This window comes from Falco cherrug, chromosome 15 (assembly GCF_023634085.1).
Source record: "Falco cherrug isolate bFalChe1 chromosome 15, bFalChe1.pri, whole genome shotgun sequence".
Lineage (NCBI taxonomy): Eukaryota > Metazoa > Chordata > Aves > Falconiformes > Falconidae > Falco > Falco cherrug.
Window position 1 is genome coordinate 1,229,530 of NC_073711.1, and position 54,121 is coordinate 1,283,650.

The 54,121-nt window shown below is 45.4% G+C and overlaps 1 protein-coding gene across 4 annotated transcripts; it reads left to right on the top strand.

The window, feature by feature from the left end:
• Positions 1–715: 715 nt before the first annotated feature.
• Positions 716–50,782, top strand: ENOX2 (ecto-NOX disulfide-thiol exchanger 2). Of its 4 annotated transcripts, none has more exons than XM_055727206.1 (15): positions 716–830; positions 12,744–12,887; positions 16,712–16,843; positions 21,667–21,822; positions 26,329–26,535; positions 28,200–28,433; positions 29,039–29,251; positions 30,840–30,946; positions 38,370–38,484; positions 40,158–40,339; positions 42,301–42,408; positions 43,229–43,285; positions 44,474–44,582; positions 46,116–46,201; positions 50,181–50,782. In XM_055727206.1, the coding sequence occupies exons 3-15, from the start codon at positions 16,747–16,749 to the stop codon at positions 50,310–50,312; spliced, it is 1,803 nt and encodes a 600-aa protein (XP_055583181.1). In that variant the 5' UTR covers positions 716–830; positions 12,744–12,887; positions 16,712–16,746; the 3' UTR covers positions 50,313–50,782. The 4 variants fall into 4 exon arrangements, with proteins under 4 accessions (XP_055583181.1, XP_055583180.1, XP_014137714.1 ...); XM_055727205.1 differs by having other exon boundaries at positions 755–825; XM_014282239.3 differs by lacking the exon at positions 716–830 and adding an exon at positions 2,579–2,599.
• Positions 50,783–54,121: the final 3,339 nt, after the last annotated feature.

Consider the following 54,121-nt stretch of genomic DNA (forward strand, 5'->3'; position numbering starts at 1 on the left):
GCATCTGCACTCTCGTGCTGACCTGTGCGTCTCCCTCGAGGGGGGTGCTCACAGGCTGGAGTAGTTGGGGCTCCATTCCTGGAAGACACCTCCAGATCCCACCGGGACAGCACAGCAGCCCCTCCTTGTGAGACCGTGCCGGCTTCCATCTTTTGTCCCAGAGACCACGTCCCCCTGCTCCGCCACTGCTGCTGTGCGTATCTGTGGGTACTGGGCACCCAGGCCAGGCGCTCTGGGGAGCTGCCGGAGCGTGGCTGGACACGAGTGGGCACATGTGAGGCCACGGGGCGAGGAATGACGAATTAATCCTGCCACAAGGGAGAAAGAGGGAAAGACAAGGAGCCCTTCCCCCACTTGCTGTCCTTCACCGGAATAAACGGCATTCCTGACAGGCTGTCTCTGTTCCTACCGACCCGTGGGGGGTCGGGGCTGCCGGGCTGCTTCCCCTGGCAGGGCCCTCGCCGGGGCAATCCCGCCCGCCCGAGACCGCGGTGCTGCGCTCGCCCGGGGGCGGGCGGCCGGCGGCGCCCCGAGAGCGCTGGGGGCTGCAGAGGGCCCACGTGGCGCCGGGGGACGGGAGGACGACGCTGCCGTGCACACGGCGGGCCCGGAGGCAGGCGGGGAACGGCTGCGGGGCCCAGGCCACACAACGCGCCCCTCCGCCTCCGCGCCTGCGGACGCCGCCACCGTCCCGTCGCGCCGTGCGCGCAGCGCCCCGCCTCCCGGTGAGGTGGCAGCCAATGGGCGGGCGCAGCGGAGCACGCGGAAGCTGGTGGGCGGTGCGCATGTGCGGGGCGGCCGCGGCGGGCCGGGCCGGGCCGGGCGGTGAGGTGAGTGCGGGCCGGGCCGGGGGTCCGGGGGGTCCCGCTCCCGCCTGCGGACAGCCCCAGTGGGAGCGGCCGAGCGGCGGCTCGGGGCCGGCCTAGGTTGCGCGCCGCGGGAGGCTGTGGGGAGTGAGGCACGGCTGCGGATGGGGCCAGGGGCGGCGGGGCCTCTCCGGCCAGGCCCCCGTTTGCAGAGCGGAGGGGGGGCGGCAGCGGTGCTAGCTCTCGGCCTCCTCCGCTTCTCAGGCTGCGGCGGCCCGTGGCGCTGGATCGCCGGGCCGGCCGGGCCTGCCGGCTCTCCTTCCGGGCCGCCCCGCCGCGCCAGGCCCAGCCGGCCTCTAGGGAGGGTGGCCGAGGTGTTGGCCTCCCGGTCGGCGCGGTTAGGCCTGTATGGCGCGGGTGGCCCTCGCCAGCGGGGGGTCCTTACATTAACAACAGCCTTATAGCAGTCTGGAGGGCATCGGGAGAGCTGGTGGTGGCGTCCCTAGTGTGCTGCTGGCCCTGTGGGCGGTGGGGAAGCTGTTCTAAAAGACTTACTCTGTGTGGAAAGTCACCAGGCTACCTTTTGGGTTCAGCGGTAGTTAAAATGTCACCAAGGTAGTACAAGGGGGAGGGAGAAATTTGTTGCATTTGAAGAAATTATTGAACTGACTTTTAGGCCTCTTCTGATGCTCCAAAGTGGTTGGTTTGCAAGGGGGGTGGTTGAAGGTGGCAGCAGCTTCTTGCCTCCTGTGTGTAACTAGTTGGGTGTAACTGGTTGAGTTCTCTTCTGAACACTGGGCAGTCTTGGCTGTGCCCACTCGTGTAATTCAGCTTGTGCTGGATCTGTTCTGCTACAGCCAGACCGTACGTAGGAAGCACTGTTAGGTTCGTGCACACTCATACCAGTAACCACAGCTACCAGTGGGCTGTAACTCTCCCACAGCCCCACTCCATAGGGATCCTTTGACTATGATTCATATATGTATGCATACACGCATTTATTTGGTTTCTTAAGTTTCTTTATATTTGTGTGTTTCTTACTGCCTTAATTATTTTGGTCGTGTGTGTGAAGTCCAGGCATTAACAGCAATGTATATTCAGATCATGCTGAGTAGAAATGCTTTTGTTCTTTACTGCCACGTGTTTTTCACACAAATGTGTTAGTCCATACACTTTGACTCCTCCGTACTTCACTTGCACAGCTGCAATAATTAGGCACCATATTTTCGAGCTTGCAGACCATTGCAGCAGAGCTGTGAGATGACTGGTAAAATGCTAAGACAGCCTGGGGGAGGAGTTTGCCCAGCAAACTTGCATGCCTTCATACTGTGGCTTTTCACCTTTTCTCTGCTGTGGAAGCTGACTCATTGATTTTTCTGTTTCTTAGTGTTTACTTTGAGGGGATTTCATAATATCTAATTAAAGAGCCCCCTATACAGAGTTGTTGAAAGCTCTGTCAGAGCCACTGTAAGGTCAGGTTTCTTAGTTTAAGGTCATGTTTTTGTTATGGGTGACTTGAGCTTGTAGAAGGGGTGAATTTCAATCTCAGAGTAATTTCAAAGATAAGGTGTTGCTAGAGAGGCATTCTGTGCACCTTCCGAAGATGGTGTGAGATTTCTCCCCTAATCCTCAATTTTTCTGTAGACATTCTTCTGGTGCCAATGTGTCCATCCCAAAGCAGTGCCTTCCTACTGCTCTGCTCTTGGCCAGGATGAAGCTGTTCAGGTCCTTGTGCTGGTGCTGCCCTTCTGCGAGGCTCTTGTCTGGGGAGCAGCACTCACTTCTGTGTCCAGGTTTTTGCACTAGGATTTTTGAATGGTCCTGATTGCTGGCTGTGCTGGACTTGTCTTTGGGACTTTGCTCTTCTCCCTCACCACTGCTTTTTTTCTTCCTCTTTTTTTTTTTATTTTTAATTCCCACCCCACACCGCCCGTAGCTCTGTGCCATTAGCCTGTGTCCCTTTGCCTGACAGATTTCTTCTCCTAGCCTTTCAAAAATGTATTTTTGAAAATGTGAGCTTTTGAGCATTTGCTATGCAGTAGCATGTGTTGCCCTTTGGGGGTGCAGTGAGTGAGGTTAGGATGGGGAGGGATGTGACTGATGAGCTGCATGGAGTGGGGCATGTCCCCTCTGAGCCTGGAGTCACCTGCTCTGCACCCCAGGCGATGGAGGACAAGCTGCTTGTCCCCTGTAAATTCCAGTGTTAATGCAAAACAATTTAGAAATGCTGTGTTGAGAGGGAAGGTGGTTTCACAGAGCCATGTGAGCATCCCCAGAGCACTACGTGGAATATTTAGTAGTTTGGTGTGATGGCTAGGGTGGCTGGTGAGGACTGCCTGTGGGAAGCAACAAGGGTTGTGTGTCTGTGCCAGCATACACACATATGTGCATACACACACAGGTAATAATATTTTTCCTTTGTTTTGGGTTACAGTGGTAACTAAACAGCACAGGTCATACATGACTTGATCAAGTCTCTGGTTTTGTTGCTGTGGATATATGTGAAAATATGCATTCGCTTGAAAGCATTGCAAATAGTCCTTTGGTATTCCTGAATGCCTTGTTTTTAGGGTCAAAGAAGAAAGGGACTCTGTGTGTGTCTCTTTCTTTTTGGTGTGGGTTTTTTCCCCTCTTTTCTCTTTACAGTGCCCTCCTAGAATAATTAACTTGTCTGAAGTTAGTATTTCTTGTGAGTACAAGAAGAAAGTGAGGGATGTGCCTCTTACCATCAAGGATTACTAGAACTTAATCTTTCTCTGCAAAGGCAGCTAATCTCAGGCATTCAAACAGGGTTTATTTAACTGCACCAGTGCTTAAAAGCATTGATGTATAAAATCCCTTGCAAACTCAGATGTACTTGCTGCTAATCGCTTCTCCACCTCTGTCCCCCATCCGCCCATCAGCGTCAGTTACTGGAGACTGATAGTGACACGTGCAGCCACCGGTTGCCAGCTCCAGTCCCAACCCATGCTCTCAACGTCTGGGTTGTCACTTCCAACCCACGTGGCAGTGCAGTGGTAATTTTACTGTCATTACAACCCAACTTTCCTTTTGTGCTTGGATTCTTGTGTGGACTTGCACTGAGTGTGAGAGCTCAACCCTGGACTCCCATCTTTTAAACAAATAAAGCTGGGAGCAGTGGGAAAACTGGCTGAAATACTGAAATATGATCATCATCTTGCCATGTTTCTCATGCAGTATGCAGGTAAAGTACATGTTTTGTGTGCTTTTCTTGAAAGTGCATTTCTCTGATAATGTCTTGTTAGTGTTGTTAGCATACAGGATTATATGGAGCTGACAGAAGTAACTGTCAAAAGCCTGCTGGTCTCATCAGTGTGCCTAGCTGGCTTCTAGATCAAAAAAAAGAGTTTTAAAGCTCTAACCATGATGCTTAAGGCAGTAGTACAGTAGACAAGCATGCACGAGGCCAGCAGTAGTTTTTGAACCTGGGAACTAGTCTTGGAAAGCAAATGTTGGTTGGTATCAAAGTGTCACTTCAAAGCCTTGGTATCTTTTCCCTTTCCCTTTCTTGCTGTTTTCTAATTGATTACTGCAGATGCTGTGTACTTTGGGTTTCTCCTAAAGTGCATTTCTTTAGATTTTTAAAATGATTACTGTGTAATCAGATGGCAGATTGTATCCTGGAATCCAGTTTATTTCTAAATTGCATTTCTGAACACAAAAAAAGAGGGACGCCTGTTCAGGCTGAGCAATACTTCATATATTTGCCAACGTTGGCAAAAGGTAAATCCATATTTATAGTAAAGCCTGTGTCAGCCCATTTCTTAAGTTCCTCTTGATGCTGGGTAAGAAAGTTTGATGAGCAGGCGTAATCTACATGGGCTTTTTAAGTCTATCATTAAAATGCTTTTAGGCATGTGAAAGTGTCAGAGTACCTGTTGCTAGTTGTTTTTTTTTCTTTGAGTTATGGGGCAGAGATTAGTGTACCTGCTTCTTATTAAATAGTTGGATGTCAAGAAAACCATTCAAATGTCTGACCAGCTGCAGCGCGAGGTTGCTGTCAGAGCATGCGGTTCACTTGCTTGGCCCTGGGCGAGCTGGTTTGCTTGCCTTTGAAGCAGTGCTAGGCTTGCAGTCAAAGCTCCTGTTGTCATTTGATTGAACATTAGTAAACCCAGTAGGGAAGATTTTACAAAGATCTTGAAGTGGAAGCCCTGTTTGGGGGCTGTTTTCATGTACAATCGTAGCCTTGCACAGTGAGCTGCACAAACCTCTGTCTTGGGTAGAAGTGTTGTCAGCATGTTCAGCTCTTGGCAATAGGAGTGATCTGTAAACCTGTGCTTTTCAGTTCATGTTGTTGAGTATTTGTGATTTCTTGTTTTTCACTGTTCGTTACAGCAAATGACCAAGCTCTGTTAGCAGGAACTGGTGGTTGGAAAATGAAGTCCCGCCCAGGGTCTGGCATGGGACCCAGTGATGGTAGATACTTCCCTTGATTTATGCCTGGAACATTGAGATCTCTCCTATCTCTATCCAGGCCCTTTTTAAATGTGTGCTGTGAAAGCTACAGCCATATATAGCATCAGCACAGACCCAAATCAATACTTACCCAAAGGGACAGGCGGGGCGGTGCATTGTTAATGCTATTTAGGACAGTGGGAAACTGCTGCATGTCTTCCCATAAGACACAACTCGGCATCTATTTTCAGAAGTGAAGACCACCTGCAGGAACCTGCTGCTGTTGTATGAGAAGACTTGCTGATAGTAATTTTCTGCTCATCTTTAAGCATCTTCACTTTTTTCCCCAGTCCATTTTTCTAGTGAGGAATCTTCTAGTCCAAGTTGATTTTTTTTTTTAATTTTATTTTTAGTTTGTTAGTCACTGCATTATGGCAGCTCCTGGTTATCTTGCTCCTAAAAATTCACTTTTCTGAAAATCCATGGAGATACATACATACTGGGTGTGCTTGGAGGCACGCTAACGCCTGTGCCATGTAGGGCTCTCTAGAAATTCTGACACTGGTCTGAGGCTCGCTGAAAGCACTAATTTTTCTCCTCCTCCCTCCCCTTTTCTTCTGCATAGTGCTTCACTGCAAATGCAGAAATCTCATTTCTTGCTTTCCTGGCGGACTACAGTAAAACTGAGTAAAACTCTTGAGTCTTGCTCTTGTGCTGGCGATCCATTCGTTCTTGAGTGGACCAGCTCAAAATGGCCAAGGATGCTTTGTTAAGGGCAGCGCAAAGGAAAAATGTTTGTGCCTCACAATTTTACTGGCTGATTCTGTCAGCTTTTATCCTGCTTTGTACCCAGGGAAGAAGCTTTTCTGCAGCTTCAGCTTTCTTCTGTGTACATTCTGTGTATCTGGTGGGATGTGGTTGGAGCTCAAGCTGAACGTTAGGTTGCTGAAATGGTAGAAGAGAGGCAATCTGTTCTGAAGGTGGCTGCTGTCCATGGCATGCAGCAGTTGCAGGGTGGAAAAGCTGACATAATGAGGGCTTTCTTACTCTAAAACGCATTGTAAGTCTTTTCTCTGGCTTGGTTTAATTCTTGGAGCAAACTGCAGGAGAGCAGTGAACAAGGTGCCTAGGTTTTTTTTATTGCTTCTGTTGCCAGCTTTTCAGTACTACCCTTTTCTTTCATGGGTCATTTATTCTTTCTCCATCTTGGGGAAGTGAGAGTAAAGCTTTCCCAAGATGTTTTGCTTCTCCATACTGAGTGTGCCATAATGTGCCTGTGGATGGTAGCTCATCCTGTCTCGGTGGGCCCTGGAGGCCCTCAGGCAAGGGCAAGGCTGCCTGCTCCAAGTGGTGTGGGTGCCTCCACCCAGAGCCTTCGGGCTCGTAGCTGACAGGTGCCTTGTTCCTGGCTGAGGGCAGGCTCCTGGGACAGGCAGCTCTGCACAGGGACTTTTATGCTTTCCATGTTACCTTTGCAGAGGTCTGGACTTACACAATTAAGTAAATAACAGGTTTTTGAGAGGAAGGCAACTTCGTGACACTTGGCAATAGCTCCTGGCTTTCTCTGCTCACAGAGCCTGGAGCAAAACAAGGAAAAGTGCGTGTGGAAGTAGGTCTTGGAATCCTGGAAGTCCTTTTTGGAGGAGCTACCAGGATCTCTTGTCTGAGTAGACTAAGAGTAACTGCATCCTCTCTAGCACTGTTTCTAGACAACACTACCCAGAAAATACATCAGTTTTTGGTTTTGGCTTGTGAAGGAGCTACTCAATTTCAAGCCTGTGCCTGCAAAGAAAAGTATGTTGCAGTTCATGATCTCATCAACTTCCATTTTCTATAAATTGTGACTGTTTCTGACTTGTGGAATTCTAGTCCAAGGCTGTATAAGGACAGCAGCGGGTTTCTCTTCCAAAGCACTTGTACCATGTGTTCTGCATGCTGCAGTGAAGTTGTAAATGCAGAGTATTAGCTTTACAATCAAGAAAGTCGTATTTCTACCTTTTGAAGAGGTTTAGGCACTGTGGAGGAGTCTATCGAATGAGAAGGGTAGCTCTAAACCAGTTCTTGTGTTGAGAAATAGTTGGCTTGGAATAAAAAAACCCCAACCTGTAAATTGAAATTAAGTTTCACGGCAGGGATGCAAAGTTTCTTCCTTTCCCCCCGCAGTTTGGTAATGTTTTCAGACACAAAGCTTTATTTTGAAGCAGTCCCATTTTAGCTTTGTCTTAGATCCTAATGCAGAGAATCACGGGAAAGACTTTGGTGTCTCAGCACTGTGTCAAAGTGCATCGTTGGCCTGTGAGGTATCAGTTGGAAAAAAGGCTAGAAGAAAGTCAGTTGCTTATTCTGGAAATCTGAGAGCAATATAATTTTTGGTTTCGTGTATATTCTTGTGCCCTTGCTTACTGGTGTGGCTGTTTTAGTATTGGTATGTAAGACATGACTGTGGTTACATGGCTTGAGGTTGAAAACAAGTCCAAATCCTCCAGTGGGAGCAGAATGAGGGTTTTAGCTCTGACCTCTTTGCTGATCTTGGTGTGGTCTCTCAAGTAGGATGGCCTAAGCCATGGCTTGATGAGACAGTGAACCTGGATCTGGATTCCTGGTACTGGTGCCTTAATCACACCCTGTGTGGTCACCTTTGAGCATTTAATCTGACACCATGAATTTGTACCAGCACAAAAAAATGTTGCTGCGTTCACGTCAGAGGATCATGTGTTGCATCTGTTAGAGACCATATCTGATTACATTTAATGGAGAGCCCATAAATAATAAATTTTTTGGAAGTGGGATGTTCATGAAGTGGCTTGAGCCAAGTCCACAGGCTGTTATCCCAGGGGTGACTCTGGTTGTCTTCATGATGCTTTTGCTGGGTTTTGCCCACATCTCTCACAGGTAGTGCATGCGCATTGGTAGGTAGAACTGCTTTTGTTGAAGTAATGCTGAACTGAGCGCGTCCTCTAGGTAGTCATTGATCTCATACTAGACTTCCCCTGACTTTCCTTCAAAAAAATACACCACTGAACTTCTGATGTTACTGTTACCTTTAGTTCCTACGGTGACAGTCCCCCATGCTGGAGAGGAATGATCTCCATGTGCTGGTACATGCTGAGAACAAACTGCTGAAAAGAAGCTTTGTGGAAAAAGTCTTCAGTGTTCTGGTTCACATAAGTTGAACACGAGTCAACAATTTAGCCTGGCGGCAAAGGAGGCCGGCAGCATCCTGGGCTGCATTAGGTTGAGCGCTGCCAGCAGGCCGAGGGAGGGGATCCTTCCCCTCGGCACCGGTGAGGTCATACCAGTACTGCTGTGTCCGGTTCTGCCTCCCCAGTACGAGTCACAGACGTTCTGGAGTGAGCCTGATGAAGGGTAATTAGTGTGATGAAGGGGTTAGGGTATCTGCTAATTAGAGGCTGAGGCAGCTGGAATTGTTTAACTGGGAGAAGAGAAGGCTTGGAGTTGGGGCAGGGGGAGTCTTATCAGTGTGTTCAAATGCACGTTGATGGAAAAGTGTGAAAAAGATGAAGCCAGAGTTTTCTCAGAGGGGCCCCGTGAAAGCTTAAAGGGCACACATCAAAACACAGGAAATTCAACTAAGCATGATAAAACTTTGCTTGCTGGTAAGGTGGTTAAGCACTGGAACAGATTGCCTGGAGAGGTGGTGGAGTCTGTCCTTGGAGTCGTTTGGGACCCAATGGGACAGTGCTGAGCAAGCTGCAGGAGCTGGCACTATTTTGAGTGGGGGGCTGGACTAGATGATTGCTAGAGACCCCTTCCAGTGAGAAAGTCTGTGAATTGCTTTTAGAGAAGAGAATGGTTGGGTTTCCCAGCAAGTTCCCACTCGCCTCTCTGTTCTGATCTGAATACTTGAGCAGAGTTTTACTTTGAGATAGTTTTGAACCTGCTAGTGATATTCAGAGTAGTTTCCAGTCTATTTTGAACACAAAAGTTAATTGATGGAGTGCAAGATATTGTAATGTGATCCAAAATATTCTGCTCAGCTTTCCCTCTTTATCAAAGAATGACACCAGGGGTAATTCTTTGTCATTTTTGCCATGTGTATTTCTTGCCCCATGGATTGTGCTTTGCATTTCTTGGTGAGCAATTGGAACATTACTGGCAGTGTTGTATCCTACTGACATTCATATCAAGCAGGTAGAAGTCTGGGGCTGATAAGCTCTACATCGTGCATCACAGCTGGTATGTCCTTCAGCAGCTTTGCTGTTGTGAGGTGCCTGACTGTAGGTGTGGGATTCATTTCTCCCTGAGGTAGCAAGTCTGAGCTGGCCGGCTGTACTTTTGTCTGTAGTGAATGAAGAGTGTCACCAGCAGCCAGTGGCATGATTCCTGTGACCAAATACAGTTTGATTTGAGGTGTTCCTAGGTGAGAGGAATTGTGCTCTGAACTGTGGATATGCAGATAGCTGTTGGCTGTGTGGGTAACTGTTCTTCCCCCTCTAAAGGGAGCTTAGGGTGACCCTGTCCTCTGCTGCAACATCGTCACTTGTTGGTTGAATCCCCTTCTGTGACCGTTGGGTAAGAGTCTTGCTTTTTGTTCTGCAGTTGTCATGTGAGATCTGTCTCTTTCCAATGTCTACATGTGGCTCTGAAAGCTCCAGCTGTATGACATGTTCAGGTTGTTGTTCGATTTCTCCTGTCTGTCAGTGTTGCAGCCATCGTGAGTGCATCTCTTTTTGATGGCATAACTTGATAAAGCTCATGGGAGCTTTCAGCAGGACTCTTGCCCATGGCTTGCATGGACTGCAGCAGCAGGTTGCATTCCTGGCATGGTGCACTGTGATCGTATTACGCCTGTTTAGCATTCTTTATATTTGCTGCCTATTAAGTAGCAAACTAAAACTCAGCTTCATAAGCTGGCAGTTGAAGCCTTGGTCCAAGTGCTAGCAAACCATTTCTTACTGTTCTTCAGAGGTGTGTGGGACAGCAGTGTTCTTTGCAAAGAGAATATGCAGGAATGCTGCAACATGTGGCTTGTACGAGTTTTCAGTGGCTGGCTTTAAGGTGTCAAAGTTCACATGATCTTGGAAGAGTTGTAGGCCCACAAAATGTCAGTCAAGAAGAGCAGACAACCATCTAACTGCAGAGCTCTGGATCTTTGTTTTCATCCAAGATCAGAAAACTTAAAACCCTAAACCAAAAAAACAAACAACAAAAAAACCCCTAGCTTAGAAGCATGTCTGCACAGGAGTGGGTGCTAGGTGGTAAATCCAGAAAGCTAGCACACCTCTTAACACATGGTGAAACATTTCATACACTTTGAACAATTGTTTACAAGTATGTTTAGTTGCACTTAATTCTCATGGGTTCTTACAAGCTTCCATGTAGAGTATTCTTTCACCATGCATGTTCTGTGGGGAAGGGGCTTTGTTAGTAGGGGACTCTGCTGAGGGTGGATCTTCTAGTATGCTAACTAGGGTAGTTCACGTGTAGTCGAAGTAGTTTTCTGTTTGATCTCATTAACTGTTTGGTTTTCCTTGAGCTTGTCATTTCTTAGCTTGAGGTTTTTTCTGGGATCTATTCCTTCTCCCAAGGCCATGTCTTGTTAACTGTTTTACTGTAAGAGTTATTAACAGCCTCTTTTTTAAATTCTCTCTTTTTATCTTTAAATAATTTTGTATCATTCTTATCCTAAATCCGAAACATAGCCCCATACTGGGTACTATGAAGATTAACTAGCCCAGCTGAAACTAGGACAAAAAGTCAACTTTGTGGGTGGGGACCCAGTTATTCCTGACCTGCTGCTCAGCTCGGGGTGCTGGCCGATAACAAGGTGAACTGAAGTCTCCATGTTCCTTGTCAGATTGCTACTCATGCCCACCTCATCCTCTTGTATGTGGTGAACTTCATCCTTTGAGGAAACTGGTCCCGATTCAAACTTGCAGTAGTCATTTTGGAGGGTGCTTTCCAGGCTCTGCTGTTGGTCCTCAGGCATGCACAGCAGCTCCTGTGAGCAGTACTAATCCTAGCAGAACATCACCCGCTTCCCAGGAGCTGCTTTAGTTTCTGCCTGGAGCTGCTTTAGTTTCTGCCTGGAGCATGAGCAGAATCAGATCACAGGAGGTCTCCAGGGCTGGCACAGGTGTGTGGGGAGTGTTGGGCAGCTCGGGGCGGTGCTGCCTCCCCTCTGGACTGGCATGAACTGTTCTGTCAGTTCCGGCCATTTCTTATGGCTTAACTCATGACCTAACTGGTAGGGGTGCTTGGCTGTACAGCTGCGAGAACTTCCTTTGCATCCTGTAGACCCTAGCGTTTATCCAGTAGCTAAGGAATCTGTGTTTTGTTTTTTTTTTTTTTAAATACATTAATAAATATTTTTTTTTAAAGAACACAAGTAGTTTTTCATTTCTTGTTAGCTCAGCTCTGCTGGAGACAGCTGCTTCCCTCTCCAGCACAGTCATTAGAGCAGATGCAGCATCCAAGTACTCCTATACCATAGAGCGTAATTGTGTCCCAGCTCAAACTGATGATGGAGATAATTGGAGTGAGTAGCTGCCTTTGCTCTTCAGTGGGTTAGAAAGTAAACACCTGAGTGGTGGTGTGCATAAATGTTCAGGTGTAGGTTAATGCTGAATGTCTGCGTGGCATGTCATCTTCATCCAGGGTAGGACATCTATCGGTTTCAGGCCTGGCAGTACAAGTGTCTGGCTGTATTGCTGCTTGTCAGCATCCTTCTCTACGCCCAAGCATGGGAAAACACACTTTGAAGTTTAGCGTTGCCTTTTCCGTCAGCTGGATAATAATAGAGGTAAAACTTATAATAGCTTCTTTTCTGCGCTCTCTATTTCTTTGCTGCGCATGGTCTCTTTCTATTTTTAACCTGCTGCATTTGAGATTTGTTTTCCTGAGCCCTCATGACCTCAGTGATATTTTAACTTTGGGGTATTTAAGAAACAGCATTGTAGGCATCTTGCATAGTCGGGCGTGACTATTGTTGTTGCCAGCCGAATAGTACTTATTTTTTTGGCTGCTTCTTGTGTTCTCACCTTTCAGTAGCTAAGAGAAGAGTCCCTTCAGGCTCTCCGTGTCCACTCTTGTCTATTTACAGCTGTACACAGCAACCATGTTTGTTAACAAGTTCTTGGAAGTGTAATCCTCGAGAATAGAAACCATGACACTGCACTGTGTCTAGAGGAAGGTTTGCCCTGTGTAGGGATGGGAATGTTTGTGAATGAAAGGAAAACCTCAAAACTTCTAGGGAACAAAAACCTTTGAGTAATCAGGTAAGTAATTTTTGAGTCATATTCAGGCTATTGGTTACTTGATATTTCAGTGTGTTTTATAGTTAGTGAATATTTTAAAGGTTGCACTGTTTTTGAAACCTAATTCTGGTCTTCCTGGGCCTGTTTGGGCCTTGGTGTCTCCATCAGAATCCTTCCTGGGATCCATCAGGGACCTGCAGGGCATCTTGTACCTTCGACTGGGCGTTTGTCTTATTGCTGTGATCCCGAAGCATCGCAAACGAATTTAAAGAAAGTTTCTGAGTGTATTTTTCTCTTTTAGGCTTAAACCATCTGTCCTTTGATCCTGGCAACAGCAACGAATCTCTGCAGCTTGGCAGCGCTGCTGGCTTGCGGGTGTCAGAAAGCCCAGCCAAGAATGGAAGTGATCCGGGCAAGAAGAGGAAGAGAGCAAATGCTCCTGCAGGTGAGCCAAGTAGCAGCTCTGCAGCTGGCCATAGAGAAGGCATCCATGTAAGCATAGACCGAAACCAGCTGCTGTGCCGAGGTGTTAATGCAGAAGGTGGACAGATGGAAGTGAAGCTCTGGTTTGGTACCGCTTGCAGTCAGGCTGGTGTTTGCAGTTCCATGCTTGTGTGGCTTTGGGTGAGTGCTCGTTGTTGTTTCTGTGCAAAACAAAAGCAACTTCTGTATTATTTTTTTTAGTCATTATGGAATCTCTCTATATCTGTCCCAGTTGATTTATCCTTTTCTTCTAATTGGACGATACCTCAATACTAAAATCATGACCATAACGAAAAGCTTAATAAGGCAGATCAGCCTGAGTGACTGGAGACATTGATTTTATGACATCTTAAACATCAAATTGTTAAATGAGCCATAATAGCTTATGATGTTGTAATACCAGATCTAGGAGCCTTACTGAAGCTGGTATCTAAGAAATTTTCCTTGTATTTCTCACAGACTGATTGGGAAAGAAACAGACTGAAAAGTGTGTTTGCAGATTTTATTGTGATTGAAAACCACAATCCCACCAGGGTGACTGTGGAAACATGGCATCTGCTCAAGCCATGAAGATGAGATGTTAAGTACCTCGTGTAGATAGCAGTCTGTGGGAATTAGTTGTGTAACTTTTCTGTAGAGAGGTGCCAGGTGCAGGAGGAGGAGGAGGTCTAGACTGGACCAGAGGTAGAGGTGCCATCTTGCTGAGGGGAGGTGATGTGCAAAGCATATAGTTGCGGAAAGAGAGATTGAAATGTAATTGTCCAATTCTGTTTCCCTGAAGAGAAAAATACTTTAAAGGAAACTTGAAGAAAAATCTGGAACTTTACAGATAATAGTCCAGCACAGTTTAAGGATGATTTTGAAATGCTGGTAGAGCACAGGAGAGCTCCACTGGGAGTGTGGAGCTTAACCTCCTGACTGAGCGCTTATCCTGTCCTTCTAGTGTGTCTCCTTCCCTGTCCTTCCCCTTCTCATTGTGTTTGACTGAATTCTCTCCTTTATAATCTCTTGAGAATTTTTTTTTTTGCAACGGCTCTCTATTTTTCTATCTAGATTAACTCTGATAAGGTTTTTTTGGTTACCAGTCTCTGCTGTGATCACTCTTCTGCAGCCTCATTTCTTGATTCAACTAAGATGAATTACCCTAAGATACCTCCTTGCAGCCAAAGAAGGACTTGTTCCTGTTGTCTCTGTCACACAGTTGGCAACAATATCGCGTTCTCATCTCCTTGTAGAGACTTTGTCCAACTGTGGAACAAGACATAACTGTGACTCTGGTTTTGTGATGTGTAGTGTAATGTACTACACAATTGTGATCTCTCTGTTCTGTACCAAGAAGATATTGAATGTCAGGGGTCCCTTGGAGGCATGATAGCCTGAGTGTTCCCCTTGGGATTCGGGTAACCTACTGATGGTATGTTAGTACCTTGCCTTCAAGGTAATTGTACCTTGTGCTTGGGTACTGTTCCTGGAGATGGTGTATGAAGCAGATGTGGGGCTGGCTCAGAGGAGCAGGTGGAGGAGGATACCTCCATTCTTCCTCTGGGAAGAAGGTGGTGGGTTTTGGCTCTGTGCTATGAGATGCATCACAACTGATGGGAGACTTAAGTCAGCTTGCGAGTACAGATAATGTGACAGTCCCAGGGGCTAAACCTACCCGTCCCAAAGGAGGAGTCTAGGACTGTTGGAAGTGGATGGAGTCAGGGGTATATCTTGTTCCTTTCATTATTTTGCATGTTTCCTTTATACACCTGGAGGTCCTTAAATGTTGTAAGTTTGTCTTGTGCATGGTGGATACACAGACCACCTGCATCTCTCCTGCACTGGATTGTTTCGGTGCAGATCTGCATTTTAGGCATCAAAATCTGATCATTACTCTTGGAAACTGTGAATATCCAAGTTCTTCAGGCTGAGCTGTGCAGTGCACTGTAACAGGGCAGCTTTCAGTGCCCTGATCCAGCTGTCAGGATTTCTGCCATCAGAGCAGGCTTGCAGAGGGCTGTGGGTTGTTCTGGCACAACCTTTGGCTGCCCACACTGTCATCATGAAATCCAAATGTTGGTTTTTTTGGACACCTGGATGCAGAGATGTGAGACCAGGACCTTGCACAACTTGAATTTGTTGATTATTTGTTCAATAATACGTATGGTTCTGGACTGGAATAGTCCAGGTATGCTTGGGATAGGTAGGTGAAGCACTGTTTTGCGTGCCATCCCAGTGCAGTGTCTTCTGGATAGATGCTTATGGGACAGTGAGGGAGCTCTCAGCTTTTCACTCTTGTGCAGTGTGATGATCTGTGATCTCACTGCATTGCTGCCTTTCTCTGCATATTTTGGCTTCTATGTCGGTGCTTCCTTTTTCATCTTTGATTTCATTTCTTTCCTTTAAACTAGCCACTACAAACTCAGTGATCTCATTTCTCCTGTATCCTCTGTTTCTCTCTCTTTGTGCCTGACCTGGTAGCCTGTATGGTCTGACACTGACAGATGAATGGTGATAACTAAAGTTCAGGCTTGTCCCAGATCTCCTGAAACAAATGAGTTAAATGCTGAGCTGTCCCAGTTTTGTATTTTGTTCAGGAGAGGAGGGCCATAGGTTGCAAAAGCTGATTGAAACACAACTGAGGGAAATCACAGAATAGTTTGATTTGGAAGGGACCTTTAAAGGTGTAGTCTACCTAGTCCAACCCCCCTGCCATGAGCAGGGACTTCTTCAACTAGATCAGGTTGCTCAGAGCCCCATCCAACCTGACCTTGAATGTTTCCAGGGATGGGGTATTGACAACCTCTCTGAACAACCCTTGCCAGTGTTTTACTACCCTCATCATAAAAAGTGTCTTCCTTATATCTGGTCTGAATGCACAGAATGCCCTGGGTGCTGGTTGTTGGCTTTTTTGAACTGGATGAGTCATTCTGTGTTTTTCCACAAGACAAAAAGGTTGTGTGGGGTTTGTGTTTTGGTGGTGTTTTTTTCTTTTTTTTCCCGCCCCCGTACAGAGCTAATTTTGTGCTAAGCATATTTTTTTTTCCTTTTTGAAATCAGATATATTTTTTTTGCATTTGAGCATCTCTAGTTAAACCTGTGCAAACAAAAAGAACAAGCATATGTCTTGGTGGTGATGGGATTAACCAGCTAAAGGCATGGTTGACCCAGCTAAATCACTGAAGGTCTGAGTGTTTAATTAAGCCACATGTTTATACAATGTCAATGATTCTACCTGGACTGCCAGGTAACTGCTGGACCTTGAACAAATCACACTGGTACTGCTGCTGTCAGCAGCATGATGATGTACTTTGCTTTCTTTCCCTTTTTAGCATGAAAGCGAAATGTCTTTAAATGGCAATGGAAGTACTCTCTGCTGGAACAGTCTGGCCATCTCTGTTAAATTCAGTGCAGTTATGACAATTCATGCTTGCTGAATGTTTGTCCCTAGTTCATAAATGTCTTGTAAGGAGTATACTTTGATTCCTCCTCTTTAATCTATGTTTCTTAAAGGCCCCTTAGAGCTGTGCATTGTAGTGGATCAACTGTAATTTAGATGCTCTTGGAAAGCAGTGTTTTCATAGACCTTGCTTCTGTAAAATGTCGTCTGCTCAAGAAGGGCAGCACTGATTTTTATTTTTTTTTTTGGTTGGTGGGGTTTTTTTCTTTCATTTGCCTTTCTTGTGTGTTAGGTTCAAATCTGGTTTTGGATGTTGATGCTGTAGAGCCTCACTGGGCCTCGTATGCCCTGCAGAAGAGTTGGGATACGCACTAAGCTTGTAATCACTTTTTTCCTCTTGGCAGATGGTAGCAGAAATCTAAGCCTTGACTCCATTCTGATGGGCTTGCCAATGTCAGACCCGACTGCCTGGGCCACTGCAATGAACAATCTGGGGATGGCTCCCATGGGGATGACAGGACAACCCCTCCTGCCTGGTATGTGAGCTCATCTAGACTTGGCTTTTCTTTCAAGGGTGTCTTGGGGAAGAATCTGTTTCAGTTGAGTTAGATAAATGCCTACTGCATATAAAAACCACTAATAAGCTGTGTTTGAAATGCATTAGTGTCTGCAAGTGATTTATTTAGAGACCAGTGGTTTAAAACTGATTTAATAGAAAATGAGAATACATGTTTTTTGATGCAAACAATGATTATTGTGAGGTACCTCTAGATATACTCTGCAGTGGACTAACGGAAGGAAGGTCCCACGGAGAGCTCAGGAAACCAGTGATACCAAGTAACACATCATTCTAAGCTGAACTGGAACTGCTTAAGAGGAAGTGTGGGAGAGAGATGAAGGAGAAAGCAATAGGGCAGTAAAATGGATATGGCAGAAATTAATGGACGATTCTGCTCCAGAACTGAACACCTTGTAGTCCAGAGTACATGTGCATGGGTGAGTCATCCTATCCAGGATTTATTAAAGAGCTCCTGTAGGAAAAGAGCTCTGCTGTACCTGGTTTCTCAGTAGTGCAGGATCAAACTCCTGGAATGAAATTACTCTGTGCTTTACTGCATTAAGTGCTTGAGAAGGATGCTGTCTCCTGCCTGAATAATTGTCTGCTCACCTGGGGAGAGAGTCTCTGCATTGGCAGCACTCCACAGTCCTATTTCTGCTCTTCTGGCACAGAGCAGATAGTTTGCTGTGCAGCTGATACTATATTTAACTAACAGCATCACTTAACTTGCTCTAAGTTTTGCAGGCTGTACTATTCTGTCCCCTAGGCCTTGTTTCACATTTATCTTTCCTGTAGGGGTGTTTTTTTAGTGTCATTCTTCTGTTTATATGCTTCTGTCAAATAAAAAAATCCTAGGAGAACACACAAGTTTGAAGCGAGCCTCCCATTCCCTGCTGTAAGACTAGGGGAAGGCTTCTGAGTGATTGTTTTGATCCTTTTGAGATCAGGAGGTCTGCACCCAACACAAACAACTTAAAAGCACTGTTTTTTCTAAACCATTCTGATAAAGCTATAAGAAAGCAGGATGCTCTGGTGAATATGGATCAGTTCCCAAGCACTGTGATGATCTGAAGTTCAGACCAGACATATCTATAGTATTTATTAAAGATGAGAGGTAAGGGAAGCTTGATGTGCTGTGTGGATCATCTTTGCTGAAAGCTAGGTGGGACTAAAGTTTTGGGTCACAGTAAAAAAAAAGTTCTAAAAATGCTGAAGAATTCATCAACCAATTTCTGTTCCCTACGGAGGAAGTAAAGTATATAGTTGTGAGATGCTTTAGAGGACCTTGGGTCTAAAATGAATGCACAGCACCTTTTGCTCCATCCAAGCTTTGTGTAAAAAAGGTTTTCATAGCTTTCATCAAAAAGTACCTGGCAGGCCTGATGTTTTTCAACTCTAGAGTCCTTGAGGACTTTTTTCTTCTTTTTTTCTTCTTAAAAACGGAGAGTGGCTCTTCTGAATCTGCTTTTTAAGCCTCTTGGATGCTGGCCTGTAGCCATGGGCTCAGCTTCTTAACAGAAGAAGCAGGTCTCTCTGCAAGCTGGCAAGTTGTCTTGCACATTGCTGGTTTGAGCCATAAAACAGCAATGCTCACCACAAATCCAGCAGACACATGTTCTGTTTGCCCTTGCTTGCACATGCACTTTCTACCTTTCGTTGTGAGAAGATAGTTCATTGCCCTGCTAGTTCTTTTGCTTCTAATAATTGTATCTGTTCACGCTTTTAGAAAGCTGTCCCCTCTCTCGGATTCCCCAAGCTCCTCTGTTACCCACATTAAGGATTTTCTATAATTAGCATCCATGCACGTTGCTGTCGGCTAACCTGGAAGCAGCAACAAATTACCAGGACAAGGTGAGACTGCTGTCATTAGCATGAAGAATTATAAAATGTGAAGGGACTGAATTTAGAGGCTTGCAAAAATTGTAGCAGTGGGTTCACTTGCCTGTCCTTGACATGCGGCCCCTGGCACTGGCTGTAGGGACAGGAAGAACAGCCACCACACTGTCAAGGATGGTGGGGAGGTGGCTGAAATGCACCTTGTTTTGCCCCTCTTGCTGCCAGTGCTGAGGTTGTACTCTTGATCTCTTGGGTGTACCTATATCAGACTATGCTGGCAATTCAAATGGGATCTTGGACTCTTAACACATAGACGTTTTGAATGGTCTCTGTGTTTTCCAGCAGATGCCGTGTGCTCTGTGTATCTCCCATCCTCTGTGCTGTCTCAGCAGTGAGAGCTTTGGCTATTCCTCTTCTTCCAGTTTCAATTGATAGGCACCACTGGGCAAGGTCCAGATTGCTCCCTGCTGGTGTTTTGGGGTACAGCTCCAAGAAACTGAAGAGTTGCTTTACTATCTCAAGAGTGCTTTAACAGGAGAATACCAAGCCTGTGTGTAGCAGGGCACAGGCTGTGGAGAGCTGGTGTCCTGGAGTGACTTCTGTGCTGCTTAGGGGGGTCCTTCACGTCCCTGTGGTACCTGCTGCGTGCCCAGGGGCTGGCTGGCCCAGTCCAGCAGCATTGGTGAGACAAGTCTAATGCTTCACAGCTGGGATTGAGTTTGCTGGCACAGGTGTTGCCAAAAGGGAGGGAAGTAATAGGCATCCCAGCCTAAACCTAGGAAATCCAAAAGATGTATTAGTAAGTTGGAGGCCAGGATGCTGGTTTTGGTAAGTGTTCTTCTAGCCCTTCGGGAAACGGGCTGTCCTGTGCTTGTTGCACTTCTGTGGCAATACCCTCATCTCAGGTTGGATCAGGTTGTTGTTTGCTTAGGACTAAGTCCTGCAATTTTTCTTCAGCTGTCTCGTATCTTCAGTGAGTTTTGTCATTGAAGGTCACAGCCATCCATGAGGTGACCTTTATGTTGAACTTCAAATTGGCAATATGTGAATATGCAGGGATCTGGGATGGGGTTGCCTCTCCCCATCCTCTCTTCCCTGGTCCAAATCTGTGAGTCAAGGCCCACCTCTGTGTCTCAAGACAGCAGTTGTACAGGTATAGCCTCAGTCACTGAGGCCAGCCCTTGTCACTCCGCACAACCCACTTCTTCTGGAAATCTGTGCGCAGTGCATTCTGGGGAGTCATGTAGCACCATCATAGGGAGCAGTAATTTAAATTGCACCGTATTTAAATCTTTTTAAGGTAAGTGAAAATACTATTTAAAAAAGCTGAAAACAGTGATGTCTGCCTGATCTTTTTGACGGTATCATCTCTGAAATCTACTAAGGAACATAAATGTGCAGCTTTAATGTCATGCTTTCCAAGCCAGATGTCATAGACCAGGCCATCCCAGCATCAGCTGGCCATGGATAAAGATACAGTTCACATGTATTCCTACATCCATATTTCACAGTTGGCTACAAGAAGATTTCTTGCACGTTCCTCTGAAATGCTTGTTTCCTGGCAGAGCATTTGCTTCAGATCTGTGTTTTTACTGTGGCCGTCCATATGTACCAAGTGCAAGGAAATCCAAATTAGGCCAGCAAAACAACATACATAAACTGTATAGAAATGTAGTCCAAGTAAAATATTTCAAAATACAAAGGAAAATAAAGTTCAGCTACCAAACCCAAACATCCAGTCTGGGCACTGAAAGCTGTCTTGCATCTGAATTACTGTAAGTAGTGGCTGTGAAGAGACGAATGTAAAAATGTAGCCTTAGGGATATGAATAGCATCTGAAATGATGCCAGCTTAGGACAAAACGAAAATGTTGCCTCTGTACCACTCAGTTCTGCCTATTTGTAAGTTTGTCTGTACCTTGCAAGATTAATTTTATCTGTGTACATCTGAAACAGGCAGCCAGATTCAAAGACTGTAGTGCTCAGGAGTGTGTATTCTGTGGTAGTGTCCTGCGGTATTTTGGGATTGCCTGGGTCTTCAGAGCTGCTGCTGCTGTAAAAAGACTTGTGGTGCTAGAGGGTAGAGAGGATGTCATGTGCTTGCAGGAGGGAGTTCTTTCCAAGATCTCACACTGGTAGTACCAGCTGGCCCTTCTGGTACTGGTTGGCTTCACAGCTCAGCTGCTGACATTCTCAAACCCATGAGCCTTCTCCATAAGGCATCTAGTCGTACCGTTCCCATTTGAGTTGCTTAAAGGTATTGCTTCCTCAGGGTTCACAACTTCTGAATGGGTAAAATACCCCTCCTTTGACGGCTCTGTTTGATTTTGCTCTTTTTGGATTTTGCTTCCAATGCCAAGTAAAACTAAAGCAAAATGCTACTTGGATATAGTCAGAGTGCTGACTAAAGCCTAGGAACAATTTAATCAGGGTAAGGTGCAGGAAAAAGTGTTTCCTTAAATGCTTCTCTTCTGCGTATGTTTTACCCAGTATTATTCTGACATGTTCTTAGCTGCTGAAATTGGTACAGTTGTCTAGTTTGCAAGGTGATGCACTTAAGCTGTCTGCACTACTAAAGTACTTAAAACCTAACCCAGTTTGGTTTCATTAGTTTCCATATGCCACACTTCTTTGTGGATAAACCTCACTGGGGAAGGTTTTGATACTAGATGGGAGATGGTGTCCACAGAGTGGAAAAGGCAGTAGTTTATTTGAACAGGGAAAATTTATTTGGTTGAGGCAACCACAATGAACTGGTGTTTAAAAAGTTGTTGTCAGGGCACAGATCTAGTGATGTTCTAGTGATCTAAGGCGCAATGAACACTAATGTTCTCTCTTGATTGTTCTTTATTCAGCTAATTTTCACTGACATGTGTGGGGGGACTACTGTATTTTCTGTCTGAGTAAACGGTTACTGTATGAGTCCAAACCACTACCTGACTCCCTTATTCTTTCTCCCATTTAGATTTTGATCCTGCTCTTGGAATGATGACTGGAATCCCTCCGATCAACCCCATGATGCCAGGCTTGGGGATAGTCCCACCTCCCATCCCACCAGACATGCCTGCTGTGAAGGAGATCATTCACTGCAAAAGCTGCACTCTCTTCCCACCTAACCCACGTAACTGTCTGTTTTGTCCTGTTTCTGTCTGTCTACATAGGAATACTGTGTGTGTATATTTTTTCTACAAAACCTGTATGTAAGAGAAGAGCCATTACATTGCCTGGACATAGCAGCTGTGCGGTGAGCACTATGATGAGATGCAGCAAGCAGGTGACAATAGGAAAAGTTCTTGTCACTGAATGTCTGCCGTTTCTGTAAATAGCCTTTTCAGTTGTTAGATTGATAAGGACTGGGGAAGAAAGCATATCAAGTCTCTAGATATTTCAGCTCTAATCTTCACAGTGTGATTCTTGCATATGTTATCTAAGACTTCAAAGACAGTGAGCTCTTGGAAGTAAGAGCACTGGATCAGCCAGTGTGGTCCATGCTGAGAGATGGGCATGCTCTGGGTTTTGTGGAATGTGATGGCAGGAGAGCAGAGGCAGTTGGAAGTAAGAAAACTTTAAGAAACAGACAGTCAGGGCTCACCAGGCTGTAGCAAGAAACAATTATTCCCTTCAAACTAGCTGACTGATCCTTTCTCCTCACTTTCATAATAAAATAAAACAGCGGGGAAAACCATTGGTACCTGTCAGTTGGCTGGGCTTGTGCAGGGAAAGATGAAGATGATGAAATAGCTAACAAAATGTAGGTGTGGAAGGGTTTGGAGGGTATCTTTAGCCATTGCTGTTAGAACAGATATTTATCAGTTATGTACTTCGCATCCAGTCTGTTCCAGTTCTTTGTGTTAGTTTGGGATTTTTCTGGTTGAGGAGCTTACTGGTACTTGTATTAATTTCCATTAAAAGATTCTAGATTGTCTTGGTTACGTTTTTTGGTCAAATCTTACTTTGCCCTCACTCTTTCTGCCTCAAACCTGTACATTTCTATGGTAATCAGTTCCTTCCCTGTTTCTTGCAGACTCTGCATATGTATTTCTGAAATCTGGTTTTGAGTGACTACTCATCCAGTTAGGCTTGCAGGGTGAGGCCTTTTTTTTTTTTTTTTTCTTTGACATACAGGCTCCAGCTTATTTATTGGAAGCTTTGATTAAATTTGAGTCCTTAGAACTTTTCAGACCAGTTCTTTAATTTCTTAAGGTTGCTGCTATGAAATAAAAGCATCTTCAGTTACAAAACCCACAGCAAAAGCATTGCTTTTTTAGCTTTTCATTTCAGTTAAAGCATATCGACTTGTGGTTGCTCCATCAAGATTGTTTGTTTTAGTCCTAGATGGTCTCTGCAATGTTTATAAATTACTGCCCCTTGGATTTCAAGTGTCACTTCTTATTGGCTTAAGAACTACCTGATGAAATGCATTGACTTGTCATTTGCAACATCGTTATCAATGCATTTGTTCTTCAGCTTTTATCTGAGAAACTTAGTGTCATAGAGTTCTTCATAGCACATGAAGCATACCATAGCAATGTCTTTTTAGAACAGGGGTCCTCAAACTTTTTAACCAGGGGGCCGGCACGCGGATGAAGGGGTGGGCAGTCATCTGCAGCTGCTTGGTTCTCCCCCCCCCCCCCAACCCCTTGCTTGGGGGGGGCAAGGGAGGGCGGGGGGTTCTGTAAATACTGGGGGCCAGATTGAGGAACCGGGGGGGGTGGGGGGTGCATATCCGGCCCGCGGGCCATAGTTTGAGGACCCCTGTTTTAGAACATTAAAAATACTCTAAAATAATACTTAAAAATATGTAAAAATTTCTAGTCTTAGCCAAATTCTCTCCTTAAGCGCACTGTGGTCCAAGTAATTTCTGATTTTATCTATGGTATTCTTCTTTTCACTGTCTCACAATTGACCCACAAAGCTCTATGGCTAATTTTGGTCCTTCCTGCACATAGCCATGCCTACTTCATTTGGAGGTTGCCCATTTTTCTTCCAACAATTTTGTTATGTGTCCTGCTTCAGCAGGTTTAAGTACTCTTGTTTAGGTTCCTAACTGAAGCAAGTGCAGTTGCTTCTCCATTTTTCTTTTTGTCCTGGAAACAGTTTTGGGGTTGGGTTTTTTTGTTGCGTTTTTAAAAAATTAAATACTCATTGACAAGCCAGTTCAAGAATTCTGCATGCTGTGTTAGAAGGAAGATGCACTGTTAGTCCTTTCCTGGCCTCCAAACATGTAACAAGAGTGCATCTCCATGCTGATAAATAACAAACACAGAAACAATTGGACACAGCTTTCGAGGTATGTGTTCTCAATTTCTTCTAGCCACACGGTAGTTTTTCAGCCTGAGGTCTGCATATGCTGTGTAGGCGGAACTTGCACCAGGGTGCTCCTGCATGCATGTCTTCTGCTCCCCTTCTCCTGTGTTTGTAACTCTCCATACTCTCTGTTTCTCATTCATCAGGGCTGCTAGCATTTCTTGGTGCTGTGGATTGCTTGTAGTAATGGTTTATCTACTTTGAAGAACTGTCCCTCCTTGTAACCTTCCCTTCTTGTAACAGACTGGCTTTTTGACTTCATCCAGGCCTATGCATTTCTGTCCTTGACTGCATGGAATGTGCTTGGTCCTGTTTTCCTGGGACTTTTGTCCTCTTCTGGTTCTCCTGCTGTTTTAATCCCTCCTTTAGTGTGGCCTTGTGAACAGATGTAGTCTGAAACGTTAATTCCTGGTAAATATGTGTCAGGGATATTTGCCAGGGGAGGTATTTCTCTTCCTCTGAGCCAGTCTAGCAGAAAACTTTACAAGAACTCCTATTGCCATTATTTTGCTAAAGACTTAAAGAATCATAGAATGGTTTAGATTGGAAAAGCTCTTTAGGATCGAGTCCAACTGTTAACCCAGCGCTGCCAAGCCCACCGCTAAACCACATCCCTAAGTGCCACATCTACTAGTCTTTCAAATCCCTCCAGGGGTGGTGACTCCACCACTTCTCTGGGCAGCCTGTTCCAGTGTTTGACAACCCTTCAACTTAAAAACCTGTTTTTTGCAAAATGCAGATAGCGTGGGTTCAGCACCTTCTGTTACAGCTGTTATCTTGTGTTTTATGTACTTATGACAGACCTAACCTATGATCTGAGACACGATCTGTGCAAAACTGTTCAGTACAAATAAATGTTAGACTGCGGGGATGGCTCTTGAGGCGTGATCAGGGCTGGTAAATTAGGAAGTTTCCAAGAAAAATTCATATTGATAGCAAAGTAGACAGAGGGAATATTTGATAAGATTATGAAGGTGTACTGGAAAGAGAATTAAACTTGGATTTCAGGTTCTTGGGGAAAACCTAGCAGTTGTGGTCAGTGTTACTCTGAGAGGGGAACCTCAGCATCTCACAGAGCTTGTGAGTCGTTCCTGGAGGCCCTTGCTATGAGCTGGCACTGGACTGGATGAGCTCCTGGCTGGGTACTGCCTTGCAGCTTCTGTTCTTGTAAAGTAAGAGTAGGACATTAAAAGCAACTGTTGGCGCAGAATTGGGGTTTACAGAAAAGGTTAAGGCTGTTGTTTCATAAGGCTGTAGCAAGTCAGTGGTCAGGCTCGGTGTGGGAACCAAAAGGAGCCATTTCCAAATAAAAAGAAAATAAACCTCCTAATTGCTTTTGTAAGAACTTTGCTGGAAATATGCCAAAGAATTAAAAGAATGTAATACAGCTGTTTTGTTAAATAGATGTGTAAGTAGTATAGTTCTGTGAACTTAACTGGAGCAATGGATCTCAGCACTGAAATTAATTTAGGATTTTCCAAATGTTAGAAGACACCAGGTAACAAGTGCATAATCCTTCTCAGCCTTCATGTGCTGAGTTGGGGAGGGTTTCACTGCACTTGCCAGGTGGGCACCTGGGCATGAAATGAGTTTGGTACTGGAAAAACACTTCTCCACATCACAGCTGTCTCATGCAGTCTCTTTTGTGTGCTGTAGGGTTACCAGGTGGGGAAGTGAGTGTACTCGGCAACCTGCTTCTGGCAAACTAGGCTTAGCTTTCAGCCTGCTTTTGTGTTCTGTGGTTCATTTTAGCCATACAGGTAAAAAACCACGTTAATTCTTTCTATACCTCTTGGTGCTATACTATTTCCTTCATCTCTTCCTTCTGTAATATCTTTTAGTCTAAATTTGGTTCATGACCTTCCCTTAACAGTAACATTTTTGTACCCTTTACAGACTGCTGTATAGTTTTTTACCCTTTAGGATCCTCGCTATATGTTTTCTATGTATTCTTTATGTTAGGACAATCCTTTAAGCTGTGCTTGTGTAGCACCTCCCATGATAAAGTTTTGAGGTCCTGGTGCTGCTCATGTTCTACAACAGGAGCTCAAGGGGCTTGCTTGTGCTAGGGAGAGTGTTTGGAGGGCTTCAGGCTTTGAGACCTTTTGTTTGGAAACAGGCTGGTAAACATACTTATTCTTGTATAGTACCTCAGCAGTGCTATAGATGTGCTGCTTGGTGAAGTCGAACGCGGTGTGGCTGGGTATATGTTTGAAGGAAGCCAAGAAGGTGTGGTCATCTCAGGAGGGGTGGGCAAATGAAAGGAATCGTGGTGACAAACCAAAAACTAACCTGATCTGTCTTCTCTTGCTCTCTTCAGATCTTCCTCCTCCAGCAACAAGAGAGAGGCCTCCAGGGTGTAAGACAGTGTTTGTTGGAGGACTGCCGGAAAATGGAACAGAGCAGATCATTATGGAGGTGTTTGAGCAGTGCGGGGAAGTCATAGCTATTCGGAAGAGTAAGAAGAATTTCTGTCATATCCGCTTTGCTGAGGAGTTCATGGTGGACAAGGCACTTTATCTTTCTGGTAGGTGAATTTCTGTCTCAGGTGGCAGCTTAAAATTCTGGGACAGAGATGTAGTGACTTCTTTGTAGTTGCAATAATAGGCTTTGTTGTAATTGGAAGACTTGAGTAACGTGTCGGTTTGCCTCTTTTTCTGCTGCTATTGCATTTCTGCTTGAATACATGAGAACTGCTCTTGATAGGAAATATAATAATGCTTTATGACCTTGGGTACTGCAAACCTCTACAAAATACTGGGATGAGGTACAGTCAGTGTCCATCCTCATCTTACCTGGATAAATGTCCAGCAGATTATGTAGATAGCGCTTAAGAGTCCTATCAAAATTTGCAGTTGCTCTCAATTGCTTGTTAATTGGATAGTCTGCTTGACTTCTATCAGTACTTTTTTCTCTCTCTTTTAGTCATCAGAGCTGAGACACCTGGGCTTCTTTTGCCTAGGGAGCCCCTGCTCTGCATCTGTAGGGTTTTAAGAGGTTTGTTTCATGGAGGTGAGAGACCACATAGATGGTGTTCACAGACTGTGTAGCTGGCAGACTGTGCGTTTCCAGCCAAGCCCACATTTGCTCTGCTGGTTACATCTGCCCTGAGCAGCCTGGGCTTTCCACCTCACTCTACCATTCTAGAAAAATACAGTCGTACTTCCTATTTCCATGCTAGAATCCCTTCCAAATGTGTTCTTTCAGTATGTTAATAAACCAGGGTACTGCCTCCAAAGCTTGTACTCTTTCCCCAGAGATGAGATTGTCAAGATAAGATAAGATTGCTGTTTAAAATAGTGGAAACTTTTCTGTAGTCTGTTTTGACTGACTGTAAACATTGTGTTTCATTCCAGAGACTGTGGAAGTCAGTTAGACTTGCAGTGCCCCGTTAGTTGTATGTCTCTGTGGTTGCCGCTTCTACATAGCCAGTACAGCCTCTTTAGCTGCAGGCGTTCTCTGCTTATAGCTTCTCCTGCTCAAAGCCATGGTCATACGCACAGGCGTTAGTGTTTTCCACATGCAGGCATTGCTTCTGGGTTTGTTCTTTGTACCAAGTCTCTCTGTAGTTCATATTTTCTTCCATATATCCCACCTGTGCTTTTCTTAATCATAAAGGAGAACCTTCTAGCATGTTTGTTGTGAAACTCCAGGAAAGGAGTCCTGCAAACCATGTTGGTGAGAAGAGTTTCCGTACATTGGACAGGCACATTTGCCAACCTTATTCCTGCTCCCACTGGATGATGGGGGCTTTCCGAAGATTACAACCATCTACCTGCTGCCATCTTTGCTGCACCTCATGTCTCATGCCCCTCTTCCTATCCCCAGCTTCTGGAGTTTGAAAATGTGGAAGAACCTAAAGCAGTTCTGCCTTCCCCATGTGAACAGCTGGGCATAGTCCCACAGCCTGAGAGGTTATGTGAAGTTAAACAGTTGCTACTTGAGACCCAGTACCTGCTAGTGTTTAGAAGAGGAACAATACATGTAAGATCTTGCCTAGCATGTGCAAAACACAGGCAGATAGCAGCAGACCCCCTAACAATGTCTCCTTTTCCAGCATCACTCTCTGTGCGTGAAACTCTTCTGATTAGGAGCTTTCTGGCTCTGTAGGAATGAGATGGGCACTGGTGGGTGGCTGGAGCCCAGGGTGAGTCACCTGTCTTGTCTGAACACTGTTGTCATCACTGCCAGGCTATCGCATCAGGCTGGGCTCCAGCACTGACAAGAAGGATACTGGGCGCCTGCATGTAGATTTTGCTCAGGCTCGGGATGATCTGTATGAGTGGGAATGTAAGCAGCGGATGCTGGCAAGAGAGGAGCGCCATCGCAGGAGGCTGGAAGAGGAGCGCTTCCGCCCACCCTCCCCACCTCCTGTCGTCCATTACTCCGACCATGAGTGCAGCATTATTGCTGAGAAACTGAAAGGTAAGTTGTTCTGTAGGTCACAGCCACTCTTCTGCGTGGATGCAGGGACAGAGATTTGGATTCTCCAGTGGTTGTCTTGCTGAACTGAAATGACAGTGCCATCCAGACCTTGCAGAGCCCATTCAGACTGAGTGCGCAGCCTGCGCACAGCAGCTCTCCTAGCCATCTCTTTTTTTCAGAATTGTGTTTTTTGTAAAAACATACTTGAGTACAACAGTTTCTTCCAAACCACTTTTGTTCATGTTAAAAGGGCTAGTGTTAAGTCCTAAGACCTTCTTTGAAGCCTAAGACCCCTGTATGGCCTCATTCTTTTGAAGCTGTAGGCTATTTTGTTTCATGAAGGAATGCATCTGAATAGGCATACGAAGTTTTCCAGCAGGTTTCTAGCAGCTGGTCCTCCTCTTGTTGCACCTCAGCTTGACATTAGACTTACCTTCGTTTGTATAGCCTTGTATTCAGATAACGCTGTGCTTTCAAGAACTGTGATTAGCTGCCTGAAGTAAGTTGACCTTGAAAGAGCTCTTCAGCAGTGCTAGGGAAGGGGTCTGAAAGCTGCACAAGTGACCCTGCACTTCTTGGTGTAAAGGTGTCCTTTCTTGCTGCAGATGACACAAAGTTCTCAGAAGCCATCCAGACCTTGCTGACCTGGATAGAGCGTGGAGAAGTGAACAGGAGGACCGCCAACAACTTCTACTCCATGATCCAGTCGGCCAACAGCCACATTCGCAGACTGGTGAATGAGAAAGCAGCTCATGAGAAAGAGATGGAAGAAGCTAAAGAGAAATTCAAACTTGCTCTCTCAGGGATTCTGGTTCAGTGTGAGTAGTGCTTCTGGGCTGAATGTTGGTTGTCTGTTGTTGTAGGGAAGACACTTAATTTCTAGAGTCTGGAGAGGCCTTGTTGAAAGGGCTCCAGGAAAAGAAGTAGCAATCACTTCTGTGCAGCTACAGTTAATTTATAAGCATATATCATTAACTTGGCAGAAGTTTCTTGTGGTACTTTTTACTGGAGTAAGAGTTCGCATGGGGTGGAGGGGAGGAGAATACGAATTCTTAATTTTTTTCCCTCTTTTAATTATAGTCTGTTAGTAGTTCCGTCATCTTTTCAGCTCCACTTCTATGTACAGACAAGGTAAGTTCCTGGTAATCTGGTGCCTCAGCGAAGTGTACAGGATTTACTCGCCAAAGGTAGGATGTAGCAGTGTTCCTAACACCCAGTTCTCAGTCACAGATGAAAACCTGTTGCAGAACAGCATTTTGAATCTGGGTCTTTCAAATCCTAGTACTTTATTAAACCATGAAATCAAGGAAGAGGCATGGGCTGTATTAGTTCTAGGATGTGACTTTTCCTCAAACACTCATTGCCTCTTACACATCCTTTAGTAAGTCTGAATTATTTTTAACTTTTTTTTTTAGAGTACCTTTCAGGGTATCTTTTCCACAATTGCACTAAGTCTCCTTGAGCCCCTTGGCTAGGTTGTGAACATTCTTAACTTTTGGTTTTATATTCAATAGTTTTGGCTGTTATTTGTTTGATACTTGATTATTTTTTTATTATTATTAAATTCAATTGATGGTAAAAAATATGGGCACACGGTCCAGAGCGAAATACAGTAAGCACTGCAGAGTAAGTAGTAATAGACAGTAGCATGCAACTCCACTCTGTAAAACAGCTGTTGATCTCAGCCACTCTTAGATTAATCTGAGTAGCAGAAAGCTGATTTTGTTTCCTAAGAATGATGCCTACTACAACATCAAAAGCATTTTAAAAAAAAACCACAGGTAGATGTGCTTTCTGCTGTAGGATTAGCTCTCATCCAAGGAGAGGCACTTTGTATTTCCAAAAACCTCTGCAAATTTTCTAGAGAAATAGAAGGAATAAATCTCAGGAACAAAAAAAGTTGATACCTGATGCCAGAATCCTTCTTCTGTAGTGCATGCAGGCAGGATGCGGCCATGCTCAGGCTGAGGCACTGTTTTGGGACTGCACCCGCTGGGCAGAAGAACATCCAAAGTGCCAGCTTTCACATTTGTACTTAATCATCCCACTTAAGAGAGCAAGTGCTACCTGGGTGTACTTGTTACACTCCTAGGCAGCCTTGTGCAGTTATTTGAATATTTTTTTTCAGCACAACATGTGCCTGCATTTTTTCCACTTAAGAGCAGATGCTGTTTTCCCAGTTGATCGTTACTCTGTGAGCGTTTTGGCACTGGCCTGATGAGGTCCACTCTCTTCTTTCCAGCCACAGAGTCCCTTTCCTGAGCATAGCTTCAGCACAGTACAGTGTTATAAGAAAAGGTTAGCTAAACCACCTGCCTGATTCCACTTTTTTACTCCTTTACTCCTCTTGTTCGCCCTCTCTGGATGATATTCTGGCCTGATTTGACTGCTGATTTGATACTACAGTCGAGCAGATAGTGGCCGTGTACCATTCTGCCTCCAAACAAAAGGCTTGGGACCATTTCACGAAAGCTCAGCGTAAGAACATCAGCGTGTGGTGCAAACAAGCAGAGGTTGGTAATTTTTTATTGTGTTAGATCCTCCAGCACAGTCTCTTTCTTGTCAGGATATTGATGTTAAGTTTGCACAATGCTCACGTGCATAACACCACCTTAATTCACAGTGTAAGATGGGAATTACTGAAGGCGTCTCTTGTATTACAGGTAATAAATTTTCTTGGTATTTGTGTTACTAGTAGCAATACATTGAGTTGTGTATACTGATTGAAGTTGTGTACAGTAATAATTATTGTTCTGTTTTCTGCTGTTTTTAATGTTAAAGCCAAGGGATTTCTAAAAAGATGTTAAAAAACCCCACATCCAACCAACAAACCCTAAGCATCATCAGGGATCTATTTTATCACATTTTTATTGATGGAGTTGAGGGAGGATGTTCTCATATTTGTGTATGTATCCCATGCAGCAACAACACTAGCAAAATCCAGGATTTAAAGGTGGCGAAGAGGATGGGGTTGATGGAAGAAGGCATGTCACTCAAACCACTCTTCCTTCGAGAGGAAGAATAGTTCTCAGTCCCTTATCTGATCTTATCAAATCTTATTGCAGTCAGGCACAATGTCAGAAAAAAGAAAGCTAAGGTAAAGAAAGGCTGTCTCTTGGGAAAGTGATGCTTTTGGGAGATGTTTGTACTGGAATCTGTGATGAAATGCCTGCTGCCTTCTGTTGCCTGCATAGTAGGGATGTCACACTGCTTGGCTGCATCTGGCAGCGCAGCCCATCTTCATGTTTGTCTGGCCTGAGGAAGAAGGGAGGAGATAGCTGTGCTCCTGACCACGTGGAGGGCTACCAAGAGTAGCAGAAGAGCCCCGTGGTGGGTCTCCTAGTCAGAGCTAGTCTCCCGTGGAGTCTCACTTCTGTGTCCCTTCCCTGGGAACTTTAGTGCTCAAAATGGTAACAGAAGTATTGTCACCCTGAGGTATGAATAGTCTTGAAGGGAAGAGCAAGAAATGGTATTTTTCTTGCTAATTGAGCTTTTAAAGTAGGCTGGAGCTTGAATCAGTTTTTACCACTGACAATAAAGACTTCCCCAAAGTAGTAGGACCCAGATCTAAAGTGTAGAAAAGAACCACTGTGAAAAATACCTGCCTTTTAACCTAATCCAGGGAGACACTGCTGCGTTTGGAAATATTCTTTATTCACTGCAGAAACACTAGCAGTTTGGAGCTGACCCTGTCATTTGTATGTCAGAAATCAAGCAAAGCAGATGCTTTTCCATCTCAGTATAACCTTAAGAAGGTTTCCAGTGGGTTGCCAGTGTTCAGCAAAGCCATGCTGGGAATTATCAATTTGGATGCTGTGGTTGAGGGACTGGAAAGGAGTTGGGCATTTGGCACTGTTGTCTAAGTGTTCCCGTGACAGATGTGTAAACAGCTGAGAGGGTCTTGTCTGCATGCACTGTCAATTAGTCACGTTTGGGCGAGAAACCCTACTCTGCCTGATAGCTTTGGATTTTTTTCTTTGTTTCAGTACCCTTACTTGGAAAGCAAAGGTTGCTGACTGTTGGACCTCATTGTGTGGCTTTCCAGAGCCCTGTGCAGCCAGTAGTGAATGTACCATCTTGAGATGGGGAAAGGGAAGGCACTGACTGAAGAAGTGTTTGCCTGATGTTGCCCAGTAATTCTCTGGAAGACCAGTTTTTGGCTTCCAGTTGTGGATTGCACTCAGTCCTTCTAGCACACAACCACTGTGCAGGAGCGTGCCGGTGTCTGTGTAGGTTAGAGCTGAAAGTCTGGACATCCTTCATGACACCCACCTAGGTGAAAGCAGTGGTAAAAGGCTAGTGTTTTCTGAAGGGCTTGTTTATTCCTAGGAAAAAGGATTCTGACATGCAAGCTGTAGAGTAGCAAATGAAGAGCGAGATGAGCTTTCAACCACAGCATCTTGTTCAGTTAATCTTTCAACATGATGCTGAAATCCTGCTCAGCTACTCTTTCTCAGATCCCTACTCTGCAGTAAGCAGATGTCTGCCTCAAAAGTAGAGCCTCAGAGCAGACAGCACATATATTCTACCCAAATCCCCACATTATGCCATTCCATCAGGCATGTACACAGATTTCTACTGGGGATTTGAGGGATAGGTTAGACTGAAGTTGCCTGTGCAGTATATCAGTGCCACGTGGGGTATCCTCATGCATCTGGAAGAAATTACTTCCATCATCATTTCTTTTCTGACAATGCTCAGAACAGGAAGACGAAATGGCATGGAAATATTTTAAACTATTCAATTTCCAATACATCTGTATTGGGTAATGAAAATGTTAGATGTGTCTAGTGATTTCTTTAGGTAGCCATGACTCTGCAAGAACACCAAGCTCCCAGAGCATTACTTATGATAGCTCTGGGGGTGTCTTTATGTTTTCACCATTTCCTCTTGCAGTGCTAGGCACTGTGTCTCCTGAGACCTACGTGGATCCTCCTGGTCTTGTCCCAGTGTGAAGCAGAGGAGGTTTGCTTAAAACACCTCTGAAAACATTATTTTGGATTGGTATTTTAATATGATTAAGGCTAACATCTTTTTTTAACTGAGCCTGTAATAACAAGTGTCTAAAAAGAAATCTTATTCTGAGGCGTATTATTCTGTGAAAGACATAGGGTTGTCTCATTCAGTGCATGGAAATGAAAGAAGCAGATCACCATATACTTCCGTGTAGGAGGGGGTCTTATAGGGTTGGGTTGCTTTTGGTGAAACAGTAATTAATTCAGCACGCTTGTATGTTAGTGCAAAATGTTGGTGATGTACATTATCATTATCTAGTGTATGTTAACATTAATCTTTATTGAAATGATGATGCATTAATATTCCAATGCATGTGTAGTGTTAGCCAACAAAAAAGTACATCAAGTAGCTGATTAAACCTCTTGTCCATAGATCTCACCTGCAAAGGCATAAATGACAGATTTGAGATGAGAACGTGATTTATAGACAGGAGAAACTGATTTTCTGGAAAGAGATTGTACATGTGTCATTCTTTCTGTAGAGAAAGAGGTCACGTATAAGAGCTATATGAGCTTTGCTTTCTTTACCTTCATGATATAGCAATAAAGAACATTGAACTTCATCACGTTTCTGCTTTGCAGACAGAGTTTTCTGTTTGGTTCTGCTAGGTTATATGTCAGGAACTTTCATGTGGCTACTTATGAGATTTGACTTCCAGACTGCTTATACATAGAGCCACAGAATCACAGAAGGGTTTGGGTTGGGAAGGACCTTCAAAGACCATTTAGGCCAACACCCCTTACCTGGGCAGGGACATCTTTCACTAGATGGATGGGGCTTTTAGCAACCTCAACCTGACCTGACCCTGAACACTTCCAGGGATGGGGCATCCACAACTTCTCTGGTCAACCTGTTCCAGTGTCTCACCACTCTCATAATAAATAATTTCTTCTTTATGTTTCGGCTAAATGTGCCCTTTTTTAGTTTAAAAAACAGTGCCCCTTGCCCTGGCTGTCTTGCTGATTGACTGGATGCTAAGCAAAAATGAATTCCAAATCAAATACAAGAATAAATGCAGTTTATTATATTACACTATAATAAAAGAAAACCAGCAAGCACTATGATAAAAGGAAACAGTACTAGTTATTATGCACGATATGATAAAAGAGCAGTAGGGGCAAAGAATCAGATCATTACTGCAGAGCGTTGCTGAGACTAAGAAAAGGATCAACCACCACTCGCCACCTTGACATCATCCATGCCCACACTTCAGCTGGGGAGCCCCGTTGTAGCCAGCACCAGGAGTCTCTCAGTAACTGGGAAAATTCCTACGTGGTGTGTCTGCCCATAGGTGAAGCTTCTGTGTAATATTCTGTCTAATCAGTGTAAATCTTCCTGTGGTTCAGTGTTTTTTCTCAGGTGTTGAGTTCCGTATTACAGACTTGGAAAACAAGTCTATCCCAGCAAAGCCAGAAGTTGTCTTTCACCTTTAAGATTATTTAACATCAAAAGTAAATCTGGGCAAAGCTGACAGGCTGGTGATCTGTGATCACCCCTCGGTTGGGTATATGCAGGCTGCCTTCCTATATAGCTGCAGCCTGAAAATATCTGTAGGGTTGTATAATACCCAGCCAGTGGCCTTCTCATAAAGTATAGGTGATCATTCTCCATGTTGGAAAACTCTAAATGATTTTGTCTTTGCGGGAAGTTTCAGGCTGTGATCTCTGCATGAAACTGCACTTCTGGGACTTCCCAAATCCCACTGAATCAAACCTTTTGTAGTAGGTAAAGTTTTGTTTTATACCTGATAAACCAGGTGGAGTCTGATTCAGACCATACCTCTGCTTAGAGCCCTAGTGCTCGTGCTCTATCCTGCTTATTGAGATTGCTTACCGTGACTGGGGTGGGAGCACTCTCTCCATTTGGAGCTGTCTTTTGTTCCAAGGTAAGTTCTCCCGGTGGGAAGAAGCTGTGAGACCATTGGTGATGCCTCTTCCAGGAGTACTTGCTGCTCAGCTCAGCCTGATGGTCTCCCCCAGCATAGGGTCTTCTCTTAAATGAAGGTGGACCCACAAGATGCATCTTCTTGGTACAGCTTTGGGCAGAATTTAATCCTGTGGGTCCCTGCATTGGAGGAAAGCCTGGTGGGCAACTCAGGGAATGGGGATGTGTTGGGGAGTTGTTAGGTTAGGCCAGGGTTTTATTTTTATCAGTGATGACTTAAGGTGGTTTTCCCAGGCAGTGCCAGCATGTCCTGTAGCTGCAGGCAGCTCCTTAAGAAGCCACGGAAGCTTGAGACCTGGTGATACGGTAGCTATCGGCCAGCATGTTCCTAGCTTAGGAAGGGCCTCATTCCACTATTTGGCTTCTCAGATGCTTTTTCCTCTCCCATCCAGGGTTCCCCCTTGGGCGCAGTCAGGGTGCTGGTGAACTGTGGTATAGCTGCTGTGCAGCCTGGCCAAGCCTGGCCCCGCTGGGTGCTGTGCTCTGCACAGCCTTCTCCAGCTTCAAGGATGCTTTAGGCTTTCGGCTGTTGTACTGGGTCAGTTAAAGACAGTGGGAAGATTTTCCTTTGATCTTCAACCCAGCTGCTGTTTTATGGATTATTTTAGGGCAGGCAGCAGTTGCTTTGCAAGTGTAGCCAGTGCTGCCCATCACACTGGGACCTGCCTTGTTCTTGCCTGTTCCACGTCGCTGTCCCCAAGCTGTCCATCCAAGCTGAAAGAATGGTTGTTATCTCTGTTTGGGGGATTGTTGGATGTGTGCTTGGTGCTGGCCAGCAGAGTTTTTGAAAGTTTCAGGCCATTAGAGTAAGAGGTGGACATTAATTTTATTTCATAAGTAAATCTTCTATATCTTTTATCCTATGGTTGTTTCTGGGGTGGTATAATCCAAGTGAAGTTGTGGTAAATTGACAGCGGGTAGGGACACTTGGCTGCCTGTGCTAGCCTCTAGTAAGTATTCTTGACATCTCCATCTCCTCGAGTAACTGACCGTTGGTTTCTGAATGTTGCTTGTCCTGCTCTGCAGAGAGGATGGAGAGGCTGCACTAGGTGTTTCCTTGCCTTGCAAACAGGCTGATGCATGTCTGTGCAGAGCTCTGCCTTTGCCCAGTGTGAGCTGGCTGTGGCAGGGGATCTTGTCTGGAGGAGCAGGGGAGGCTGGCTGGCTCTGCCTGGACGAGGTGAATGGAGCAGAACAACGCACACAGGCAGGAGCTGCGGTAGCTCAGGGACTAGCATAGGAGGTAGCATCCCTGTTCCTTTCTGATCCCTAATGTGAGCCAAGGGTCTGGCCGAGAGTGGAGAGGAACCCAGCAGCCAGAGGGAGAGTCCCTGTGGTGGAGGCTAAGTGCCAGTGGTTGGCACAGAGGGAGAGAAGCTTCAAAGCGCACCAGAATTTGTAAGAGTCGGGAGGTGGCTGGGCTGTCTTTGGCCTCTGTCTGCGTACTCACAATTTTTGCTTCTAACTGGCATGACCTCTGTCTGGTAGGTTTTGTTGTAGCTGTGCAGCTGCATGGAGGAGGCATGGAGCTGAGAGGAATGGACTGGGCAGCACGGTGGGTCATGGGTATGGTCATGCTGCAGTGGGGCAAGAGAGGTGTGTGGGGTCGTACCAGCTGCCATGTAGGCCAGTGCTTGGAAGGTGCAGGATATGTTGTGTGGCAGGAGAAGGAAATGCCAGGGAGACGTGTCACCTAGCAGCTACGTGGGTCGGGAGGGGACATCACCGGTGCAGGTGCTGTCGCAGGTGAATTATTAAGAGAAGTCATTGTTGTGAGGTTAACTAAAAGGGTTTTATTGATGATTAAATGATGATCAAATGATAATTAATCGATGATTGAATAATTAAATGGTAACCAAATGGCAATTAAGCAATAATTGAATTGTAATTAAACAGCAGTTTGACAGTGGCAGTTTGACAGCGGTTAGACAGCAGTCAAACGCTCTACTACTTACTACACACCTCATAATTCAGCTATAGCTGGATATGTAGATATACATTAAAAGTGTTGCTAGCTTATAGTATACTTTTAGACATAATGTAAAATGTCATTTAACTTGTTATAGATATTAGATGCTGGGTAAAGGGTCCCTCAGCCTTGATGGGTCACCCTGAGAGGCATCCCTGCTCAAGGGAGATCACTGCTGTGCAGCCTCTGCCATTCAGGAGAGCTCAGTGGGCTTGCGGGGGGTTACAGGTGTTTGTAGTGTCAAGTGATGGACTCGTAGTCAAACACCCCCTTGGTGTAAGCGCAGGGGTGCAGCTGTAGCCGTTCTAGTTTGGTCTAGTCCCAGCTCAGGCTGGCACTGTTAGCTCCTGAGAAGGCACGGCTTAGCACAATTTCTCACAGCTCACGCAGCTGGGCTGACTTCAGTCAGGCATACGTGTCTGCGATGGCTGAACCCACTCGGTGGGTGCACGCATCGCGGGCGCTGAGCTGGAGAGTGTGGGGTAGGAGCCCAGCAGGGAAGAGGCAGGGCAGAATGGCATCAGGGAAGGGTAAGAGTGGTACCGCCCTTGGGTGTGTGGAGCTGGGGGTGGCACTGACAGCAGTTTGTGGTGGCAGTGGGTTACTGATCTAGATGCAAGGAGCAAGGAGACATGAGGTAGTGGTCCAGTGGAGCTTACCAGGTTCAGCAGCTGAATGTAGGACAGGCGCGTGGATGTCAGGCAGGGCAGATGTGGGGAGAGGGTTCACCGAGAAGCTACACTGTGGACAAGGCTGGGTGCCTGCCCTGGGGGAAAGAGTAAAAGGGAGATGGAAGAGTCAGTAAAACCAGTAGCACTGACAGATTGACTCATGCTGGATATTGTCTTTGATCTAAGTCTGTGCTAATTTATTTTTTTTTAATTGTTTCCCCTTCCTTGTATCATGGAGTCGTGTTTTGCAGACTTAGATTTCGGCATCTTTTTACCCAACCAATCTGTTCCTTGTAATCTGTATTTTAAAAAAACACTCTACTTTCTGAACCTTAGGAAATTCGTAACATTCATAATGATGAACTAATGGGTATTCGAAGAGAGGAAGAAATGGAAATGTCTGACGAAGAAATAGAAGATCCATCAGAGATGAAAGAAACAGAAGAATCAGGTAAAATCACTTTTTACAGCTCATAAACAAAGTACTTGTCTCTTCAGTGGTTTCTTTCAGAAGCCTCATTCTGACTGTTTTGTACCCCAGCATTGTCACAGGCAGAGCAAAATCAACTGCGGTTACCTGGAGTTGTTTTCCTCTCGGTGTCTGGTTCTGTAGCCAGTGTTTGTCACTCCTCCCTGCGATGGTGAGGGTAACCTAAAGCTGTGTCTAAAGCTAGTCCCTAGCGAGACACATGGCATTCATGGAGGTGCACGTGGAGGAGCTGTAAGCTCCCTGCCACGTGTGCAGGTAACGGCACAGGCGCAGTGGTGCTCAGCTGAGCTCATCTGCACAGCTGCTCTGTGCAGAGTGCCCTGCTTTTGCAGCTACACCACTGTTGACCTGAGGTGTCCCATTTCAGTGCACCGCTGATGTCTGCCCAGCACTGGGGACACATTTACACAGCAGCAGGTCCCCACCTCAAAAGTGCTGGGTTTCAGTGGTGCTCTGAGCATTTCACTGGCAAACAGGCACAAATCTTGTTAACTGTGTGAGTGTTTCAGTGATGTTCAGGTACATTTCCCACTGCCATGGGCTGTTTATCAGCTGTCATTGGAAGGCTTTTCTTGCCTGATGGTGGTCCCACATCCCCCTCACTGTTCCTAAACTTGCCAGTGCAGTGTACAAGCATGTTTGCATGTGCATCTCTTTCAGCTGTAGTAGAAGCTTAGAGACTCTTGCCTGACCCTGCTCTTTGCGGCCAGACGATGAATGGCAGCAAAGAGCAGACGCAATGACCAAATGACCAGGCAAAATTTCCATTCTTTGCATTCATAAGGAGCAGGGGTTCACCCTGGAATCTGTCTTTTTTTTTTGTCCAGATCCATTCTAAGGAGTTAATTCATTCCCACCTTGTTTTTCTGGTATGAGGAAAGCAGTTTTTCATCTGCTGAATATTGCTAACTGTTCTTTCTTTGTGAAATGTGTAGCTGTGCAGAGTGGGATCCAACACATACTCACTGGCTGGGAGAATGAGCAGGGATGATTAGATAAAACCCACCCAAACCCCACCTTCTTCCCATGCAGCGTGTCTTGTCTGTCTTCCCTGTCTTCCAAGTACAGTGTGCCATTCCCAGGCAAACATAACTTTCACATGCTTTGGCCATGGCCCAAGTACCAAAGGTTAACAGCAAGCAAGGCTATGGGATGTTAAGCTATGCTCTCCACATCATGGGTATGTTTTGAAACCTGCTGAAGCTCTCTTTGAAGCTGTTGTGTTAGATAATCTCATTCCTGGATTCATCAAGCCGTGTATAGACACCAGACTGATGCAGGTGTTTCAACCCATGACCTGATGGAGACATTCTTCTAGATGAAGGTGCCAGTGGAGCCTGTCCCAGAGTCTTTCAGCTTTGCTGGTTAGGAAACCTGCTTCCTTGCCAGCATGGTCATTTCACCCCAATATGTTCTTTTGCGGCTTTTTTTTTTCCTTCCAACTTAACTGCATTCGCTACTGAGTGTTGCTGTTTGTCCAGAGGAGCTTGTTTTCTAAACAGATACTGCAAACGGTCGTCGGGAGAAATTCATTTTGGTACTCTGGATTTGTAACTGGGTGCTGAGGGAGAGCACCCAACGACTTCTTTCCCGCAGTTCTTTGACTTTTGATCCCTACCTGCCTTCTTCTTCAGCGCTGGTATCACAGGTGGAAGCACTGAAAGAAGAAAATGACAGTCTGCGCTGGCAACTGGATGCCTACCGGAATGAGGTGGAACTTCTAAAGCAGGAGCAAGGCAAAGCGAGCAGGGATGAAGACACAACCAAGGAACAGCAGATGAAGCTTCTCCAGCAGGCTCTGCAGGGGATGCAGAAGGTGGGCCCAGACTTTTATATAGTTATGGCCTTGCTTCCAAGGCAGATGGGCTGTGATGTGGAGCAGAAACACAAACAAAGGCTTTTTGGTTTTCAGTGCAAATGGGTGCAACTTTCTATCACTTCCAGTGTTGCCAAAAAAAAGCCAGCCAACCAACCATTCAAAACAGTGATTGTGTATGAACTCATAAGTCACATGGAACTAATCTGTAGTTTATGGATTCCTTGTGTGCTCTTTGCTTGACCACACTGTGACTCCCCAAATACTGTGTCTGTGCTTACCAGCTCCATAACCATGTGAGATCCTGGTTACCAGCATAAGCAAGAAAGCGGGAAATGCCAGGCTTGCTTTGACACCTTTTCTGAACTTCACTGGGCTTTTATTTTCATGGAAATGTGTAGGGCTTATCTTCTTGTTTGGGATTTCCCTGTGCTGAATGTTGAGTGGCTTGGGTCCTCGTAAACCTTAACAGTAGCCCTTGAGATATTAAGCCAAACTGATAGCCAAGCACATGGAGCATATAATAGTTCACGTAAGCATCTTGTTAAAATAAGAACCTGCAGCAATGCTGTGAAGGCTGTGGTTATCCTTTGGATGAATATGATGGCACCGGTGTTTGTGATGTTGGAGCTGGCAGGAAAAGCCTACTGTAGTCTCCATCTTCAGTGCAGGAGGAAATGGCAGGAATTGCAGGACAACAGATTTCCCGTTTTGCAGGTGTCAGGCAGGTCAAGTTTCTATTTACACTGCTGCCAGGATGAATGGTGCTGGGAGAATACTCTGGAGGGAACTGCCTTGGTGAAAAAAGATGCTATTTGTTTGTAACTATTAAGGAATAACATGAATATTTTTTCTTCTTCTCTTTTTTTTCTAGTTGAGGGAGGAAAATACTAAAGTAAACAACTGAATGGGGATGTTTTAAGCATGAAGAAAGCATTCACTGAAATAGATATATATGTATCTTCATTTGATTTAGGAAAGCTGCTAGGCTAGTGCCTTTACCATATTAGCGTTTAAGCTTTTCTCTTCCTGGTGACTTGATCTTGCCTGTTTCTCAGAGGCCCAGTGCTGTTAGCAGTTTGAGCACTGTGTTCTTCTGCCTCTACTGGGAGATGAATCATATTTTCCCTCTGTTGCCTGTGTTGGTTTGTTCAGTTAGGGTTTTGTACTCATCTGCTTTCCCTGTGGGACGCATTCAGGAGTACAAATTTGCTCTGAAAGCAGACTGTTACATCCACAACCACGGCTTGGTTCTTGTTGATAGGCACGGGGTTGGGCCTTAGAATTTCATTCTGCTCACCTCTGAGGTGTGGGTTGTGATTCCCTGCCCAGCCTTTCTCCTGAGCTTTGCTACTCAAGGGATCACACAGCTTGCTGTGGTGTTTGTCGCAAGCACCTTGCCCCGCTGGGCTGATGCCCAGGGCAAAGAGCAGTCATCACATTTTTCTGCAGTGTGGACTTGTGCAAATAATAGTGAAAATCTCCTTACTAGTAGCTGTTTCAGAGTATTTTCTTAAATTGCAAGACACCTCTGTATTAATGTGGGGCTGGAGATGTAGGAGGACTTTAAAGTGACTTCTCCAGGTCACTTGTGTCTGTGCTGCTATTTCTCGTGTCCTGATGGTACGGCCATAGTGTGAACCAGAGTGGGGGAGAGGAGGAATTGGCTTCAACAGGGGTCAGGCCCACAGTCTAGTGCACAACACGTGTTATTTCAGGGACAATGAAGGTTTGTTGATGATGGAATTACTGCCCCATGTTTGCAAAGTCATGCTTTTTTTGTATGCTTACAGGCAAAGACATTTCTAAGGTACATTGTAGAAACAATTTCTGCTTGTTGTGCACAATCTTTTAATTGTTCTGAATATGATCCATCTTCATGAAAAAGCCCTTATTTTATATTCCTTAAATAGTAGGAGGTAAAAGGTGGTTAAGAACTGAGTTTATCTTTTCTGTTCCAGCATCTTTTGAAAGTGCAAGATGAATACAAAAAGAGAGAAGCTGAGTTAGAAAAAGTGAGAGAAGAAAAAGTAAAAATGGAAACATTATTAGAAAGCCTGAAGGAGCAGGTACGTGCCATCCCAGTGCTTCCATATTCTCAGTAGTAAATGTACTCCTTAGATTTTGTGGTCCGTCACGAGCGCAGTGATGGACCTCTGTCCTTCTGCACTCTTGTAGAAGATGCCTAACACTGTCTTAGGAGCAGTTGTCTTTGGAAAGCTAGAAAAAAGTACCTGCCAAATTGGAGGATGTGTGTCAGTAATGAACTTGCTGATTGCTTCATGTACCAGTGAGACAATCTACGTAAGCAACTGTATAAATAAAAGATTAACTTTCATTTATAGTATACAGTACTTATAATGTGCTTTTCTGTAACCTGAGCTTTAAATGATAAGAAAAAATGTCTCAATTATCAAACATTAATTTTTAGACTTGCATTTTAGGGATGGTGTTTTGATTTGATCTCCATAAAACACTATTGTCAGTGCTGTAATATTTTTATGCTTGCTGGATTTATTCTGAACAGAAATGCATACTGTTTCTTCTCAGGTGTGATCCACTGTGTCTCTTGATTGTGGATACGTGTAGGAATCTAAACTTGCGTGGTCCTCTCTATAGCACAGACACAATTATATGGGATAGACAAGGAACATTATGTGGCACTTCCCACTGAGGACCGTAGTGCCAAGTGCTAGGTCTTGTCTCAGATTTTCAATCTGTAGCCCCATCGTTTTGTGCCACGAGCTAGGGAAGATAATGTCTTTCTAGTTACTAAAACTGGCTTTGTATTCCAGTAATCTTCAGCGCAGGAGCTTCAGTGCCTGATATCAAGGAACAGAAATAACAGACTATCATCAGTAATCTTTCCTTTTCTTTACCTATATATAGCAAAGCATAGCAGATGAAGAGGACAAGGAGAGAGATGCAATTGATGGTCAAGGGAATGTAAGTGGTTATTTTCTGCTGCTTCACTCAGAATTCTTACTGGGGGAAGTAATGACACCTCATTGTAAAATGAGCAATCTCTTAAAGTTTGGTTTGTTGTGAAGTCTCTAAGCATGCTACATACAGGCTGTCCTTATGTACAAATTAAAATCATCAAGTTATCCATTGCTAGCAACATGTGGCTGGAAGAACAGTAGGTGTTGGTGTGAAAGATAATTTGTTGCACTGTTATTTCAACTAGCCTTCAAAAGTATCTGTTGGACTTCCAAGAGAAAGTAGGCAGTGCATTTCCAGTATAACGCTGCTGGCTGAACTGCGGTCCCTGTGCTAGCCTGAAGCTAGTTCCATTTCCACAGTGCAGACCTTTATCTCCTGTAGAAGCAAATTATAGCCTGCTTAGGCCAGGACTGCAGAGGTTCAGTCCTGTGTAGTTGAGAACTGCACTGGCATAAGAAGCTAAGTGAACCAAAGGGCTCATTTAATTCTGTCTCTGTTACTGGCCCAAGTTCAGTCCTGGTGACTGGAGGCTATTTCCAATTATAACTGTCTGTAGCTCTCAGACCACTGGGATTTTGCATAAAACTCGGGAATAAAAGAAAGTACTGCTTTTAGTGCACCCACCAAGTCTTTACATCACTGCCAGTCTTGTGTTTTTTCTTGGGATAATAAATTATGCAAAATTTTGTTTTAATTCAGTACCACAAACTCTGGTCAAGGACATTCTGATCCTAAACTCTTTGCAGCCGTTGGCCACTTAGTTGATCATATTGCCTCCGTTTAGGCATCTGAAAAATAAGCATCTGCATCTGAATTAGTCACTGTAAGGCTTGCTTTCTAGTCTGTGTTTTCTTTTATTATTTATAATAAAGCCCTTCTAGAGCAGACGTCATACCAGCAAACAGGGCTGATAAAGTGTGTTTATCAGCATCTTTGTTGCATCTTACTTAACTTTGTGGGCTTTTAATATAACTTGATAATTCAGTCACAGCAGCATGAACACAGCTGTGCCTTGTTGGAAGCATTTTGCAAAATAAACAGTAGATACAGCAATGCGATGAATGCAGTGACTCACAGAAATGGGAAAACAAAGATACAGACTCTGTCAAGTCTGACTGGGCTGCTGCTTGATGTGTAAGAGTGCCTGCTGTGCCGTTGGTGCGTGGAACAGGCCCTGTGGTTTTTTTGCAGGAGAGCAGTACATCCAGAGTTTGTGCGTGCAGCCAGGAGAAGGAGTGTCCAGCTGAGAAGACGTTGAGCAATAGTCCTGTGAAATCTGAACGAGAAGTTCTGTTAGTTGGTAAGTTCTTTCGATGGGCTTGGTGACAATGCTGGAGACCTGAACTGAGTGGGACTTACTTCAAGGTGGCCTCACAGCTCCCTCTGGACACCCCTTGTTCCTTTGGTCATGCCAATGGAGGCAGGAGTCCTGGAACCAAGGAAAGCCTCAAGCTGTGCAGGGGTCAGGATTTCACCTAATGTATTGCCCATGTGGAAATCTTGTGCTGTACCCCTTTCAGTCAAAACCACACACGTGTGAAGTGGGCTTGTGTGTAGTGACAGTCCAGGTCAGCATGTATTGGAGTGCAAGTTGCTGTTCTGGGAGGCATCGCTGAAGGTAGTAAGTTAGAGGGTCTGTCTTCATTCAGTTAGAGCCTAATTGACTTTACAGGATCCTAAGCAGCGTCAAAGGCTCAAAGACTTTAATCACCTCGAGTGCTGCAGCACCTTACAGTGTGGATGGCACTTGTGGACCCACACAGCAGTAAGGCACACCGTTAGGTCAGGCGTGGTGTGCTGCGGATCCCCAGCAGATAAGCTCAACTAGTGTTAGAAGATATAGCCAGAGAGGAATGAGGGGTTGGAGAAAGGTGGCAGGGAGAGAAGTCCAGGCTCAACGGAATGAGAAATATTGCCAGCATTTTCAAGTGGTGCTCACAAAGGGATTGGTGACCTCTGATTTACAGCACAGGTGTGTCTGCTACCCTTTTTATTTCCTCTCCCCTTGCCTATTCCTAGTAATATTGAAAAATAACCTAATGTGGCATGCTACAACTTTTTGGCCCAAAGCACTGGGTAGTTGAGGATTTTCTGGAGCATTGCAAAGGAGAAACAGAAGTCCTTGCCTTGCTGAGTGGGACAAGGCATTTTCTTTAGTTCATTGTCACTCAGCCAAGTTCTCCTTAGCCATCCCTCTACATCTGATTTGAGAATAACAATAAATCATTTATTGTTACGCAGGTGGATCTGTTTGTGCCAGGTCATGGGCTGGTTTCTGCATTGGGAAGGAGGAGACTTTGGGGAACACCTTTTTCTGCAGGTGATGGTCAGAAATGCAAGTCAGCCTTTTTGATATGCAGTGCTGGCCATGAGCTGGAAAGGACCCTCTTCATGACAGGGTGCAAATGTGGTTTGCTCTGTTTAGCTGAGTGCTGCAAAACTGCTGGGGTGGGACACACGTGCCACTGCTGCTTTCCCCATTTGCCTTCTGTCAGTTCCTGCTCCTTGACCTTTGATAGTATAGCTGGAGGAGAGCTCTGCTTTCCCTCTCCTTGGGCCTTGCTTCCCTACAGGTATGGTAATCTGTGTGGTTCATCACTGGGCGTGTTACCAGTACTCGTTGAGGAGTGAGAGTGGTGAGGTCTGTTTTAAGCACTAACCAGCTGTGTTGGTTACCTGTTGTTTCCTTTACAGACTACGAGCCAAACCTCACTGTACTTACAACCAAAAATGCTCAATTAGGTCCCTCTGTGCTGAGCCAGCTGTAGCAGAGAGCTGGTGTTCTCAGCTGGTTCGTCTCATGAAATAATGTTTGATGTGTTCCTTTCCCCAGGAATAATTTCAACATTTCTTCATGTGCACCCATTTGGAGCAAGCATAGAGTACATCTGTTCCTACCTGCAGCGTCTGGACAGCAAAGTAGGTGTACCGACGTACCGGCACTTCCAGTTCCCTGAGCCAGCCTGGGCGATATGTTTGTGCCCCAGGTGTGTCCGCTCTGTGGCTGGGAGGGAGCTCCCTGGGAATGGTGCTGGAGTTCGACACTAATAACTGGTGTCGATTAACTGCAATAATTTGCTGGGAGAGGACAAGGGAGGGGGTGAACTTAGAGTTACAGAATGGGTTGCATTGGGAGGGACCTTTAAAGATCACCTAGTCCACCCCCTGCTGTAGGCAGGGGACCTCTTTCACTAGATCAGGGTTCTCAAAGCAGCCCAGCTTCTGGCTTAGCCCTTATGCAACTTTATGTTAACCTAAATACAGAGTAGAGGATGATGTTCTTACTGCAGATATTCATGCTTGTAATTCAAGAACACTTTGATGGTAGTAGCTGTGTTCTGCAGCAGTGAATTCCATCTTTACAATCTCCATCTAAAACATATTTTTGTTTATTCTGTTTTAAGTTTGCTGCCTGTTTGCCTTATCCTTATGACCTCTAAGGAAAAGAGCAAACAACCCACCTCTTGCATACTGTTTATTATCTTACATCTGCCATGCCACTGTTTATATATTCTCTCTAAACTGGACAGTCATATTGTTTTTGTGTCTCTGAGCAAAGTTTTTCAGTATCTCTGATCTTGTGGCCCTTCACTGAGCCTTTTCTGTCTCTGTTTTGATACTGTCAGTGAAGTAATTTTTAGGAGGGTGCTGTGCAAGGGCCTTACACTACAAAAGCACAAACACTGAATCACAGTCCCTGCTTACAGGGGTCTGTGCTAAGTGGAGGGATCAAGCCCTGCATGCAGGGGTCAAGAAGGGCAATAATAAAAAAAAGCAGTGCTCGTGCATTTTCCTTAGTACAACCAGAAGCTGCTGTTCCCTGCAGTATTTCTGTGTATTGCTGGCTTCAGACTCCTGTTCAGAGTAAACGGGGAGGAACTGTGCAAAGGCTATTGAATGTTCAAGGAAGTTACGTCTTGCTCCTCTACTATACTGTTCTTCAGTTGTCTTCCTCAAAGTGTCCCAGGAACAGGAGTCTTACTTACAGTGTGGGAATCATTTCTTCTTTTTCAGCTGCTTTTGTTTATAACTTACTGTTTATTTTACCCCATTCAAAGAAAGAGCAACTCTCTGGCCTGTGTTTTCCAGGCTCACTCCAGCCTTTTAAAGACATCTAATAATCTGTCTTCTCATTCTAGTTCTGAATTTGTTTTGCAAACAGCTGCCTTTATTTTTCTTTAGAACTCCTAAGGAAATGCCATTGTATCATTGATCTGACTTCTGACACTTCCTCTCTGGAATCTACAGCACAGAAAAGGGCTACTAGAAGTTTCTACAATAAGCTTGGCAGAAAAGCCCTGTGAAAAGTATATCCTTTAATCTCTGCAATGGCATCTGGTCTTTTTATTGTTTGCTGACACTCAGGTAAACACAGCAGGCTGCTGACTTGCCCAGGTCTTTTGTGCCTGGTCTTTTGAAAGGAGGTCTTCCCATTTCTTCTCCAGGTTGCATCTTAGCTCTGTTCTCTCCCTCTTGGTTATTGCAGGAGCTAGGTATTAGCTAGGAGTGTTGCTTATAATGTCTAGCAGATCTTTGGGCTTGAGGTGAGGTAGAAGTTCAGGAGGAGCACTTGAAAGCCGAACCAGGTTTTTTGATGCTGCCAGCAGGAGAGGAAGAGGAATGTTTTTTCCCTGTTCCCTGCCCACCATTCTCACCAAGAAGGCCAGCAGACAGTGCAGAAATTAAAATAGAGGGTGGTTTGAAGCCATGAAACAGTCCTTACAGAAACAGTCTGCAACACTCTGGGCATCGCGGGTGCCGGGCAGTTGTAGGTGATGTTTCTCCCAGGGTGTCCACTCTGTTTCATGTCTTAGGTTGGACCTCTGCCTTACCAGACTTAGTGCCGGCGTGAGCTTGTGCTCTTTCTCTGCCTCTGTCAAAATGTGGACTGTTGTTTTTGCCTGATACCAGAACAGCACGATGACAAAAGTGCATCCACCAAATGCAAATCCTTCTTGCAAAGCAGATGCTTTTGATCTTTGTCACGTTGGGCACACTTTGAAAACTGTGGACCTGCAATTACTGCCAAAGGGCTTTCAGAGGAATGCACCTGTGCACTAATGAGGGCTTAAGAGTGAACATTCTCCTCTCTGTGTATGTTGTCTTCCCAGTGGTAAATGGTACCCTGTGCTTTGGAAGTAAAAATCTTTTCTCCCTGGCTAAGTGCTAGCTCAAAACTGTAATTCGTGCTGGCATACACAGAAAGTACGTGAATCAAAAGAGCAATGTAATGCTGCCTTGGGAAGGTCAGAGTGGAACATCAGTTTGGAAGCATGGTAGGGGCAGTGACTCAAGATTATCTTCTGGAAAATCCAGTGATGCATTGTATTGGAGACAGTGAAGTGGGATCAGGCTGGACATTGCAGAACGTTCAAGCTGAATCCACCGTGGCAGGGGTGAAAACGAAACCAGCAGGAAGGAAGCACTGCTGAGGTATGCAATCAGTACACACCTAGCTTAAAGTACAGTCCTTGGAAACGCACAGTGCTGCAAGTCCAGAGCTACAAAAACTCTGCAGACTGTAAAGGGAATTAAAAATAAGAGACAGTGACTGTGGTAGGTCAACAGAAGATGTTACATTGTGCTGCGTTCTTGGAAAATATCAATGTTCTTATTCAAAAATACATCCTGATGCTCTACCTAACCAGGAGGTAGATGAGTTTATTGTGCAGGGAAAGCTCTGAACACATGTCAAAGCAGTCTCAAATGCACAGCAGAAGCAATCGTGAATTCTTGTGAGTATAATAAATAAGGTTTTAATTTTTCTGCTGCCATAAGAAAACCGTTGCAGGCAATTGAATATAAGGTGGACATGGTCCTTGTGCTCTTTATATGTCCTGTAACTGTTAGTGTGCAGCATCTTAAAGTTTATTCACATGCTGAACTTTAATTGTATGTAGTATATGCCTGAGCAGTCAAATTTACAGGCCTTCCTGCCGATGTGTGACTTTTGATGGAGATTCTATAGCTGGTGTGTGACTGGGTAAAGATGCTGGCAGGCACATGCCCTGCTTCAACCCCACCAAAACACTACAGAGGCTTTAGTTGCAGCTCAGTGTTGAGAAAACATGTAATTTTGTCAATGTTTTTAGAAGTAAGATTCAGTTGTATGAGATAATGGTGTAACACATTATGCTTCCTACCTCTTGCAGTGTTACAGAAGCTTAAAAAGCTACCACAGAGAGCGCTCCCTGAAGAAAGGTGCCACACCAGTCATCTTGAACAGCGGCAGGGTGACATCCCTGGGGCTGTGCCAACCCTCTGGTCTGGTTCAGGACAGGAATTGGGTGGATCATCCTCCACCATGGGTCACTCTCTGAAACAAGAGTCTGGCTTGACAAGCCTTTAGTCTGACCTCCTCTAGCAAATCTGTCCATCTTCTCCGTTTAGTTTTTTTTCTGCAGCGATGTATTGTCCAGATCTTGTGTCTTAGCTCTGTTTGAGCAACTCCTGTGCTGTTAGGGGCATGGTAGCTGCGCTGTACAGGAAGGCTTGTGACTGTTCAGAACGTGAATGTAAATTCCCTCTGTCCCTAATTTCTATACCTAGTAACTGAGAATTCTGTTCTTGAAGCAGTGGTAAAAGTACTCAGTGTTCAGTTACTTAAATGCTTGGGAGTTTTTAATTCTTTATCTTGCATTTCACAGTGGAAAAAACAAGGACAGTCCTTTTACCCTTGTTTCTAGTGTTACGTCTGCAGCCATCTTGGCCCAAAAAGTGACAGTAGCACAATTCATGCCGCCCCAAGGTTATCACCGTGTTTGGACAGTGTGTCTAGGGAAAGCCGTGGTGTACTTTAGCAATTAAATGTGTTTGAGCTTGAATATCGCCAGTCATTACAGGGCTTCCATAACCAAAAGAGTTCATTTTTAGTGAAGCTTTCCTTTTGTTTTCACAGATTTGCACTGCAGAAGTGGAAGTTCTCATGACTCGACTCCAGAACACGTTCAGGCAGGAGCTGAGTGGGGTTGGGGCCAGTCTAGAGAAAAGGTGGAAGTTTTGTGGCTTTGATGGATTGAAAATGACTTGAGCTTTGACTTAACACTGAAAGCAGCAGCAAGATATGTACATCAAGAAAACCTGGGATGCCTCTTTCCTCTGTTTGTGATGATTATCTTGCACGCATCACGGACTTGGGTGGTGTAAGATGTAAGTGAAACTAAGTCCAGAGCAGCACTGGAAGAAACTTCAAGTTCTGTAGCTTCTTTGATCAGTTATTTGTTAACAGGCAAGTGCTGTTCAATATATTTTGTGAAAGAAGTTCATGTCTGATATTTTTAAGCACAGTGTGTTGACTGTATGTTTTGCTAATGTTGTATGTGTTTTGTGTGCCCAAATTTCTCATCCTGCACCTTCTTTTTGCTGGTAGGAACAGCCATAGACTGTCCTCTGAAGCAACAACAAAGATGCATTTTCTGGTTTCTAGAACCACCAAAAGCACGGGGGGGAAGCAATTTTTTTAGACATTTCTATGATTAAAACCGGGTATGTTTAAACAGATTTGGGTGGCTCAGAGTTCTCTAAGCCAAACAGTTGGTTCTTTTTCATGCTGTTTTCTCTACTAATGGTTTAACAGTTAAGCTAAGATGAAGGCAGTGTCTCTAGGAGCCGTGTTTGATTATGGCAGGGCCACTGGTGGTCTGTGCATCATAGAGTCAGTCTGTAAATAATTTTTTACATGGGAAGGTTATTTAGTTTTCCATTGATTTGGGTGGAGCAGGGAGCCTACATCCAACCCCTGTTTTAGTGATGGCTTACCACCAAATTTCTCCACCCACTTTGCTTTGGAGACTGAACTTCAAGAAGCGCTACAAGCAGCACAGACTTTTCTCCTGCTGGATCTTCCTAAAGGCTGTTCCTCATGTTCTCAGTAAATGGCAGCCTCCTCCCCAACTCTCTGCAGCAGGTTAGTAAGCTGTAGGGTAAAATGCCTCAGCCTGTTAGTCCAACCTGATCAGATCGCTCTGTAGAGCCTTCCTGCCCTCCAGCAGATCAACACTCCTGCCTAGCCTGGTGCCCTCTGCAAACTTACTGAGGGTGCGCTCCATCCAGTGTCCAGATCACTGATAAAGATATTAAAGAGAACCGTCCCCAGTACCAAGCCCTGGGGAACACCATGTGTGACCGGCTGCCAACTGGACTGTCAAGCTCTAGACAGTCAAAACTCTCCCAAACACACAGGACTACTCCACCACCTCTGCCTCCTTGCCTGTCCCTTCTGAAGAGTTTATAGCCATCCACTGTAGCACTGCAGTTGTGTGGGTCATCCCACTGTGTTTCTGTGGTGGCAACTATATCATAGTTTGTCAGCTGCACAGTGGCTTCCAGCTCCTCCTGTTTGTTGCTGGTGCTGTGTGCATTGGTGTCGATGCATGTCAGTTGGACTATTGATCTCGCCACCTTTTTGGGGGAGAAGCCCTAATTCCTATGTGACTGTTCTCAGACACTTCCACAGTTTCTAGCACATCAACAACCCTTGTGTCTTTGCTGCTGTGTGGATCTCCATCCCCTGCCTCCAGTGAGATGGCTACGGTGCTGCGCGTGTTAGTGCAGGGACATTTCGTATGTGCTCCAGTGTACTCAGCATATTGTGGAGCAGAGTGGAGGACCTCACTAGTGCACTGTCCCTCCAACACTGGTGTGCCACCCCCTGGCTTATCTCTGGCAGGCCTGGTTTCATGCCGTTCCTTTTCAGGGCTTTCAGTGAGCCCTGCTAAGTCCTGCACAAGGATCCTTTTCCCCCTTTGAGACAGATGTACCCCATCTGTCACCAGCAGCCTTTCTGTTATGTAGACCAATCCATGATCAAAAAACCCAAAAATTCTGGTTACACCAGGCTTGGAGGCAGGTATTGATCTGCTGGGTGTTCCTGTTTCTCCTCTCATCCTTCCCTGCAACTGGAAGGATAGAGGAGAACACCACTTGTGCTCCTGATCCCTTAACCAGTTGTCCCAGTGCCCTGAAGTCTCTCTTGATTGCCCTTGGGCTTCTTGCAACTTCACTGCCATCTGCTGGAAAATTCAATAATGGATAATAATCTGAGGGCTGTACCAGGGTAGGCAGCTGTCCCTTCACATCTTTAACCCAGGCCCCAGGGACGCAGCAGGTCCACTCTGCGTATTGGGCCTTCTGTTCCTCTCAGAGGAGTCTGGTATCAGAATGACCCATCTGTTCTTTATGGAAGTGGTTTGACACGGGGCGTAAGCTGACTTAACCTTGGCAGCTCCTGCAGCCTAGATGAACCATTGTCCTCATCATTGTTGGTTCCAGTTGCAGAGCCCCATACCTGTTCTGCAAGGGCAGCGGGAAGTTGGGGTGGTTGTGGAGGAGATGTGCCTGCAGGAACTCATTGCCATTGCCCTGTCCCTTCAGTCCAGCCAGGTGGAGAGGGGACGGGGTAGCAGTCTGCGTTCGGCAGAGACCTCTCCTTTGGAAAATGAGGAAAGAAACTTCAGAAAATGAGACTTTTAGAGCGGAGAGGTCAGACATGGTCAGAGCACAGAGGAGTCAGGAAAGGCATGTACCTTGGACTCTGCATCCAGAGGAGATCAGCTGGGCGAACGAGGCATGGTGCCTGGATTTAACCTAAAACGTGAAAGCTCATGCAGCAGAAGGACTCATGATGCTCCAGTCCTCCAGAGTATCAGCTGCAGGGTGGAAGGGGTAACTGGGAAAGGCCATCTTGGCCAGCAAAAGGCCCGTCCTGTGGGAGCTGGTGTGGCCGAGACGGTCTTCTGCAGTGTCATGGTGGAGCAGGCAGGTTGTTCTGTGGGGCAGCGGAAGGGAGTGGAGCTGGGACCTACAGAACGATGGCTCCCTGCTGTAAAAGCAAGGGCCAGAGGAGTCCTGGGTCCTGCTCCTTCCCCTCTCCAAGCTTTCTTTACCAGTGCCCTTCCAGAGGGACTGAGGTTTCCCCGAACCCCCCTGTGCTCTTTGCCACCAGGAGAAACCTGTTCTACAGATGGGCTCCCTGGACAGCGAGGATGGAAGGGACATGCTGGTGCAGGTAATCAAACCCTCCCTGCCTCCAGGGAGAGCCCTGGCAGTGGGTGCCTCCTGGAGCTGGAGCAGCTGGTGAGGGCCCTCCAGGCTTGGGTGCAGGCAACAGGAACAGGTGATAAAACCTGTCTGTCGGAACCAGGCTGCCTGCCCTCCTTGCTCCTGGCACTTGCTACACTGGAAGCAGATGAAAACCCTTCTAAAGAAATGTTCTGAATAGTGTCACTGCAGGTGAACGTTGTATTTTTAAGGAATAAACATTTTTTATGGGCAAATCTTGTCCCTGCTGCTTCCTTTTTCTCACCTAGCTTACATTGCCTGCTGCAGGAAAGGGGGTGCACCACCCCAAGTCCTCTACCAACATGGGGCTGCACTGTCGTAGTATGTTTCAAGGGCATTCACAAACATTGGGCCAGCAGGGCATCCATAGCAAATGGCTGCAAAATGCTCCCTGCTTCCTCTGCAGCCTCTTCAGATGCAATGGGCAGCGACTGCAAGGTCCGTGACCTCCTCCTTCCCTCTTCAAAGCAGGTGGAGGCTGATGCTTATGGTGGGTTTTGGGGTGGGTAACACCAGTTTATACTTGCTGGCACAGACGGGCAGTGAGGCGATGCACGGAGGGAGTGGGAACCGCGCAGCCTCCACAGAGGTGCAGCAGCCTGCAGAGGGGCTTCCCGCGCAGGGGCTGTGCTGGAGGGGGCTGCCAGCCTGGCTGTGGCCTCTCAAGGCGCAGCTGCTGCGGGGAGGGAAGCGAGTTGGCTGGTGGCAGCCGGTGCCTGCTCCCTCGGGAGATGCAGAGCTCCCTCGGGCAGTGGCAGAGCTGGGTCCCAACGGAACGGC

What these genes read in the sequence shown, in the direction of transcription:
- ENOX2 (XM_055727205.1), top strand. Translation starts at nt 786, where the DNA reads ATGTGCGGGGCGGCCGCGGCGGGCCGGGCCGGGCCGGGCG. An exon ending in TGTGGTGCAAACAAGCAGAG is followed by an intron (nt 30,947 to 38,369) that starts GTTGGTAATTTT and finishes TCTGAACCTTAG; the next exon opens with GAAATTCGTAACATTCATAA. An exon ending in ACGAGAAGTTCTGTTAGTTG is followed by an intron (nt 44,583 to 46,115) that starts GTAAGTTCTTTC and finishes TCCTTTCCCCAG; the next exon opens with GAATAATTTCAACATTTCTT.